Source organism: Convolutriloba macropyga, chromosome 10 (genome assembly GCF_964194025.1).
Source record: "Convolutriloba macropyga chromosome 10, txConMacr16.3, whole genome shotgun sequence".
In the NCBI taxonomy this organism is placed as follows: Eukaryota; Metazoa; Xenacoelomorpha; order Acoela; family Convolutidae; genus Convolutriloba; species Convolutriloba macropyga.
Genome location: NC_134477.1, coordinates 49,845,647 through 49,917,735, shown reverse-complemented (window position 1 = coordinate 49,917,735; position 72,089 = coordinate 49,845,647). Strand labels below are relative to the sequence as shown.

Below are 72,089 nucleotides of genomic sequence, written 5' to 3'. Positions count from 1 at the left end.
AGTTTGGGTTGGTCCACTTGTAAGTTATGTAGATTTCAGTTTCTGTTTCGCTAGAAGAGTGATGGTAAATGCATAACAAGTTTCTGTTCTGATCAGTTAAATAATATGAAACTTTGCCTATTTTGTTATGTACTTTAATACTTATATTTAAATCTTGAACGTTTACTTTAATATATGACATATAAATAACATAGAACAATTGTTTTTGTTGTTTTATTAATGTACTTTTGAATGAAATTACACAGAAGACAGTATAAAAACGTTTAGTACGGGATGTTTAGTACATCAGTAGTAGTATTTTTGTAGCTATTATTGTGTTTAAATATTGTTTCTAAAGTGCTTGAGTCTGTTAATGACCGTATTTTAACATGAGACAACAACTTTTGTATGATAAATTTGTGTACAAATTGGGTTAAAAAGGCTAGTTTACGCTCTTTTAATTAATTATTGGCTAGATTTTCTGCGGGAATCTCGATCACTTTGTTTTTAGTTTTTAACAAAGTTAGTAAATTCTGAAAATTAGGGTTCTCAGATGCATAGGTTATATAAAAATTAGCTGGCGAATTATGCTCAAACACGTAGAAAATAGCTACAAAGGTAATTCCGTCAGTAATAAATCGTGTTATTTTACCCCTTCTAGTGTTTTCTATTGCTGTTAGATTAAGATGTTCTGCAATAACTATTCCAGTTTGGTCCATGCACAGTTTAAAACCTCTATTGGTGAAAATGTTCGTGTGAAACCGGCTAAACTGGGGAAATTCTCATCAATTTATGTTATTTCCAGGCTACAAATCTGTGTTGGGGGGATAATATAATGTGAAAATGACGCTAAATTGGCTAAATTTTGTGTAAAATTGATTAAAATTGGATAAAATTGATGTTGTTACAGCTTAAATCTGATTAGTTTCCCTTAAATTTTAATAAAAATGACGTTAATTTTGTTAAATTTTGGTTAATATTTGAGAATTCAGGTCAAAATGATGTTTATTTGGTTAACGTTTGATTAATATTACCCCACCCGGGTCAAGGAATTGATAAAACAGAGTGAATATTCAACTAAGGAAGGCTTATATTTAACCAAAATTGGGTTAGTTAATGTGAAATTGCAACAACGTGTGCTTAAATGTGTAGAAAATTAGATATAAATTACACTAAACACGTATTGGGGGGATGAATTCTGGTTAAATTTACGTTAAATTGTTTGAAAATGCTATATTTTGGTCAAAAATTTAGTAAAAATCAGACATATGTTAATCTAAATATGATTTGGGGGGATGATTTCTGGTTAAAAATCGGCTATTTAGTGTGAAAATGCTAAAATTCTACCGTGAATTTGGTGAAAATTGGCTACAGTTTAGTTTAATTGGGTGTTGGGGCGGTGAAATTTGGATAATTTTTGGTTATTTGGAGTGCATATGCTAAAATTTAACCATAAATTTGGTCCAAATCGGGTCAGAAATAGTCTAAACAATTTTTGGGGGGATAAATTCTGTATAAATTTTGATTATTTAGTGTGAAAATACTAAAATTTAAGCATAAATTTGGTCAAAATCGGGTTAGAAGTAGACCAAACAGGTTATGGGGGGATGAATTTTGTATAACTTTGAATTATTTAGAGTGAAAATACTAAAATTCAACCATAAATTTGGTGAAAATTGGGTTAATATCAAATTAAATGTGTTTTGGGGGGATGAAATCTGGTTGAATTTCGGCTATTTAAAGTGTAAATACCAAAATTTGACCATAAATTTGATGAAAACTGGGTGAAAATTAGGTTAAATAGGTTTTGGGGGGATGATTTTTGGTTAAATTTCGACTATAAAATGTGAAAGTACTTCAATTGTTATATAAATAAACTAAAAATTGGACATAATTTACCCCCACCCGGGTCAGAACAATTTTACAAGAGCAAAGAATCAGTTGCCTGTTACTATTTTAGAGTAAATTTACTGTATTTCGGCCGTAAATTTGATATATATTACTCTATTTGTTTGTCTATTAGTGTGCTTTCACTTCTGTGGTAGTGGTTATTTTACTATTTTAATCCGATCGGATAGAAAATCAAAAATTCAGGCGTGATTCTTTCCTCTGGGCGCACCAGTTATCAATTTTGGCTGGGCTGCTACAGATCACACAATACGGGATCTCTTTATGTATGCCAGTCAAACTTGACAAAAGATATAACAAATTGAAGGCAGAGATATATGCCTAAGACCTCTCTGTGCTATAAGTCTCAATTTAAAATTGTTGGGGGCTGAAAAGTTCAATTAATTAAATAGATAGTTTAAAGAAACAAGCTTACACTGAGCAGTATTTAACCAGGTTGAGCTGTTACTTGATTGTGTTGTTGTTAAGTGAGTGCGTCGTTGAAACTTCTTCAAGTCGGTTTCTCGTAAGAATGTTCTGTTTGAAAATTAGAAAATGTTCTTCTAAGTTTGAAGTCTTTTATATAATTTCTTCTCTGTTTGAATTTTGAAATTTATTTTGTAGGAAAAATGAAGCAGTTGTCTGCTGCTTGTCGATGGCTCTGTTATTTGTCTCTCTAATTTTATTCCGTCCCACTTCGCTGAGAGAAACAATTAGTTCCTCTCAGCTCCGTTTGGGCCGATAGGGAGCGAATCACAAACTCACGTTCATAGTGAGGTGCTTCATAATTTTCCTATTGGCCGAGAAGGCAAGAGAATTAACTCTTTTTTATCTCACGGAAAAATTATTGAAACTCCAAAAAATAATAAAAATCTAAAAAGCTGAGAGCATCAATTATTGATTTCGTAGGCGCCTGTTTTCTGCTTTTCCCCTCTTCTAAAACCGCAACAATTATGGTTTTCTTGGGGGCTTTTTATGAGAATCTATTGTCTTTTCCCCTGAAGCAATCTGCTTCATCTTTATTGAACTTGGGGGGAAAGATCTGCATTGCAACTGTCAAAAGCAGAAGTAATTTAAATCAAAAGAAACTGTGGATTTACAGGCCGCCTACGTTCAACAACGTACATTTTCTGTCCTGGATATAAGCGAGGAGATCCAGGCCTAAAGCTGTGTTGTTTAAATAAGTCGAACTGAGTTGTTTAAATACTTGTGTACTGGTAGTCTTAATAAGCGTTAGTTTGTTTAGCGCGCGGCGAAAGAATGGTTAATTAGCGACTAAATACGTTCGCTCTAATGCGGGATTAATTATCCGTTCATTTGTAGCGGCTCTCGTAATACTACAATGCCTAGTTCAAATCTATGGTGGAGAAATGTATGGCGTTTTGCGATGCAATGTCTTTTATTTGTTGTGAAATAGAACCGAACAGCGTATCAATGTTTGGCAATTGATATTTGTTTTTTGAATACCTTTATTAAGAATTTGTCAATCAAGTGATTGGTTTATTCACTGGTCTTTTGTTTACTGTAACTCCGTTTGCAGAAGTGAAGATCTAATAAGAACAGATTGACAATTTTCTATGTGTTTTTTTGTTTAAAAATTTGTTGCGCTCTTTATTAACTATTTCTTGCGGATTGATCGGCATTCTCCGTCCCTTTTGACGCTTCGGTTGAAACCTTTTTCATCAAATTTCAAAAGTTGTACGTGAGCTTTTAAGCGCCCGTTACGGGTAATGAGGCTTGCAAACTGGTAGAGGTAACTTTGCAGTATACACTGTGTTGTAATTTTGTTGGGGAAGAATGAGAGATTCTATCGGGGAAGAAGAAAACAACTGTGTTACAGCAAGACCCAAACTGTCAGAAAGATCTGGTTCAATCAGAGATTAAATTCGTTGTGACACAGCAAAGAATTCCGCCTCAGGAATATGCCCACCAGTACTGGAAACCGGGATGTGGACTCGGATGATGTTCGTAATAGTGGCTAAATCCTCTACCTTTCCTGGAACTCGTTTGACAAATTTTCCACACTTTGGGCCGCTAATGGTCTGCTCAAATATCTGCAGGCATTATCAGAATTGACTAGCAAGGTGGCTGATATGTGGCCCAATTTTCAAACTTTCATCGTTTACGAATATCATATTGTCATTAGAGCTGCTATGTTCTGATTCATGTAGTTGTTTTAATGTAAATCCTCTGGACAAACAACACAAAATTTTCAAATGCAGTTTCTTGTTCTACTGCAGTTCTAAATGCAGTTTCTTGTACACTTTGCTTCTAAACCATAGTTTTCAAAATGATTTTTATCAAGATTAATTCGGCAATTTAAGGCATCATTTAGAACTGAAGAGAATGAAAAGTTGGCTTGCTAGCCACATAAAGAAATATTGCGATCATTTCAACAAAGCGGGAAGTTAACGTTGCATGTTCAAAGTGCACACAATTTTCAAATGCAGTTTAAGATTTTCGGAAGAAAATTTTAGTAGAAATCACTGTTGTTGCACTGTTTCCTTCGTTAAATGATTTTTTTTGGACCAGATACTCAAATGAGATCCCAATGCTGGCGCAAAAAAAAATTTTTAGAATGAAGTTCTGTGAGATCCAGTTAACGTACGAGCAATTGAAACGACACAAAAAAATCCAAAAATTAGAGTGTAAAATTGAATGAATAACATCATGATATAAAATTATGAACTTATAATAAGCTTATATTTGACAACATGGGGCCTAACAAATTGCATATCAAGCATACACAGAACTTTTTTAAAACTAAAAAACAGTTTTTGACCCCCATGCCGATAAATTCATTTGTTCTAAATGTTTTAAACTTATATATCAAAACCGAAATATAATTGTAAATCGAATTCGATTCTAAATTTGCATTTGGTAGTAAAAAGTTTCGAAACATTTCCCTCCTTCTTTGTAATTAACATCAGAACAAATCATTTCAAAAAATGAAGAAAAAAAATGATTTAGAGTTTCATGCTCCGCGCAAATGAAGATGATAGTTGTGACATAAATGTGACAAAAATCCACCCCTACCCGGAGCAAGGAATCTGTCATTCTAACACGAATTTAAACACTATTCTGTACGAGAAGTTATACAGGACAGTTTTGGTGGAATAAATCAACTGATCTAAAATTGTCACCAGGAGTCGCTAAAACCGCTCAAAACTATTTATCTATTTTTCCTTCTCACGACGTCGCTATTATTGCAGTTAGAGATGGCGGACTTACGCATGTTCAGCACAAACTGAACCAACGTTTTCAAAAAGCTTGTAAAATTAGTCAGTCTGTTTAAACAATCAAATTTTTGTCATGGAAGAACACATTGTAGTTAGATATAGAGAATTCATGAGTATAAAAAGTTGGTTTTTCCTTAATCATATAACATTTCAAGTACTAATGGCAAAATGGTTCGCTAGTGGCAACCAAGAAGCATATCAGACAGTGATCCCATAAAACTTCGGAGGCTGTGCATTGCTGCAAAACAAGAAAAACGATTGATTGTCACGCTTTTTTTGATCAAGCACGGGAGGGGGAACAATTCGTGGCTTGTTAAAGGATAATAAACAGAGTGTTCAGCAACAATAGAGGTGAAAACACAAAAACAAGTCAAAAAAGGGATGGATGAGTGCGTACCGAAATCAAGCAGCATCCGCGAAATAAAGGAAGCACTGGAAGAGATACAAGTTTCATATTTGTTTGCAAATTGGAAACATAATTGAGAGTTTGTGACTAAAATTATCTCAATTTATCGACATCTCTTACGATAAAAAAAATTGAGAACGTGTCTTCCCAACTCTGAAACGTTTTAACCAGGGTCGAAGTTTGGTGGTGAATTTTCGTAAGAAATGCGGTGAAATGCGGTGAAAAAAAAATTTTTCACCGCGTATTTCTTACATCTTTTTGCGGTGAAAGCGGTGAATCGCAGAGAGTTGTTTATTTTCAACGCGTTCTCAATATTCTTACAAAGAAGAACCTGCCCTATACGGTTGCGAACCTCTGACCTCCTTCATGTCTAAAAATGCTTATTCCACTGCGCCAACTATCACTTACTTCGTTCATATTTCTTGTAAATTTAAATCAGATTGAGTAAACGTTGCAAAGCAAATGCGGTGACTTTTTGTAAGAAATGCGGTGAATTTCGCGGTGAATTTTTGTAAGAAATGCGGTGAAATTCGGTGAATTATTTTTTTTCACCGCATTCAACGCTTCCACAGCATTTCTTACAATAATTTGCCACAAAAGTTGATGCGGTGAATTTTTGTAGGAATGCAATGGATTTTATGGTGAACTTTTGTAAGAAAAGCGGTGAAATGTGGTGAACATTTTATTGTCACCCTATTCACCGCAGTCAGCGCATTTCTTACAAAAATTCACCGCAATCACCGCAAAACACAAAAACAAGTCAAAAAAGGGATGGATGAGTGCGTACCGAAATCAAGCAGCATCCGCGAAATAAAGGAAGCACTGGAAGAGATACAAGTTTCATATTTGTTTGCAAATTGGAAACATAATTGAGAGTTTGTGACTAAAATTATCTCAATTTATCGACATCTCTTACGATAAAAAAAAAATTGAGAACGTGTCTTCCCAACTCTGAAACGTTTTAACCAGGGTCGAAGTTTGGTGGTGAATTTTCGTAAGAAATGCGGTGAAATGCGGTGAAAAAAAATTTGTCACCGCGTATTTCTTACATCTTTTTGCGGTGAAAGCGGTGAATCGCAGAGAGTTGTTTATTTTCAACGCGTTCTCAGTAATCTTAAAAAGAAGAACCTGCCCTATACGGTTGCGAACCTCTGACCTCCTTCATGTCTAAAAATGCTTATTCCACTGCGCCAACTATCACTTACTTCGTTCATATTTCTTGTAAATTTAAATCAGATTGAGTAAACGTTGCAAAGCAAATGCGGTGACTTTTTGAAAGAAATGCGGTGAATTTTTGTAAGAAATGCGGTGAAATTCGGTAAATTACTTTTTTTCACCGCATTCAACGCTTCCACAGCATTTCTTACAAAAATTTGCCTCAAAAGTTGATGCGGTGAATTTTTGTAGGAATGCAATGGATTTTACGGTGAACTTTTGTAAGAAAAGCGGTGAAATGTGGTGAAAATTTTATTGTCACCCTAGTCACCGCAATCAGCGCATTTCTTACAAAAATTCACCGCAATCAGCGCATTTCTTAACAAAATTCACAGCATTCATCGCATTTCTTACAAAAATTTACCCAAAAACCCTCGACCCGGGAAACAAAAGTTTTGTACCAAGTTGAGTGTAATGAATTACTAAAACAGATTTGCTGCCCCGAAAAAAGAGCTAAGCAAAGGGACTTCATGAAAAAGTTGCAAGGCTGTTAAAGATCCATAATCTGATTTGGCCATTCTTTTTGTTTGCCTATGATTTCAAAAAAAAATTAACGATTAACGAAACGAGCGAACAAAATTAGATTGATCTTGATTTCTGCAACTCTTAAGTCAGACAGAACACAATGCGTTTTGCTGCCGACAAGTGTTGCCAAATAGCTTTACGAGGTTCGCAAAGCCGCTTTTTCCTACAGGGTAATCAATGATTTAGAAGTTATGTTGATTGCTGACTTGAACTTGCACACCGATATTGAAAATAGACTGAAGAAGCCAATATTAAATTCTATCTTCTCAGGCGAAAAGCTTCCTGTAAGCTCAAAATTGCAACAAAACTGGGCTTTTATAAAATCTACAATGATCCCAGTTCTCACGTAAAAATTTCACTGCAGCTCTTAATCGAGAACGACGCCACTGACACGACGCCTCGGGAAATATTTCAGAAAATTGTGATCCGGTGGATAAGCGGAAACAAAACAGAACTTTATGTACATCAGCTTCCGATAATCAACACGTTGCCTCGTTCTATGTGTCTGCATCGTAATGATCTACTTCTTGCTGCAAAATGCCTGAAGGATGAGCATTTTAGAACGTTGATGCTTCCAGGCTACGGCTGTCAGAGCAAAAGTTGCGAACTACTTTAAATGCCGAAGAATAGAACCGACAATTTTCGTGGAGACTCTTTGTCCAAAACAAGCCGAAATATGAATCTCACAAAAAAGCAGGTAGAAATCACCAAGCTGTCTGATCTAAAGAACCGGTTTCTGAAAATGACTTGGAGATTTGTTAACGCGAAATGTTCGGAGAAAACATCTGCACATGGCAATAAATATGTAATTCTGGTTGGTGCAGAAAGAAGAACGTTTGTTTTAGAAGACAAACTGGGACCAACACCCAGCAACTGGAGCTCCGATTTCACACCTCCACCAACAATAACAAGTATTCGGGAAAAGTTTATTCATGTTGCCGTGCAGAACCGTTAATGAGTCAAAAAATTGTTCAAACGACGCCACTGAAATGGCAATTAAACACGCTTGCCCAAAAAATGGAGATTGTCATTATCGCCGAAACTGAATGCATTTTTAGCTGGCAAAAAACTCTGGCACTCTTAAACCCAAACTATTAATATTTTATTTAAAAAGAAGGTGATTTGACCAAAAGAAAATACGATTACGTTGCAGAATACGGCGAGCCAAATAGATGAATTTCATGAAAAAGCTGACTTTACTTTCAAGTAAAAATATGTACATATATTTGCGAAAAAAATTATTAGCCTGTGTCATTTCTGAAAATGGACTCATTTTGGAAAAAACTCGGGTACTTTCCACGGCTAAAAGTTTTAGTTGAAGAAAAAGTTAATTGACCATTTAAGCTTACTAGGAAAGTCTAAAAAATGGAATACATTTTAATTTCAAGCAAGGTTATGTAAATAGCTAATTAGAAAAAATAATTATTGTGTATTTTCTGGAAATTGATTTAATTTTTTAATTTCTTTTCGTCAACAATTAAAAATTTGTTATCTTAAAGAAAATTTTCAGAAAACACTCGAAACTTTTTTCGGTTCCTAATACAATACTGATTGTTTTAAACAACCAAAGATGCCAGAATTTCAGCATGGCCCAATTTTCAAACTTTCATCGTTTACGAATATCATATTGTCATTAGAGCTGCTATGTTCTGATTCATGTAGTTGTTTTAATGTAAATCCTCTGGACAAACAACACAAAATTTTCAAATGCATTTTCTTGTTCTACTGCAGTTCTAAATGCAGTTTCTTGTACACTTTGCTTCTAAACCATAGTTTCCAAAATGATTTTTATCAAGATTAATTCGGCAATTTAAGGCATCATTTAGAACTGAAGAGAATGAAAAGTTGGCTTGCTAGCCACATAAAGAAATATTGCGATCATTTCAACAAAGCGGGAAGTTAACGTTGCATGTTCAAAGTGCACACAATTTTCAAATGCAGTTTAAGATTTTCGGAAGAAAATTTTAGTAGAAATCACTGTTGTTGCACTGTTTCCTTCGTTAAATGATTTTTTTTGGACCAGATACTCAAATGAGATCCCAATGCTGGCGCAAAAAAAAATTTTTAGAATGAAGTTCTGTGAGATCCAGTTAACGTACGAGCAATTGAAACGACACAAAAAAATCCAAAAATTAGAGTGTAAAATTGAATGAATAACATTATGATATAAAATTATGAACTTATAATAAGCTTATATTTGACAACATGGGGCCTAACAAATTGCATATCAAGCATACACAGAACTTTTTTAAAACTAAAAAACAGTTTTTGACCCCCATGCCGATAAATTCATTTGTTCTAAATGTTTTAAACTTATATATCAAAACCGAAATATAATTGTAAATCGAATTCGATTCTAAATTTGCATTTGGTAGTAAAAAGTTTCGAAACATTTCCCTCCTTCTTTGTAATTAACATCAGAACAAATCATTTCAAAAAATGAAGAAAAAAAATGATTTAGAGTTTCATGCTCCGCGCAAATGAAGATGATAGTTGTGACATAAATGTGACAAAAATCCACCCCTACCCGGAGCAAGGAATCTGTCATTCTAACACGAATTTAAACACTATTCTGTACGAGAAGTTATACAGGACAGTTTTGGTGGAATAAATCAACTGATCTAAAATTGTCACCAGGAGTCGCTAAAACCGCTCAAAACTATTTATCTATTTTTCCTTCTCACGACGTCGCTATTATTGCAGTTAGAGATGGCGGACTTACGCATGTTCAGCACAAACTGAACCAACGTTTTCAAAAAGCTTGTAAAATTAGTCAGTCTGTTTAAACAATCAAATTTTTGTCATGGAAGAACACATTGTAGTTAGATATAGAGAATTCATGAGTATAAAAAGTTGGTTTTTCCTTAATCATATAACATTTCAAGTACTAATGGCAAAATGGTTCGCTAGTGGCAACCAAGAAGCATATCAGACAGTGATCCCATAAAACTTTGGAGGCTGTGCATTGCTGCAAAACAAGAAAAACGATTGATTGTCACGCTTTTTTTGATCAAGCACGGGAGGGGGAACGATTCGTGGCTTGTTAAAGGATAATAAACAGAGTGTTCAGCAACAATAGAGGTGAAAACACAAAAACAAGTCAAAAAAGGGATGGATGAGTGCGTACCGAAATCAAGCAGCATCCGCGAAATAAAGGAAGCACTGGAAGAGATACAAGTTTCATATTTGTTTGCAAATTGGAAACATAATTGAGAGTTTGTGACTAAAATTATCTCAATTTATCGACATCTCTTACGATAAAAAAAATTGAGAACGTGTCTTCCCAACTCTGAAACGTTTTAACCAGGGTCGAAGTTTGGTGGTGAATTTTCGTAAGAAATGCGGTGAAATGCGGTGAAAAAAAAATTTTTCACCGCGTATTTCTTACATCTTTTTGCGGTGAAAGCGGTGAATCGCAGAGAGTTGTTTATTTTCAACGCGTTCTCAGTATTCTTACAAAGAAGAACCTGCCCTATACGGTTGCGAACCTCTGACCTCCTTCATGTCTAAAAATGCTTATTCCACTGCGCCAACTATCACTTACTTCGTTCATATTTCTTGTAAATTTAAAACAGATTGAGTAAACGTTGCAAAGCAAATGCGGTGACTTTTTGTAAGAAATGCGGTGAATTTCGCGGTGAATTTTTGTAAGAAATGCGGTGAAATTCGGTGAATTATTTTTTTTCACCGCATTCAACGCTTCCACAGCATTTCTTACAATAATTTGCCACAAAAGTTGATGCGGTGAATTTTTGTAGGAATGCAATGGATTTTATGGTGAACTTTTGTAAGAAAAGCGGTAAAATGTGGTGAACATTTTATTGTCACCCTATTCACCGCAGTCAGCGCATTTCTTACAAAAATTCACCGCAACCACCGCAAAACACAAAAACAAGTCAAAAAAGGGATGGATGAGTGCGTACCGAAATCAAGCAGCATCCGCGAAATAAAGGAAGCACTGGAAGAGATACAAGTTTCATATTTGTTTGCAAATTGGAAACATAATTGAGAGTTTGTGACTAAAATTATCTCAATTTATCGATATCTCTTACGATAAAAAAAAATTGAGAACGTGTCTTCCCAACTCTGAAACGTTTTAACCAGGGTCGAAGTTTGGTGGTGAATTTTCGTAAGAAATGCGGTGAAATGCGGTGAAAAAAAATTTGTCACCGCGTATTTCTTACATCTTTTTGCGGTGAAAGCGGTGAATCGCAGAGAGTTGTTTATTTTCAACGCGTTCTCAGTATTCTTACAAAGAAGAACCTGCCCTATACGGTTGCGAACCTCTGACCTCCTTCATGTCTAAAAATGCTTATTCCACTGCGCCAACTATCACTTACTTCGTTCATATTTCTTGTAAATTTAAATCAGATTGAGTAAACGTTGCAAAGCAAATGCGGTGACTTTTTGTAAGAAATGCGGTGAATTTTTGTAAGAAATGCGGTGAAATTCGGTAAATTACTTTTTTTCACCGCATTCAACGCTTCCACAGCATTTCTTACAAAAATTTGCCTCAAAAGTTGATGCGGTGAATTTTTGTAGGAATGCAATGGATTTTACGGTGAACTTTTGTAAGAAAAGCGGTGAAATGTGGTGAACATTTTATTTTCACCCTTTTCACCGCAGTCAGCGCATTTCTTACAAAAATTCACCGCAATCAGCGCATTTCTTAACAAAATTCACAGCATTCACCGCATTTCTTACAAAAATTTACCCTAAAACCCTCGACCCGGGAAACAAAAGTTTTGTACCAAGTTGAGTGTAATGAATTAATAAAACAGATATGTTGCCCCGAAAAAAGGGCTAAGCGCTGGGACTTCAAGAAAAAGTTGCAAGGCTGTTAAAGATCTCATAATCTGATTTGGCCATTCCTTTTGTTTGCCTACGATTTCAAAAAAAAATAACGATTAACGAAACGAGCGAACAAAATTAAACTGATCTTGATTTCAGCAACTCTTAAGTCAGACAGAACACAATGCATTTAGCTGCCGACAAGTGTTCGAAATCAAGCAGCATCCGCAAAATAAAGGAAGCACTGGAAGAGATACAAGTTTCATTTTTGTTTGCAAATTGGAAACATAATTGAGAGTTTGTGACTAAAATTATCTCAATTTATCGACATCTCTTACGATAAAAAACATTGAGAACGTGTCTTCCCAACTCTGAAACGTTTTAACCAGGGTCGAAGTTTGGCGGTGAATTTTCGTAAGAAATGCGGTGAAACGCGGTGAAAAAAAATTTTTTCACCGCGTATTTCTTACATCTTTTTGCGGTGAAAGCGGTGAATCGCAGAGAGTTGTTTATTTTCAACGCGTTCTCAGTATTCTTACAAAGAAGAACCTGCCCTAAACGGTTGCGAACCTCTGACCTCCTTCATGTCTAAAAATGCTTATTGCACTGCGCCAACTATCACTTACTTCGTTCATATTTCTTGTAAATTTAAATCAGATTGAGTAAACGTTGCAAAGCAAATGCGGTGACTTTTTGTAAGAAATGCGGTGAATTTCGCGGTGAATTTTTGTAAGAAATGCGGTGAAATCGGTGAATTATGTTTTTTCACCGCATTCAACGCTTCCACAGCATTTCTTACAATAATTTGCCACAAAAGTTGATGCGGTGAATTTTTGTAAGAAATGCAATGGATTTTACGGTGAATTTTTGTAAGAAAAGCGGTGAAATGTGGTGAAAATTTTATTGTCACCCTAGTCACCGCAATCAGCGCATTTCTTATAAGAATTCACCGCAATCAGCGCATTTCTTAACAAAATTCACAGCATTCACCGCATTTCTTACAAAAATTTACCCAAAAACCCTCGACCCGGGAAACAAAAGTTTTGTACCAAGTTGAGTGTAATGAATTACTAAAACAGATTTGTTGCCCCGAAAAAAGAGCTAAGCGCAGGGACTTCATGAAAAAGTTGCAAGGCTGTTAAAGATCCATAATCTGATTTGGCCATTCTTTTTGTTTGCCTACGATTTCAAAAAAAAATTAACGATTAACGAAACGAGCGAACAAAATTAGATTGATCTTGATTTCTGCAACTCTTAAGTCTGACAGAACACAATGCGTTTTGCTGCCGACAAGTGTTGCCAAATAGCTTTACGATGTTCGCAAAGCCGCTTTTTCCTACAGGGTAATCAAAGATTTAGAAGTTATGTTGATTGCTGACTTGAACTTGCACACCGATATTGAAAATAGACTGAAGAAGCCAATATTAAATTCTATCTTCTCAGGCGAAAAGCTTCCTGTAAGCTCAAAATTGCAACAAAACTGGGCTTTTATAAAATCTACAATGATCCCAGTTCTCACGTAAAAATTTCACTGCAGCTCTTAATCGAGAACGACGCCACTGACACGACGCCTCGGGAAATATTTCAGAAAATTGTGATCCGGTGGATAAGCGGAAACAAAACAGAACTTTATGTACATCAGCTTCCGATAATCAACACGTTGCCTCGTTCTATGTGTCTGCATCGTAATGATCTACTTCTTGCTGCAAAATGCCTGAAGGATGAGCATTTTAGAACGTTGATGCTTCCAGGCTACGGCTGTCAGAGCAAAAGTTGCGAACTACTTTAAATGCCGAAGAATAGAACCGACAATTTTCGTGGAGACTCTTTGTCCAAAACAAGCCGAAATATGAATCTCACAAAAAAGCAGGTAGAAATCACCAAGCTGTCTGATCTAAAGAACCGGTTTCTGAAAATGACTTGGAGATTTGTTAACGCGAAATGTTCGGAGAAAACATCTGCACATGGCAATAAATATGTAATTCTGGTTGGTGCAGAAAGAAGAACGTTTGTTTTAGAAGACAAACTGGGACCAACACCCAGCAACTGGAGCTCCGATTTCACACCTCCACCAACAATAACAAGTATTCGGGAAAAGTTTATTCATGTTGCCGTGCAGAACCGTTAATGAGTCAAAAAATTGTTCAAACGACGCCACTGAAATGGCAATTAAACACGCTTGCCCAAAAAATGGAGATTGTCATTATCGCCGAAACTGAATGCATTTTTAGCTGGCAAAAAACTCTGGCACTCTTAAACCCAAACTATTAATATTTTATTTAAAAAGAAGGTGATTTGACCAAATGAAAATACGATTACGTTGCAGAATACGGCGAGCCAAATAGAAGAATTTCATGAAAAAGCTGACTTTACTTTCAAGTAAAAATATGTACATATATTTGCGAAAATAATTATTAGCTTGTGTCATTTCTGAAAATGGACTCATTTTGGAAAAAACTCGGGTACTTTCCACGGCTAAAAGTTTTAGTTGAAGAAAAAGTTAATTGACCATTTAAGCTTACTAGGAAAGTCTAAAAAATGGAATACATTTTAATTTCAAGCAAGGTTATGTAAATAGCTAATTAGAAAAAATAATTATTGTGTATTTTCTGGAAATTGACTTAATTTTTTAATTTCTTTTCGTCAACAATTAAAAATTTGTTATCTTAAAGAAAATTTTCAGAAAACACTCGAAACTTTTTTCGGTTCCTAATACAATACTGATTGTTTTAAACAACCAAAGATGCCAGAATTTCAGCATGTTTGCTTTTTAGTGAACTATCAATTTGCAAACCCGTTTAGTCACTTAAACTGTTTTCATTTTTTGTTAGCGTTACTGTCTTTAATAGCACAAAAAATTTCAAACCAAAATTTCGTTCTATATTGTAATTTTTGAAGGTTCAGAGAAAGACATAATTTCACAACCGGCTAAATATTTGCTTACTTTAGCTTTTTTGGAGTAACAGGAAGCAATATAGAAGCCAGGTTATTTTCTGAACTCCTCCCGTCGAAAATTTTGAAAGCGCAAAAACCTACTCGAGTGGACATTAATTGTGAAAATAAGAAGTGAGCCACGACCATTGGGTTGACATGCTCTGTTCCATTATTTACTTTAGTAAAATTATCACTTTCACAGCCACAAAGGCTTCTCTGTTCTTTTCACAATTTTAGCGAAACAAAACAAAAACAAACTTACCGTTTCACCACGCACACACAATACAAAATAAACGAAAAATTTTGTTTCTGGTAAACCATCTAACTAATAGTTAAAAATTGTTCGAAAAACTACAAGAAATCTGTATCACGCAATTGCATAAACCTTTACACACAATGAATGAACAGACTTTGTTTGCGGTAAAACGAACGGTCACACAATCATGATTTCTCTGTCCATTTTTTCACCACATGGAGGATGAAATGAATGGTCCATACACCTACTTTAGCATTATCTTTTCCGTCACTTTACAATAAGTATAGTAGTAATTAAGACTCACATATAAACGCATTCACCAATTAGAAAATTGGAAATGGGAACCTCACAGAAAACAAATAAATCAACAAATCTTAATTTATCAGGAAAATGGGTCATGAAAAGTCATAGATTGTCACCACATGTGAGTGACAGTGAATAATTTAGAGTTTAGAGTATTTATTGTTGAAGGAAATATTTAAGTCATGCTTAACACAAAAAACGGATGAAATGGGCCATGAGATACTTTTATGCCAGATACGATTAGTTAGAAAAAGGTTAATTGATAACACATTGTTACAGTAACATGCTTTTACCTGAACACATCATCTTTAAATTTTTAAAATTTTTGAAGACAAGATATTAGCTAATGAATAACAACAATAATTATTTCTAATAAAATATCTGAAAAAGAATATTTTGTCCGATTATTAGAAGGAATTAAATAATAGCAAGTTCTAAAACACGCCAACATTCCCTAAAATTTCGAAAATTTTAAGTACTCAAGCATGTTAGAAAATTCTAGAAGAAAAGAACGAACTATCGGTTCCCATCTGTACCAAAGCCATTTTTCACTTATCTTTCAAACACAAAAACAGAATGAGTTTCTTCATAAAACTGTTGATATGAAAACATGCAACGATTATCTAAAAGGAAAGAGAGCTTAACACTTGCAGGGGTAGAAGAATTTTGACTAGTAGTTAATCTTTTAAAACCAAAGAGTCGAACTAGAAATGTTAACAAAATTTTGTATTGAAAACAAGAGCTGACGAAAAAAGAAACTGATGTGGAACCGAAGAAGAAGCAATAAAAAAATATGTTTGAGTTATTTTTTTGAAGGATTCAAAGGAGGACTGCTCTCTTAAGAAATTGGAAATAAATGACAGTTTTGATATCAACTCATCGGAGCGCGTATATTTTTTTTAAAAAATATGATAAACTCAACATAGAGCTATAGCATTAATTTTTAATGATCTGTCAGTTTGGGAGACCCTCTCATTCTTCTTCATCTCCAGTTTATTTTTTATTCAAAATCAGATTTTTCAAATTGTTTTGTAATTGTATACCTAAAAATCTTGCATACAATTGAGCATTTAATCTCTGAGAACTGCTTTACTGATTTTTATTCGAATGCACTTCACGTGCTTCAAGCCGAAGTGATTTCAAGGTTTCTCAATTAGATCGATCATAAGAACATCACGGATGAAGTATGTAGACCCTATGCAGAAAAAGGACCCTTGGAGGTGCAATCCTACCGAATCTGATAAGAACCCTCCAACAATATTGTAAAATTTGCACTGCAACTCTTTTTTTGTTTTTATTGATCATGGCACAAATGTATATGAAATTTCAAAGAGCTGGAGAAACCTAAAATCAGAGTAAATGACAGACTTCACCTGGAATTTAAGATTTTAGTTGGTGATCAGCAAATATGTATAGGTCAAAAATAAGGACTTGAACAGGAGCTAAGACAGCAGAAGACACTGTTAAAAATCACGCCTAGCATGTCAATGTTTCATCTCAGAATGAACATGAACTGTTCAGTCATTGGGTCAGCTTAAAAAGACCTTCTTACCTCATAAGCTTGTACAAACCCTAATGTTGTAGACGTAAAAAAGAATATAGGAAATTAATCAGCGACGAATTATTACGGGCTGTAATCAAGAATCTCAACTTCAATAGAAAAAACTGGAATGTTTTTTCGTTGACCAAAAAAAATGGTTGCCTAAACATCCTTAAACCTGATGACCCGTTCTGAGGAATACGAAAGATCAATCCGACTTTGACATCTCTTGTCACCTTTCCTCCCCTAATGCGAACTCAAGCAACAGCAAATCATTTATCCAATAAAAATGAAGAAAGAGTTTGATATCAGGCGCAGAATTACAAAAATTAGGAGCAATATGAACAAGGAGATTCGCTTGATTTACCTGGCTCAGAAAACACTCGAAACTTTTTTCGGTTCCTAATACAATACTGATTGTTTTAAACAACCAAAGATGCCAGAATTTCAGCATGTTTGCTTTTTAGTGAACTATCAATTTGCAAACCCGTTTAGTCACTTAAACTGTTTTCATTTTTTGTTAGCGTTACTGTCTTTAATAGCACAAAAAATTTCAAACCAAAATTTCGTTCTATATTGTAATTTTTGAAGGTTCAGAGAAAGACATAATTTCACAACCGGCTAAATATTTGCATACTTTAGCTTTTTTGGATTAACAGGAAGCAATATAGAAGCCAGGTTATTTTCTGAACTCCTCCCGTCGAAAACTTTGACAGCGCAAAAACCTACTCGAGTGGACATTAATTGTGAACATAAGAAGTGAGCCACGACCATTGGGTTGACATGCTCTGTTCCATTATTTACTTTAGTAAAATTATCACTTTCACAGCCACAAAGGCTTCTCTGTTCTTTTCACAATTTTAGCGAAACAAAACAAAAACAAACTTACCGTTTCACCACGCACACACAATACAAAATAAACGAAAAATTTTGTTTCTGGTAAACCATCTAACTAATAGTTAAAAATTGTTCAAAAAACTACAAGAACTCTGTATCACGCAATTGCATAATCCTTTACACACAATGAATGAACAGACTTTGTTTGTGGTAAAACGAACGGTCACACAATCATGATTTCTCTGTCCATTTTTTCACCACATGGAGGATGAAATGAATGGTCCATACACCTACTTTAGCATTATCTTTTCCGTCACTTTACAATAAGTATAGTAGTAATTAAGACTCACATATAAACGCATTCACCAATTAGAAAACTGGAAATGGGAACCTCACAGAAAACAAATAAATCAACAAATCTTAATTTATCAGGAAAATGGGTCATGAAAAGTCATAGATTGTCACCACATGTGAGTGACAGTGAATAATTTAGAGTTTAGAGTATTTATTGTTGAAGGAAATATTTAAGTCATGCTTAACACAAAAAACGGATGAAATGGGCCATGAGATACTTTTATGCCAGATACGATTAGTTAGAAAAAGGTTAATTGATAACACATTGTTACAGTAACATGCTTTTACCTGAACACATCATCTTTAAATTTTTATAATTTTTGAAGACAAGATATTAGCTAATGAATAACAACAATAATTATTTCTAATAAAATATCTGAAAAAGAATATTTTGTCCGATTATTAGAAGGAATTAAATAATAGCAAGTTCTAAAACACGCCAACATTCCCTAAAATTTCGAAAATTTTAAGTACTCAAGCATGTTAGAAAATTCTAGAAGAAAAGAACGAACTATCGGTTCCCATCTGTACCAAAGCCATTTTTCACTTATCTTTCAAACACAAAAACAGAATGAGTTTCTTCATAAAACTGTTGATATGAAAACATGCAACGATTATCTAAAAGGAAAGAGAGCTTAACACTTGCAGGGGTAGAAGGATTTTGACTAGTAGTTAATCTTTTAAAACCAAAGAGTCGAACTAGAAATGTTAACAAAATTTTGTATTGAAAACAAGAGCTGACGAAAAAAGAAACTGATGTGGAACCGAAGAAGAAGCAATAAAAAAATATGTTTGAGTTATTTTTTTGAAGGATTCAAAGGAGGACTGCTCTCTTAAGAAATTGGAAATAAATGACAGTTTTGATATCAACTCATCGGAGCGCGTATATTTTTTTTAAAAAATATGATAAACTCAACATAGAGCTATAGCATTAATTTTTAATGACCTGTCAGTTTGGGAGACCCTCTCATTCTTCTTCATCTCCAGTTAATTTTTTATTCAAAATCAGATTTTTCAAATTGTTTTGTAATTGTATACCTAAAAATCTTGCATACAATTGAGCATTTAATCTCTGAGAACTGCTTTACTGATTTTTATTCGAATGCACTTCACGTGCTTCAAGCCGAAGTGATTTCAAGGTTTCTCAATTAGATCGATCATAAGAACATCACGGATGAAGTATGTAGACCCTATGCAGAAAAAGGACCCTTGGAGGTGCAATCCTACCGAATCTGATAAGAACCCTCCAACAATATTGTAAAATTTGCACTGCAACTCTTTTTTTGTTTTTATTGATCATGGCACAAATGTATATGAAATTTCAAAGAGCTGGAGAAACCTAAAATCAGAGTAAATGACAGACTTCACCTGGAATTTAAGATTTTAGTTGGTGATCAGCAAATATGTATAGGTCAAAAATAAGGACTTGAACAGGAGCTAAGACAGCAGAAGACACTGTTAAAAATCACGCCTAGCATGTCAATGTTTCATCTCAGAATGAACATGAACTGTTCAGTCATTGGGTCAGCTTAAAAAGACCTTCTTACCTCATAAGCTTGTACAAACCCTAATGTTGTAGACGTAAAAAAGAATATAGGAAATTAATCAGCGACGAATTATTACGGGCTGTAATCAAGAATCTCAACTTCAATAGAAAAAACTGGAATCTTTTTTCGTTGACCAAAAAAAATGGTTGCCTAAACATCCTTAAACCTGATGACCCGTTCTGAGGAATACGAAGGATCAATCCGATTTTGACATCTCTTGTCACCTTTCCTCCCCTAATGCGAACTCAAGCAACAGCAAATCATTTATCCAATAAAAATGAAGAAAGAGTTTGATATCAAGCGCAGAATTACAAAAATTAGGAGCAATATGAACAAGGAGATTCGCTTGATTTACCTGGCTAGTGAAAATTGAATGTCAAGCTGGTTCAAGTCTATGACATTGAAGCGATATCGTTTTTACCTAGCAAGAACGGGTTTCGTGATGACATTTGCCTACACTACGGTTGGAACCCAGTGAAAATGCCTTCAATATGGGCATGTAACAAAAATTTGACAATGGCACATGTCCTCCAAGACAAAATTAACTACGAGACTCCGTTGCAAATCTGTTAAGTTATGTCTGTTGTGATTTTGAGACTGAATCTCACCTCCAGCCACTGCAAGTAGAACCTTTGTTTTTTAGACAACGTCAGTTGATGGCAGTGATGCAAGGTTAGACATCAAGTTAGACATCGGGTCTTTTTTATCCAGTTTCAACAAAAAAATAGTTTGAATTAAAAATCTTTGTCGCTGTTTATTTTGGTAAAGTTAGCCTATCACCTTCAAAAAGCTGAAACAACTGGCAGCAAAGCTTTCTGTGCAAAAAGATTACTTTCACTCTGATGAGAGCAAGTCGTATCTAAGGACAAAATCATGGTCGTTCTCCTAAATACTTGCATCCTGTGCTTTGGAGACTCTAAGACACTTAGGCGTCAGGAGGTTGCTGATGCTCCAATAGGAGTTGTTCCGGAAGGCTAGAGGCTGTTAGTTTGAATCAACTTCTTCTGCCATTTGTTCTTTGATTGCAATGGTGGCATATCTTTTGTTTCACATATTTCTCAACTGATATTTGCTTGTGTCATTGTCTTTTTAATGACAGATTTGGAAAATATGTATAAAATGACTTCTACAGACGTCGTGATAGCAGGGCCCTGGACCACACTATAATCACCCAGTATTGAGGAGGGCATTTAAAAAAACGGATGAACAGATAGCGCCCAGAGGGCATTAGGTGACCGATCAGTTCTTTTAGAACCGTACCCAATAGCAGTCTGTATTTATGGAATTCACTGAAATTTTTTCGAGGAGACGTTTTTAAAGCATGAGAGGTTATTCGTTTTATTTAAAAAAATTAACCCCCCTCAGTCACCCTTACCACCACATCTCTGTCAACCACGTCCAAACTACCGCTTTTGAACCCCTCTCACCGAGCGCTCCTACAAACATCCTCATGTGGCTTCACCACGCCACTACTCCGCTACTTGAAAACCTAAAACCAGCCGACAACCAAAACTGAGAAAATTAGAGGAAAACTTATGTAAAATGCTCTGAGCTCCAGGAGCAGATTTCCATCAGGGAGTTCTGAATTCCGTCTAATGTCATGCTCTTTTTTAACGACTGTGTGAGGGAGAAGAAACCCGAAAAACCAATAATTTCGCCTTATCTCTCGATAAGCCAAGGCAGAACATATTTGAAAAATTGCAGCTGAATTGAGCAGCTTACAAGTCTTGGTACAGGAAGTCAACTTTGACGTTTGCAGTCAAGGCCAATCAAGGCCTTCTTTTTGTCCATAGATATGCTAAATGGACCAAAGAGAACTGAATATGAACTACAAGAAGACGGACTATTAAAGTTTATTGAAATTCTTTTTTACAACGTTTGCAGTTTACTTGACTACCAACGTAGAACCAAAATCTTGAATGCCATACAGAGATCAAAACAACACAAAAGCATGTGCATTACAAGAACATGGTAAACAGAAAGCATCAGCTTAAAAAGTTTTTTCTTACCGGGCTTTAAAATTGTCAGAAATGACAGAATGAGCAATAAGGAAATCAATCACAAAGCATAGAGAGGTGTTAATAGATATATTAAAAGCTTTCCATCTTGTCAAATGCATTCACGTTTTTCCGATTATCTCCTGTGATAAAATGCCCTCATCGGCTGCATTCATCTGCCCTTCAGGAGAGTTTGTTTTGTTGGGACACTTGCAATTTAATCAAGCTGATGTCGTTCTTAATATTGAAAAAAAACCGAGAATTTAATGCACCTGATGTTATACTACTGGTTGATATCAACATCACATAAACCGGTTGGAATACGCTTACGTCAACATTTTTTGAAATACAAATTGGTTCGGACAAACTCTCGACGCTTAACTGTGAACCAAAAACACGCATTCATCTGGAAAGGCCAACGGACGTCATTATTCTGGAACAAACACAAACACTAATTTCCCTTACAGTTGCCAACCTCCTGAAAATCATCTATCTTATCCCTTATTGTCTTAAATTATGTGTCGGCTTACAAGGGTCGGCTTACCACGGAGCAAACAACACTTTGCTATTTTTTGCTAGCGGAAAGCAAGCTGGAGAAAAACCGATGAGTTCATTCAAGATCATCCATTCAGCCCCTAATAAAGATTTTTTGTGGAACAATGATATCAATTGATCTATGATGTTACGCAAGACGTTGCTCCCAAGTGAGCCGAACATCGCTCAACGCTCGCACCATGACCAAAAGTATCTTCAACGTCATCACACAAAATAAAAAGAAGCAAAAACACTGCAAGTTAAATACAGCAGATATGCAAAACGTTCACTAAAAATAGAAATTAAACAACACAAACCGACGTGTTTCAAATTAAAATTTTCAAAACCAGTGAGTGCTATGAAACAGATTGATACTTGAAGAGGTTCGCGGAGAATAATTTTAGAGCGAGCAAAGTTCGACTCGACGACTAGATCGCACAAACTGATTTTGAATACGCCAACCTCTGTAACTGTTATTTTCAATCAGCATTCTCTTGTTCTGAATAGAGGACGGTTTACACTACCAGAAGTCAAAGTGAGGCTATTCCAGCCAGTTTCCACTTTTCGTTAGCAGAAAAACGGTACGTTGTTAGAAACTTGTAAAAAAAGCCAATGGACCGACAGAGTGAACAATACTGTCTTTATATTGTTAGCACATTTGTTGTACTTCATTTTGATCACACTAGCCAACAAATGTGTCTTCCCTACTATGCGAAAGTTAGTGAAATCATGCTACTCTTCAGGGAGGAAGAGTGCCAGATTACATCTAACTATCATTCTATCAATTTTTCAGCCTGATTCTCAAAAATGCTAGAAACATGATCTTTGAGAACTTTAATTGATCACCTCATCTGTCCCTAATACAACATGGTTTCTGCAAAAAAGGATCCTGAGACAGCAATCTCATTCAATGTCAATACCAAATCTACCCTGACTACGATTCTCAGGACAAAAGCGACATACATATCCTGTACATTGACAAAAAGACCTGTGACAAGGTAAAGAATAAGCTGCTTCTCAACAAATTTGCACGTCTGGGATACAAAAAGTGGGCCTCAGTATTCATTGCAATTAACCTCACGACAGAGAAAGTAAACTATGAAAAACAGAGGTCACCTCAACTGTGTTCATAGTGGAATGCCCCTAAGGATCGTTATTGGGCCCCCTTTTTTGAAATATACATCAATGGCCTTCCTGACTGTGTCATGTCAGTTAGTTATCGACAAACCGACTATTTCAAAATTGTAGGAACTTATCTTGTGACACTCGCATTCGACTTCATCTAATTTTTACATTGGTGTAAAAAAATATATCTTCAAATCTCCGCGAAAGCAAATTGCTTCCCCTAAAATTCTCGCAAAATATCAATTTTGGAGAATACAGTATTGGATTGACAGATAAGATAGACGATGTGGGCTTGATGGTATCGGATAATCTTAGCTGGACAGAACATTTCAAAAAATAGTCATCAATAGCACTCAAAGCACTCTTCAAGATTAAGTGAACACTTACTGTCATACAGCGAACAATCATATCAAACACTACTCTACTGAATAGGAGCCTTCACTAGTTAGGTAATGCAGGTTATTAGCTAAGAATGCTGACTTCGGAAGCCGAACAATTCCGGCCTCATTGTATTTGAAAGCAAACAGCGCAAAAGCAGTTAGACGGATTCTTGGCTCAAAACAGTCATAGTTACAAAAATGCTCTGTTAAATCTTTGCCTCCTAACGTGTCACCTTACCAAGATTTTAATATTATCCTTTTTTCGCCAAAGTACGGCACGGTAGCATTGTTATTAGCCTGAGAGGCTAAATGATAACTCAGGACGTGGTTTGCACACATATGCACAACCTGCACAAAACTTCAGATGTCACTGTTTTAGACTAAAAAATGTTAATTCAACTTCTGGACCAGAGCAATTCAACTGCAATGGTTTTTTCAAACGTGACAACTTTTTTAGCCAAAAGTTTGAATGTACATATAAAAAAGTTGAATTACTCGAACGTTTTTGCAATGACTTGCAACCTCAGGACTTAAAACAAGTTAACTTAAAAATTGAGTCTTCGCGTTAGAAGTTTTTAGTGGCAAATTTCCGTTTTGATCAATTGAACATTGCGCCCCCGCAAATTCCATACTTTTTATGCAGAAAAGTTTTTCTGCAATTAAAATTTTAATGCTAATTCCCGGCTTTTGTACTCGTACCGCTTATTCAGTAGTGGTTTGCGTCTTCTAATGTGGAGCTTGAACATAAGATTTTCGATATCCTGGAAATGATTGATTATTTCATAATTAGACGCTGTTAACGCTCAACAACATGCTGACTCACCGGTGAAACAAATTTTGGATGATTAGAAATTCTCTTGGCCAAATGTCGACAAGTTTGGCTGATATAGGTGGAATTGCATCAACAACCACAGAGTTTTTAGATCACATGTACTTTCAGATCGCTATCAAAAATGGACGTCAGGTACAGTAAGCATTTTCGTAGTTTTCGCGTGGTGAAGATGGTTCCCATTTTGATTTTTTTGTCAGATTTTTGATTCAGTTGCAGGATAATGTTGCCTCGGTACTGCAGGAAAATGTTAAACATCTTTTGCCTGTAGTTTGTGTCCCCTCTGTCTTACTTTCTCCACTCTCTAGTTGAGATTTACATATGAATCTTTGTAATGCATCCTTGATGATTCTAGTAATCCTATCCTCAAAGTATTGTTTTTACCATTTTTTTTGTTTTACTTCAGAGCTTTACCCAGGTTTTGCCATGCTCTGGTGCTTCTAAAATTGCCCTGAACAGTTCCTTCTACAAAAATTGTCTTTTTTTGGATTGTTGCATAGCTACAAAATACAAGAAAAATCCGAATGTGATGCTTTTTTGTACTACTCACAGTTAATTTCTGTAGAGCTATTTATTTTGAGGTTCATGTCTAGAATGTCTAAAATACCATTTTTGCCTGCATTCTCCATTGTCAATTCCAATTTCTTGTGAAGATTGTTGACCTTTCTGAGTGAACTATGTAGTTCAACACGTACAGTACAAATTTTGTTCACTATCTGTTTTTTTGGTTTTCTGGCAAATACAGCAGTACCACACCATGTCCTTCATTTTTCGTACAGCTGATCATCAATATTCTGGCTTTTTGGATGGAATCAGTTCTTAATTTTTTCACATTTGACTTTTTTTTCCTCAAAAATCTTCCTCAAGGCTATTTCAAAGCCTTTACTAACTGTGACGTTCGTATATAGGTTCTTAACATCCAAAGAAACAATGATCTCATCAGGACGTAAATCGAAGGATTCAAGTTTTCACTGTAAATTGAGCATTGGCAACTTAATTTTAGCGCCCGATACTTTATTAAAGAATGGTGAAAGAAATGTATTCAGTTTCTTGTTCCTTTGAAGACCTCTCTTGATCTACTCAAAGCTTTTTCAACTTTGCATCTAACCTTAATTCAAATTCTTGTCTAATTATCGGGATTGAAAAGCATATGTTGAAGTTCACGTAACAGACTAGTTTTTGGTTCAGAGCCTAACTCAGTTCACTCTTATTCATATAGACCCTTCCATGAAGATTCGTTTTGTTTTCTCTTTCTTTGTTTAGTTCTGTTTTAGGTAGCCATAGTTTGACACCGGATACAACTTGATCAGAGAAAATATCATTTCATCGAACGCAATTTTTCAGGAATTCATGTATGACATCGTTTTCAACGCATTTTTCTAGAAAATGAATCTTACCATTTTCATTTTCCCGCTTCTCTAAGCTTTTTGTATGTTCCTCAAAAATTTTCCATATTTCAGTTTTTCTCAGAACACGTTTCAACCAACTTAGAGAAAATATTAGCCTCATTTACTACAAGTTCAACTGAGCTACGAAAAACAAAGTTCCTAAGTCGCAAGTTGTCCTCGTTTGCACTTCGCTTCACTCTTGCCTGAATTTGGCGTGTACTCACCATCAGTATTACATTTTCCCTTCATGAAGCCACGTAAACTCCTTCGGTGTTGCGAAATGATATACAACGTCTCCATTACCAGTGCAGCTTTTTGATATAGATCACCGTAGTCCTTCAGGCACCAATGATCCGGCTGTTTGCGTCTCGAAATAAGGTGCTTGGTTACCTGCATTACCAGAATACCTGTTTTGAGCGAAATTTTTACAAAATCCGGGGTTCCTTAACGTATATGGTACATAGATCTGTCCGGTTTCTAAGGTTTCTAGTTTTGCTATTTAAAATTTATGGTGTTTCTTAAGTTGAGGCTCATATTGAGGTACAAAATTGCTGTGATATGCAGCCAAAAGTCCTTTTTTTGCCTTTTTATCTCACTTTGTTCAATGCCTGAGGAAGAGATGACACCGCTAATTTGTACTTGGCTTCTTTTAAAAACTGCTATTCTGAAATAGCGTACTGAATACATCCTTCTGATCGGTAACATTTCAATGTTGATCGGTTTGTATAAAGATTACATCTTCCTTCAGTTAAAAATATTGTTTTTTGAAAAGTACAATAAGAAACTTAGGAGTTTTTCAAATTATAGTACAATGAAAAATGTCCGTCTGAACATGGCAAATATGTGTATGGTCAAACAACAAAGTAGAAAATAATTCAACTTGATAAATTGAATTAAAAACCGACATATCTATATACCAGTTTGGCTCCCGGATGTAACTTTTGTTCCAGAAAAACTTATCATTAATAAAAATTTATTTATTTTTTATTATTATTATTAATACTATTATTTTTGTTATCAATATTACTAATAATACTATACCGCTTTTTAATGCAGGTATATCCGTCGCGGCAAGCTCCCGCTCCCTAAATTGCGCACACGGAGAGGCCGTGTGGAGCACTACCCGACCGCACATCAAAAAATAATGGTCCACCGAAGGACTGATTTATGGACTCATGAAAACGACTAATGTATGGACTATTTTGTTGACATATTCTGTGAACCACAAAATTAGTTAACCAAAATTTGCTCGGAAAATTTAACGTAATGAAAAAGTACCTTAAGTTTAACTTCGCAAATGTAGATCAAAACGGCGAATTGTTTCTTGTTGACATGAATATATGTCTTAGAAAGGAAAATGAAAATTCATGCTTGGTGATACCTCTACAATTCAAGACTATCATAATTCTGCCTTTTTGCAACATAGGTAAAGTATAGTCCAAGGCACTGTGTATAGAATTTTGCGTTGAGCGAGTAATTGGAATTGTTTTGACAAAACACTTAAAACAAACCAGGATTTATGGTTGAAAAAATAGTAACAGGAAAGTTGGACGGCAAAAATTGGAAACAAAAAATTCGAAACAGTCTTGATTGTGAAACAGAAAGATTCGAATGCCGCGAAAAGAGAAATACAATTGGAGAAAATAGCCGAGAGGAAATCCCCACTTTTTTAACGAAATAGAGAGGCAATTTAAGCGTGCTATTGAAACAAAAACAAAAAAATCTCGGTTATGGGATTCGGAAATCTCCAGTGGTTTGTGAAATATTTTGTGGTGGATGTGAAACCACCTATGTTGGTCACACTTGCCGCAATTTTGCCACGAGCATGACAGCACCGGAGACATGATTCACTCGTCGGGCAGCGCGTTAGTGACTGCTGTCGTTCATTAATGGGTTTTGATTGGCGAACCATTGATCACTGCTTTGACACTGAAAACTTGATCACCGTGGAGCAATTGCAAATAAGGCAGCAAAAATGAATTGAAACACGATTTAAGAGTATCGGTGGCAGGGGCAGACTTCGAAGTGCTAGTCCGACGAGCATTTTCTTTTTTTACAAGCAATTGGGGTGTGGGGGTTCAATTTAAAGAACAAATTTACCGAAAATTGAACGCCTGTAAAATAATACGGGTCTTTCCCATTATAGCCCCCCCATTATGGTATAATTTCCATGATGGGGGGCTATATGTTATCTGAGCACTAAGCTGGGGCGGGTTATAACGGGAAAGACCCAATAATACTTGCCATGGTAGATCAAAGAAGCGATATATTTCCTTCAGATCAAATGACAATCGATAAGTGCTTGAAGTTGAAAGGGAATGAACTGGAGCAGGTTGAATTCAACAAGCCAGAGCTGACTAAAAGTTCTGAAGTGCTGATTGAAGTACTGAGAGCTGGTGTATGTGGAACTGATCTACATATTTTGGAGGGCATTTAAGAGTACCGGTGGTAGGAGCAGACTTTGAAGTGCTAGTCCGACGAGCATTTTCTTCTTTTTTTACAAGCAATATAGGCATAAATTTGAATAATCACCATGCTGTCGGAAAACTTTACTTCAAAATTTCCAATATGAAAAATTTTTTGACATTTTTCGAAGGTGCAGAATTAAATTTTTTCGAAAGTTCGAAAAATTTGAGTTAAACAAATTGACCAATTCTAAGAACGCAAAAACTTTAATCTCTTTAATAAATGTTGATATATTTTTTTGGTTGAAAACACTCATAGAGTAATGTTGATAACCTGACACGGCTGGTTACAGCAAAATACAATTATCAGCTGAGAAAGTTATACAAAAGACAGCTAGCATTATAAAACAAACAGTTAATGACGAAAGTAGATGAGTCAAACTAACAGCCTTCCTTCAACCACGGCTCACCTTGAAGCATCAACAATTCGGCGCGGCCAGAGCGTCCTTGACCCACGAATACACGATGGAACTCCTTAGCAGGGCAAAGCTGATTTTTGCCCTTAGATGATATCAGCGTAGCTGTCCTCTTTTCGAGCAGAGAGATTGATGCCAGTTTTTTCACCGCTTTCGAGGCTGATGGGCCACCTCCATCAGTGCATACGAAGGGCAATGCGGTCACAAAACGCGCTTTTCGTCTTCAACGAAAACGTTTGTTTTTAAATTTAGAATTAGACTAATTGGCTTTTAGCTTCTTTTAAGGGGTAATGAGACTTTTGTGACCGGTTTTGAAAAAAACTGTCGGCTGAATCTGTCATTTTGTCGGCTAAACGCGCTGTCAGCTAATTTTTCTGGCATCACTACGCTGATCACCCCCTCCCCCCTAATGCGAACATACCTGAGCCGCAGCTGGCTAGCACCGAAGTCAACCGCTCACCGGTCGTTTTAGGGCAATTCGCGTTAAGGTTTTTCCCAGGAAGCGAAGGAATTACTGTTTTCATTTCTTTCCAACCACAGACAAAAGGATAAACTTGATGGCGTATTCTCTGATTGTGAAATTTTGAATCACGGTGTGCCACAAGGAACTGTTTTTGGAGCACTCATTTTTCTTTTATATGTGAACTATTTCTCATCTAATATAAGCACAACACAAAAGGTAGTTCAGTTCGCAGATGACACAAGTATTGTCTGTTGTGGACAGAAAAGTAGTTTACATGGAAAAGTCACGGAAATTTTAGAAAAAACAGAAGAATATGTAGAGATGAACAAACTAACTTTGAATACAAACAAAGCAGAATTAATCTTTTTCTCGCGCGATAATTCTGATTTCGGATCTATTTTTTACAAAAACCAAGTTCTCACAACACAAAAAAGTTGATATCTTGGTATTCAAATTGACAGGAATCTTAGTTTCGAGGAGCAGCTGAATGAAACCTTGAAATAGATGACTCATGCTATAAGATCAATTTAACTTAAAAGACATCAAGTTCCCCTGAACGCGCGCATTCTTCTTTTAAAATCACTTGCCTTTTCGCACTAATCATTTCGGCAATCTTTTTTCAAAATTTATCTGCAAAAAACCTAAAACGCCTTAACCGACAGAGTAACTGGGGTATAAAGGTGTGCTTTACGCAAAAAGTATGACAAAGCGAGAGATCTGCTAATCCAGACAAAGACCCTGCCAGCTGAGCTAAAATTATCAAAAATGTCGCTAATCAAATTTCATTATGATATCGCTAGGCCAGAAAATTCTGAACATTTTCACTGGTATCTGATAAATACACAAACAAAATAATTCAAAATTAGACAAAATGCCAAAACCAGCTTTGGAATGAATTCGATTGTTCGTCAATGCGTACAAAAATGGAATAAGATACCACATTGGCTTCGGTTGGCGAAAAATGGAAACGTTTTTAAGAAAACGTTGAATGATTTCTTGCTCTCACAACATGAAAAAATTCCTTTGAATAGTAACGTATCGAAAAAAACAATCGAACAATAGTAACAATCGAACAATCAAACAATAGTAACAATCGAAAAAAAATTTTATAATGTGATTCTTTAAGAAAATTGTTGAAGTTTATTATATTATTTTGTTTGAATAATTTGAAATATTTTTTTTGTTTCAGGTATATTTAACCGTATGGTTATAATTTTAATTTACTTGTTGCAAAAAAAATGTTTGTTGTTGGTCTTCTTTTTTGGGGGGTTGGGGGTTCAATTTAAAGAACAAATTTACCGAAAATTGAACGCTCGTAAAAATAATACGGGTCTTTCCCATTATAGCCCCCCATTATGGTATAATTTCCATGATGGGGGGGCTATATGTTATCTGAGCACTAAGCTGGGGGGGGGGGTTATAACGGGAAAGACCCAATAATACTTGCCATGGTAGATCAAAGAAGCGATATATTTCCTTCAGATCAAATGACAATCGATAAGTGCTTGAAGTTGAAAGGGAATGAACTGGAGCAGGTTGAATTCAACAAGCCAGAGCTGACTAAAAGTTCTGATGTGCTGATTGAAGTACTGAGAGCTGGTGTATGTGGAACTGATCTACATATTTTGGAGGGCATCTTTGGTGCAAATCAGGGAGTCATAATGGGCCACGAATGTGTCGGAAAAGTAGCCGAAGTCGGCGCTGAAGTTGTTTCTTGCAAAATAGGAGACATTGTTGTTGTTAACCCGCATGGATCATGTGGAGACTGCTATTATTGCAATCGAAGGTGCCCGCATTTTTGCATGAAGAAAGCTTTGGATGCGTCTCTTGGAATGAGGAGAGATGGAGCTTTTGCACCGTACACAATTGCCCCCGGAGAAAGCTGCTACTTACTGCCTTCCAATGTAAGTTTAGTGTTTAATTTAGTTGTGGTTTTCTTAAATTATAATTCTGAGTTTTAGGTTACCCTCGAAGACGCAATCTTGGTTGAGCCCTATTCGTGCATCATGCATGCAATCGGACAAGGATCACCTTTAGAAGAGGACCAAGACATTCTTGTTATGGGTGCCGGTATCATAGGTCTTCTGGCAACGATTTTGCTGGCGTCCAAGAACATCCGAAATATTACTGTTATAGAGCTCTCAGACCACCGCAGAGAAACTGTCGAGAAAATGGGACTTAAAGGTGTCAGGGCTGTCCATCCGAAAACTGTGAGCTCTTCTGCTTAACTTATTACCTAACTGTGTTGATATTATGAGAGAACTGCTGTAATTTTTTTTACCGCATTTGAACCGGAGACAATTATGCATTTTTTATAGCCACGAAGCTGTAAGCTGAGCGTAGCTATATTGCTGTGATCATGGTTTTTCTTTTTGTTTCGTCATTTGACGCTCATTTTCCAATTCACATTTTTTCACGCCGCAAAAAGTCAGAAATGTTTTTATCAGACGTTGATGTCACTCTTTAGCAGCTTTTGCTTGCGTGGCGTCATTTGTTTTGCTCATTGGCGTAGATTTTTTTGCCGAATTATTCTTTTGAGCATAAATCCCTTACCTCGCTCTCTAAATGACTTTTAAATGCCATTTCAGAGGATTATAAATCGTTTCATGGCCAATAAAAGACAACTGCTTAATGAGAGCTAGTACAATCAGGGTTTTTGGAGGAAATAAAAATAGAATTTTATTTTTATCAAAAAATTTTTAAATTAGTTTTTTAGTTATGGATTGTATCGACAACTCCATCAATTCAGTACAATGTGTTTCTAAATATATCGGACGACACTTAACCTAATTTCGGAGTTTTTTTCGGCAATCCGCCAGCTGTGATGAAATTGTTAACTAGTGGGCAAATTAGATTAATTTTCAAAATAAAAAAAATGCAATATTGAAATAACAAGGCTTGCGCATCTGTAGTTTCGATTAGCTAGTTCCAACCTTTCATTTGAATGATAATCATACATTTAATATTGCCTTCATTAACTCAGCATGTTTTAAATAATGTTAACACGCACGGACTTTTAACTTTTAATTATGAGAAATGAAAAAGTAAACAAACAGAAAGTGCTCTTTAAATTGAGAAATCAAACAACAGAGAAAGCACTTGAGAGGTAGCAGTTACACGCTTGAAAGACAACAAACAAACAAAACAACAAATACTTGAAAATCTCGATCTGAAGTTTAAAATGGCATCAAAGTCAATGAAAACATCGGCTGTTTGCTTAAATTTTTTAAAAAAGATGTGAGGGTGAAACTGAGAAGTTATAGATTAATAGGAAAGTTGTGGATTAATGAGAAGTTTCAAAAACAGTTTGTGTAAAAATCGGAAAACCAGTAAACGCCTGTACGAGACTCGAGCACCCTGTAAAACCAACCCTGCACTACTAGGACACATATAGCACCTTCAAATAGCATTCGTAATTAAGCATGAGACAGAACCTTGACAAACAGCCCTGTTTCCAATCGTTATAAAAATCATTCGAAAGTCAACGTATTAGATTTAAAGAAAGAAAGAACGAAAGAATTGAATCAACTTGGAGTACCTCAAGTTAGCTCATAGATTTACAAACCAAGTATTAAATGATAAGTTATTATGAGGACGAGTAACCATAGGGAAATTGACTGCTTGAATCTTCTCCAATACTGCGTCTCGGTGACTTGAAGTGATCAAAAATTGCGGTCCAATTTTAACTTCTAATTGACTGCAAAGTTAACCTTATTTTTAACTTTGCAGTCAATAAGAAGACTGCAAAGTTTACATTATTTTTAACTTTGCAGTCACTAAACTAAATGCGTACGTTTGATATGTGATAGTCATGAGCTATGCCTCGCCAACGTGGTTCGCAAATAAAACCGGAACCAAATCAATAGAACGCATTCAACGGAAAGCTACATCATGGATACTAAGCAACAGTTCCAAAAGCTACAAGAACGATTAATAGAACTTAAACTGCTTCCACTGTCGCACTACTTTGAATTGCGTGACTTAATGATGCTAATATTGGTGTTAAATGGAAATTACATCAAAATACCAATTAAATTGATCAAAAACGTTGAAGGTCCCTCAAGTACAAGACAAAACGAGCAAAGTATGATACCGAAAACCAAAACTAAGAAAGCCGGCGAAAATTTTTGGAAAAGAGGCAGTTACTTACTTAACATAATACTGAAACTAGGAAAAGTGAACCGGGAACAATTAAGAAAAAAAATATGTCACAGAATTGTACTAGAATTACTTTCACAAAGACTTTTCGGAGGTCAATCTGTTTTTCTGGGCGATCCATTGCAGCTGTGGAAATTGCAACCCGTTGCAGAAAGTCTGCTCAGCCGTAAATCAAGGGTGAAAATCCCAGTGAAATTTCACTAAAGCCTAAATTCTCTCTCTAATCAGTCACGTCTTGCGAAAGCAGAGAAAAGCACCAAGACAATAAAAAAAAGACAATAGTTTTATGTTTTAAGAGTACATTGTTGTTAAAGTCATTGATAAAAAATGGTATTCGGTACTGCTAAAGAGTTGAAGCTTTGTTTAATTAAGAAACTCAGGTCACTTTTTTGAAAAAAAAACAGCAAGAATTGAAAAACCTGAAAGAAAAAAAAATATCTCACAGAATTGTACTAGAATTATTGTCACAAAGACTATTCGGAGTTCAATCTGTTTTCCTGGGCGTCAATTGCAGCTGTGGAAATTGCAATCCGGTGCAGAAAGTTTTACGGGCATGACTAAAGAAAACAAAATGTGTCCGCAAATATACCTCAAGGTCTCAAAATTATGCAAATTTTATGCATATTACACAATTCTTCTTTAGAACTTCTACAAAGGGTCAATAAATGCACGAATTGGAAACGAATATATGTGTAGATTTGGGGGTTAGAAACCAAAAGGTTTAGAGAGGACAAGTGCCGAAATCAATACTGAACTTTTCGATATTTAAAAGAATTTAGAACTGAGACAACACTTCACTTTCTGATAAAAGATGGCATAGCATAGGAATTAACACAGTTTGAAAGGCGGCTGGAAATTTGGGGCTCAATTAGAAATTCATCAACCTTTTTTGTGATAAAGTAATGTCCAAAAATGCAATGAGTCGTCGTTGATAGTCGCAAAAAGCACAAATATGCAGCGTTAGAAAACCAATATCTTTGTCAATTAGTTGCCTGCATAATAAAAAGCAGCCCCAGCTAAAGTATAACCTCTTGAATATAACTTAAGGATCCATTAGATTTCCATGCTATGGACGGAAGGAAATACGGATTGAAATCAGAGTGCGCAATTTTCTTGAAACCATTAACTTATGTTGATGTCATTTGTTGTTTGTTGATGTCATTTTTCAATAGTTGTTTGAAGCACCCAATTAGCTAATTAGTGAGAGCTTTATTGAAGAACAAGCTAAAAAATCTGAAAAAATTTGTATGTAAAGAAATGGAACATTTGGTAGTAATAATACCGCAGATCATGTCTATTTTATCTCGGCCTCCTTTACTTCTTTTCTTATATTCTTATGTTGACTAATGTTGGTTAGTTACCGGCATATAAACTCAGTCGCTTCGGGCTTTACCAGTCTTTCCAGTTTGAAAAAGTTTTCGTCAAAATTGTCAAAAAATTGTACCAATAAAAATTGCATTCTTAGAGAAATGTGAGCTGTATGTTATCGAAGTTATCGCCAATTGTTGTAACATTTTTTCCACACTTCAGTCAAATTTTTACTACTTACTATTTATTTTATTACTAGTTTTTACTGGCTCATAATTAGTGTCTCTGATTTCATCTGCCAGAGGGAACAATTGTGGTACTCCGTATGATACTTCTAAGATATTAAAAGGAAGATATTTCTAGATAAAAAAGGAAAAACAAAAATTAAAAAATTTGGTTTCTTTGTTTGTTTCTCTGGCCTCTCGAATAAACTTCGCGTGAAAATTATGTCCTCTATATCAGAGAATTTTGATTCAAGGGCAAAAGTGTGGTAACATTTTGATAAATTTTTAGCTAAGAAAAAGAAAAGATGAAAGATAAAAAGAGAAAGGTTTAAAAAAATTGTTTTTTGGTAAGCTAACATTTTTATGAACTCTGGGCACGTACGCTAAACTTCAAATCGTTCTTACATATTTCATTAGAAAATTGGTTTGATTGAAATGTCAAAGAATTGACCCGATATGCTCTATTTGCGACGAGAACAAGAGAAACCAATGTGGCGAGAAAGAAGTATTTTTAAAATTCTTTCTTGTGTCGATTGATCCTAATACTTCAGTTTACTTTAGAATTATATTACTCACGCGTGGCCTCCTGCTTTCTGTCAACAGAGAATGCGAAAAAGTTGAAAAGATCACCAGTTCTTTTTGCCCTGAAAATGTATTAAACTCAATTCAGTAAAAATTCACGGAAAAGTAGATAATTTTTTTATCTTGTTAAGTTTTTGGAAATTGATGCTATGCATTGTAATCCTTCCGCAATTTAACCCTCCATCATTTTATGCTTTAATATGGCAAAAATTAATAGAATTAGTTTTGAAAGGGATATTCAAAAACAACAACAGGAAAGGCCACCAATTGTGAGAAGAGAAAGTGTTGTTGTTTTTTCAACCTAATTCAGACTTGAATTGACTCTTGTTTTTGCTGCCAAAATGATGTCACTTCACTAGCAGTCCGATTTAATGGGAGTTCACTTCAAGTAACAAAAATAGGTAGTTTTTGAGGGAGGAAGAATCTTTTTTTCTGTAAATGGCTTTAACACACTCGCCAAAATGAAGTCCACTATTTAATTAAAGGTTTGATACGACTATGCTAAGCCGAACTGATCTCCTGTCGATTCAAAGCGTACTTTCTCCAGTTGATTTGAAATTAACTGAATAATCGGAATACAGAATCAATTTGCGTGAGATTTTAGTACGAAAAATATTAGTTTTTTTTAGATTTTGGTTTAGAAAAATATCATTTTTCATACAAATGCTTCGATTTTTCAAGAAATTTTGTAGCAATTTTTTTGTTTGTTTAATAGCCGCCCTTATCTTCTCAGCCGGCTATTATTGCGCTCCTATTTTTTTTTTACTTCGTCGAATAAAAAAATGTTTCGCTTTACCTCATTTTGCCGCTTTTTCAACATTTTGCGTGATATCTTTTTGACTTCTCTAGGCTAGTTTCTCTCTTCTCTCATTCTGCTAAAAGTGATTTTGAACAGCAGTTGCTCAGCAAAGCAATTCAAAATGAACAGAGTCAGTATAAAAATTTGAAGTCAGTAGTAGAAACGGGATAAACCCATAAAGCCCAATTTTAGATGCCCGCTATTTGAACGTCGTTCCTATAAGTCTTAGTCACCATCTCTAATGCTTATTGGTATTGATAGTAGCCCCTGTAGCCTCTCTCTAGGAAACAGAAGTACGTTATGTTCAACTACGAAATGCCATCAGAATAAATCGGACTTAAAAAATGTTTTTGTGCAAAAATCTTTTTTTTTCAATATCTTCTATTCTTTCAATCCCAATCATGCTTATTGGAATCAACGGCGGCTATTTTCCGTCAATCTGCCGGGTATGTTTTAATTTGTTAATGATAAGAAATTATCGGAAAATAGGACAAATGAATTGAAAATAACTTTAAACAGAGTTCTGATCAAATAGACAAAACTTGACTTTATCAGCAACTGTTTTTTGATAATTGCTTGATATTTTGTTTTGAGTCTAACCATTTGGCAGATTTCTTTTTTTTGTATCAGGGGCCATTTTCTCATTGAATTACAAGTTAAATGAGAAAAAATTAGTCTTTTATTTGTTTGCCACTTTAGCGTGCAAACTAATCGATTCACTTTTTGCAAATTACTGTCTGTGTTTGTTTAACATCATTTTGTGTTGCAATTGATTGCTCTTGCTGAACTTCATTTTTCTCAGGAGCTGCTTCATGTTACAAAAATTTGACAATGCATTTGGGCTAGTATTTGTCAAATTATATCAAAATAAAAGGTTTTTAATTTTTTCTGTTTTCTTTTTAAAGAAAGTTGTAATGATGGTTGCTCCAAAAAATGTATCATTTTGAGTTTTGCAAAATTGATTGTCAGACTAAAAAAATGTGTTTGCAAACTTGAGACCTATGTTCGAACATTGTGCTACGCACATTATCGCACAAGCGTAGCACATAATGTTGATGACTTCATGTGCTACGTTTGTCAGAACGAAAAAGCCAGAGTAACATAGAGTTCCTTCCCTCATTACGCTGTTCGAATTGGTTGCATTTAAAATTTACATATATTTTGAGTAGGTTTCTTGGATTTTCCAATAATTGTCAGAACTGTCTCAGTGATATCGATAATTGACGTTAAGTCGTTCAGCGTCTTTTCAGCAAGCAAAGCTGACTTTATTTAAGATCTCAGAGGAAAAGGAAGCAGCCGATGGCGACCCGACGTATGGCTATGACAGAGCATTTGACTTCACGGGAGCGGTTCCCGCAATTCAGACAGGGTTCGACAATCTCAGAAAGAAAGGCAAACTTGTCCTTTTTGGGGTAATGAAAGAGGGAGCTGAATGCAAGCTTCATTTGCACGATATCCTCTACAAAGAAGTGGAAATTACTGGAGCGTTGACCAATCCCGGATCGCTGCAGCCAGCTTTGGACGCTATTGCGGATCTGTCGGCTAAGAAGATGTTAGATTTGGAGTTCTTGGATATTAGGACGTTCGCGCTTGACGATTTCAAAGAGGCATTCGACAAGTTGAAGAAAGGAACGATAGCAAAGGCGATGTTCGATTTGACCAAATAAATTTGACTCAGTCACCAGAAGAGAAGAGTCTGACGAGAGGTGCTAAGGAGTTAAGTTGGCATAATATCACTTATGACTACTAACCCACATTCTATGAAATTATTCCATTAACCAAATCTGGGAAATTTCATGTTGACTATTGATGGCGCTTATTTACTTAAATTTGGTCTATATGTAGCAACGGGAATAGTATGTGCCCTATTCGAAATTGTGTTATTTCCAGTTACGCTTTCTTTATCAGTTTTTTAAAAATCATTTTCTTTTATCGTTATCATACTTATTTATATTAACAGACTTCTATCATCCATTTAAAGTTTGCATTTATCAACGTGAATGGATAATAGGTTGCTACATAATTGACTTCTGACAGTTTTTCCACTTTAGGCACTTAGTTTATACGGCGTTGTTTCTCAGACGTCACAAATTTTAATACGAATCTGCAATAATTACAAAGTTATCCCTCAATCATGCTGAAATTGTTGGTTCATGATTTCAAGAGAATATCATACTGGAAACCTAAAATGTTGAACTGCGACAAAAATTAGAATTGGCCAACTCGAAACTCGACGATATTTTACTAGTCGAACATCATAAATTTTTTTGTGAGGGGCAACTTTTCAAAGTTATCATATTGTTATCATAGAGAAGTTTATCACTGTTTCTACTTAATTAATCCGAAAGCGCTGTTACGCGCCTAGACCAGGATTAATAATCAAAGTTGATATTAATTCTATAAATGAAATGATTATCAATCTAAGCAGTGCTGGATAAAATTGATCTAATTAGAATAAACACAGAAAAGGAAGTTTTGAAGTTTATCTACGGAAATTTGCGACAGCTCCTTAAGCTGAAAATGGTTATAATTAATGGAGTAATTTTTTTGAAAAAAAACATTCCAATTGTGAAAGTTTGATTGTACACAACAATGAGTACATTACATAAGAAATTTATATAAGCTTTATAAAAATTTATAAGTTTTGCTTTTTGAGCTCTCGCTTAATTTCTTGCTAATTTCCAAGAAACTTTGGGATTGTGAGTTTAATTTGAACTGAAGGCTGCCTGGCAATTAGCGCCAGTTGAAAGCTACTATATTTAACTGTTAACCTAATTTAGTTATAATATTGATAATAGTTTATAGTATCACTAGTTGTAGTTGAGTAGAGCTCATAGTTGACGGGAGAAAGTTGACGCTGCTCCAAAAGAACGTTTGGATGAATTTTTTTTAAATATATTGAATTCATTATTATTTGAATCCTGAATTATTTGAATCTGAACTTATATCAACCAGTAGATTGAACTATATTTGACGCAATAGAAGTTTCAAATTTCAATTCCTATTACATAATTAAATTGAATTTAAAAAGTAAAAACTGCCGTTTATTGATCTAATTGCACTCTAACATAGAAATTGAAATATATATATACATTAATTTTTTGATGAATGTGAGTGAACGGGTATGTCAGGCTCAGCAATCAAATTTCAAGATTTTTTAATTGCTCTTAAACGAAGTTTCTAACCATCATATTAGCCCTGCTGTTCTTTTTAATGCTATTTTTTTCTACTACCAACTTTTCGTCTGATGGTTTTTGTCGTCCGATCATTTGACTTTTCGTACTCAAAAACGGGATAAACACGTAAAGCCCGGAGAGCTCTAAGTTTCTAGAACTCTAGTCTCTAGAACTGTTTGACATAAATTCATAGTGTGAAGGGTGGCTCTTTGACTTTGACCGCCACACACTTAAGCCAACCCCCCCCCCCCCCGCCCAGACTTCATCACCAGCTCTCCCCCACTCCACCCCTGCACCTCTGTACACCTGTAACCACGCACGCTTGCCCCCAACCGCGCCCATCACCCCACTCGCTTCATCGTTTTGATCAAATCTTGGATGATTCTGACAGCTTGTTCAAGCAATTATAAGCTTACAAAAAAGCAATGCTCTCTTTGAACTTGTTTTATGCGAAGTTCATAGCAATTATTGTAATCGCGTTGGTCTTTTTTTAAATGCAAATTTTTCGCTTGATCATTTTTGCGCTTTTCTTCTAGAATATTCTAGAATCTTCTAGACTTCTCAAGTGACTTTTTCACGCTTTCGTTCTTCATTTTTGAGTGATCTCTATTGCTCGCACTCCAAAGTAAAGCTTGTTACTAATCTAAAATTGGTTGCCGCAGAGCAACAAAAAGGCCCTTTTAGCTGAGAGAGCAGTGCCTCTGGCTATGTATGGATCGGGAGGTCAATGGTGCGAATCCCGGCGGGGTCAAATATTTTTCCACCCGCCTCTTTCGAGAGCAATTCGTCCGACATTAGTGGGCTTATGTTTAACATGATTAAAGCTGAAAAACGTAGTATTCCACGATAAGAGCTTTATGATTGAGAAAAGCATAATAATATTTTTAAGTGAAGTGATATGCAGATGCAATATTGTATATCACTCAATTTATGAAAAAATGAGATTTAATTCGTTTTATTGGAAGCAATATGACAATATTTTGAGCTTATCTTGCTAGATTTACCAAAAGGTTGTCAGTTTTGCAGCTTTATTTAAGGTCAATTTAAATCGTTATTATGTCTTCTTTGTCAGTTTATCCAATCTTCAATTAATGTATTCCGAGAAAAGTGTAACACTTTTTGCTCCTTTTTTTCAAAATTTAACTTCCAGTTAATCCAATGATTGTCTTAGCATGCTGAACATTGTCTTAATGAATGAACATCTTTAGCATGCTGTTAACACTGTAATTGTCTGGTTGTAATAAACTACATTACAATGTTCAATCGACAGTTCACTGATGTTCTTGTTGTTCCGACCCACTTTAGTGGTGGAGGAACTATAAACTGAAATGGGTCTTCTGTTCAGTTAATTTTGGCCGATCGATATAATAATCGTAGAGAGTTGTGAGTGGTATCATTAGAAAGACCGTCCAGAGTAGAATGTGCAATTAAAGTGATTTTTTGATTTTCGTTCTTACAGGGATTTATCGAGATTTTGTGAATAGAAGCCGATAATCCGTTATTTTATTCAAATTTTCCGTATTTTTCACCAAATTTTCGTCAATTTTGCTAAAATATGTTAAAATTTTTGGAGGTAGTGCTATTGATTTTATGTTTAAAGATAGAGGAGAATTGCTAAATTGTTCGATCTGGGTTTTTTTTTGTCTCGATTTAATGCTAAATTTTTCAAAATTCAGAATTTTTTTTCGTCAAAATTGGGACCAAATATGCTTTTAGCCCTCTTTCTTTGAATTTCCTGAGTGTAGAAAGTTAAACACCAGTCTTTTTCTTCGTAAGCCCAAAAAGAGCTATTTGTACACCTGCTGGCTTTAAGAGACCTCTGGAATTATAATTTGGCCACTTTTTGCAAATATAAACTCAATAATTATATAAAATGCATAATTTATTTTCGATAATACTGAAACATTTTGTTTGAAAATTGATCTATTTTGCAACCATTTGAACAATTGAGTTTGCTCGTAGACGTGCAGCAATATCAGAGCTGATCTTGATCTCACAATGGATCCTTACGGTGAAAAAATGTTAGATTTTAATGGAGCGCGGACTTTTTAAAAGTATTTCCGCATTTAGTTTTTTATCTAAATTACTGACAAGAATCTAAATCAGTGCTCAAATATTGACAGATACTAATGAGAAAAAGTGAGGCCAAATGAGCTCATATATTTTTTTAGAGTTAAGCTCTGACCAATAAAAACCTGGTCAGAGCTAAGCTATTCGTAAAGTTTTTCATAGTTTTTGCTTTGCTTTTTTTATACTTTTTTGTCCAATGACTTGGTCTCCCAATCAAAGAGCCAATTGGCTTCTTTAGGACCTAGGCAATGCTTTCAGTAGTTATCTAATGTCTCTTATGACATTGAATATGATTGTTTTAAGAAAATGTCGTTGAATTTTCGAAATTTGCCTTCATTTTATCTTTTTTGTCAACTTCTGACTTAGTCGCAGTGACAACAGACGGAAACCCATTTACCGTAAGTTATAAATGTGATGTCTGCTACAGTATTATTTCTAACTATTAGGTTCTTGGTTTTGATACTAAGGATTCTCAATTTTTTTTATTTTCCTTTAGAATTGCAAATTTTTTAAACTTCATTTTGTTTCCTTGTCGAATTATCACATTTTTAACAGGTACCATTGATGGAAAGAATATGTAGCAATATACTCAACGTTGAAAAAAGCGTATCTGAAAATGTTCATTGTTGTTGAATAGTTTACAGTTCGAACGCACAATTTAGTGGATTTTTTAAATTTTGCTTATGCTTTTCCTTCTTTTTGTTGTTGTATGACTTTTAACTGATAATTATAGGTCTCAATTGCTTAGCCAGGACGTATAAGTGGACCTATTTATGGATTTTAGTTCATAGCTATTTGTTTTAATGACTTCCAAATTAAACTTTAAATAACGATTTTTTTTATCTTTCTCCTTTTTGATTTTGAGTAACCCAATCTCACTAATAAGAAGTTTCAGCTACTTTTGTCTCGAACATTATTTTTTGTGTTCGTTATACGTTTTTGATTGATGTCTTCGACTATTTCATTTTATAAAAACATTTTAAAATTTCTCTGTTCAATTTTTAGGTTTTTGTCATTTCTACGTGTTCCTTTTAAAAGGAAGACCCCTTGATTTTCAGATGAGAAGCAAGTGATAATTTACTTTACATTTCTTGCAGATAACTTTTTATAGTTATAGTGTTTTGAACATCAAAGTGTCTTAAAATTGTTTGTGAAGTTTTGGCTTCTGCCTGTATTTGGTGTTATTTTGTAGGCTCGCGGCTTAGTCTCATTAATAACAGGGCCAATTAGTTTCCTGGGGTGTTGCAACTGAATCCATCTCTTATTCTTAAAATTTCGTGTCTGTTATGAGTTTTGAAATTATTTGTGTTCAAAAACATATTTGGTTTTTTGAGCTTTGCCATTTTTTTCAATCTGTTCTTCGGTGGATTTGTAGCTTAGTCTCTGTAAAGATAGGTCACAACCCGTTTTCAGTGAGCTATAATTTGATCTTGCTAACCGTTTTTGCTTCAACGATTTGTTTCTCGACTTTGTTACTACTGTTACTACGAGATTTTATAAAGTGTTTTGAGATTTTTATATATTTGTTTTTTAAGGGATTTTGTTCAAACTTTAACATTAATGGTAGGTCCCATTGGCCGTAAAATATCTTGAAATATTGCGCAATTGAACATTTTTAATGCTCTTAGTGACAATTTACCTTTATTGGTCCTTCCTTTTGTAGTTGTATGACGTACATTGGATAATGACAGGTCTCAATTGCTTTCTATGGAGATATAAATGAACGTCTTTGTACTTCAGTTAATATCTAATGATTTCAATCACTTTGAAATTAATTGTTTGCAAAAATGGATGCGTATTTCTGAACTTCGCTTCTTCTTGCTCTTTCTGTCGACCTGTTACCTAGTCCCATTGAGGACAGCTCGCATAACTGTTTTAATGAAGTATATGTTTATTTGTTGTCGTTTTGCTGTATCTGATTCGAGTTCGATTTTTTTGTGATTTTTAATATAGACATCGAGTTTTTGGCGTAGTTATTTTTTATTTGATTTTTATTATTGTCTTTTCTAGTTGTCCTATTAATAACAAGTTTTATCGGCCGTCTAGCGTGGCATTATTATATTCCATTGGTGGTTTATTGAACGATATGTATGTTTTTGAAAGTTTTCTCTCCATCATTTGGTAGCCAATTAAATCAAGAATGTGGATGAGTGGGGTGGGAACACTATGTGCGTACGCACCTTACCGAGCCTCCTTGTTTAATCCACAAAACAGCTTCGTGCTTTATTATCATCATGTAAGAAGCTTCGAATCCTGCTTAAATTTGCATTAAAAATTTGGTTATTAAAAGTTCACAATCAAGATCAATTGATTACGATTATGACAAATTTCAGACACAGATGTTTTTACAATTTTCAGGAATTGTGCTACTTATGTCAAGTATTCATTGTATCAGCTGCTGTTACAGTTGGTTGTGTTTTGCGCCATTTGGCAGATTTTCCAAATTTCAAATTTTGAAATTTCTGGATTATTTTGCTGTGAGCTAAATTTTCATACTGCTGTTTCGAGCAAAATTTTCCGAAGTAGAGTTATCTGCCGCATTTTCTCCTTAAATGAGTGGCTAGATATGAGTGAAACAAGTGTAACATGATACAAGTGGGAACATTTGTAATTTTAGTCTTATCTTACTTGTCGCAATATTGATATGAAGTGGCATTTCTAACGTTGTTTGGCCCATAGATGCAGCCGAGCTGATGTGCCTAAAAACGTCTATGATTTTTTAAAGAGATTTATATTTTCTCTAGGGCTTTTAACTTTCGCTCGAGTTTCAAATATTTTTTTTCCTAATCTTGCCTGTTAATTCTAATTTTAATACTAATTAGAGTTTTTAAAGTAAATGAAATATGAATGCGTTTAAAATGCGTCGAAAGTGAGGTTTTTAGGAGTACAATTTTTGCATTCCTAAATAAAATAAGCTGGTCGTCTTCATTTTGGTTCAAGTTGCTCCCTTTTCCCCTTCTAATTCCCCAGCAGTTGGTATGCGCTTTAATTTCCTGCAGCAGTCTAGATTTTCTGAACATAAATCCCTGCAGATTATGAGCTTTCATTCAAATGAATGAGAATTAGACTGAATTTGAATACAGCGTGAAATTACAGTTCCTTCATTTCGTATTCACTCTTAATTGAACCCCAAAAGCGGTTCATTGAACCTCCCATTAGCCACATGACGTGCTTCCTGTTGTTATGAACTTAATTTTAAAGGAACTGAATTGTGAGAGTTAGGTTTTTATGCGCAGTGAGAACTATCTTCACGCTTTACTGGAATTGGGGCAGGGTGGTTCCGGTTTATTTTCCTATTGAGAAAGACAGGGATAGGTTATTTTATTCATGCTAAGTTTCATGCTGTTTAAAACAGATGCTGAAAGTTTTTCAATTTATTTTCCAATTAATACTGGCGTGTTTCAGCTGATAGCGGGAAATGTTTGCTGCCGTTTATTGTTTGTAGAACTCTAGACTGACATCTTAATTATTTTTTTATTGATATATTTTATGATTTGAAATGCTGGAATACGATAATTTAACCATGCTGGAAACCGTTTGTGTTGACAAGAGCAGAAAACTTTCATCAGAAAACAAACAGAATGCGATTATGCTTTATAGCACCAGATAACGAGCATTCAGTTCAATTGTTATTGACAAAAAAATCAGAAATAATAAAAAAATTTCTCCTAAGGGATCAAAGTTTTGCCTTAAATCTTTGTATTGATTTAATAGCTCTCAAACGAAGTTTAGCAATTATATTAGTCCTGTTGGTCTTTTTAATGCGATTTTTCGCTTGACCGATTTTTCATCTGACTCATTTGATTTTTCGTCTACAAAAACGGGATAAACAGGTAGCGCCTAGCGGGCATTAAGTTCTCTTAGAGCCTTTCAGCTCAGTAGTCTCCAACTATGCGATTCACAGAAACTATTTTGGAGACTTATACTTATGGTGTGAAGAGCGGGTTTTATAGGTTGAACCCCACCCCCCTCTGATGCACCCCCGCTGCGCTCAACTCACAGCCCTTCAATTAAGCTAAAGCTAGCCTCACTAAACCGTAGCTAGCTATTGACGAAGCCAACCGCCCGCCGGTCTTTTGAGAGGAATTCGCTCCGGCGTTAGTCGGTTACGATATTCAAAGTTTTTGATTACTAGCCATTAATTTTGAAGACATCGGAAGTTTTGTTGCAATGAATAAAGAAATTTCTAGTTTATGTTTATGGGATTATTCAGGGATCAAAGTTCTCTGTCAGTTATTTGAGAGAAAATTTTATACACTTCGCAATTTTTGCTTTGTCTTTAATTGGCGTTTGGAATAGTTAGAGCTTCGAATAATTGGCAATGTAGTGTCTTAGGTTTTGCTTTATAGGTACTAACATTAAAATCATGACACCAAAAGGTTAAATGAGGTCAAATTTTCTTTTGCCCATTTTAATCTTATTGGCATCATTTCTGCAATCTGGCGAATTTGTAATCAGCTTGCCTTTGAATTGTTTAATAAGCTTCTTCGTTGCCTTTTGGAGACTAAAACAGAAAGATTTTTTTGGAAGAGTTTTGAGATATGAATGCTTTTTTGATAGTTACCATGGCAACCTTGTTTTGGAACTTCTGAGGTTTTGGAGCAAAGAGTTTTGTACTGTTTTGGACGCTTTACTGAACAAAAAGTTTCTTGTTCTATTGGCTTTCTTTCTGCTGCTTACTCCTTTTTTTGTTAAGTCTTCGGTTTAATTCGACATTTAAAGGTTTGTTTTGGGGTGATCTTCAGGCTCCTGCGAGAAATGTTTGTATAGTTCTAATTCAGAGATTGACTTGCTTTTGTTCTCAGTTGCTTCAAAGAAATACAGTCAGGAGACGAAATAATCGGATATATCCCAAAAAAATTAAAATTTTGAATTTGGTATCGATATAGTAGTTGTATTAGTAATACATACCATCTGAAAGGAGAAATAATATCAAATTTCGACACCCGTATTCTGTGAAAGTATTCTTTCAAGAGATGTTTTTACTCAGATGGTGGACTTATTATTTCGAGGTTACTGTTGTTATGTTTTTCTTATATGTTCGAACACTTTGAAGAATAATTTGGAAAATTTTTTAAGTGGATAGTGGATTAGTTAATTAAGTGATCAATTCTTGCGTTTCTCAATTCTCTGGCACAGTAAAAAACCTCGAACAAGCTTTTTATGTTGGCACAATATTTTTCCGATGGATATAATACAAAAGAGTGAGCTCTCTTTCATTAAGTTGACAGAATGTCGGAGAAGTTTTAGATTATGCAAGCAGAGAATTATCATCGTTTTTACAATAGCTTTGGCTTATTTTTCAATTTTCCAATTTATCACGGTCCCAGATGAATGATATTCGGAATGATGAGAACAGTTTGAAATAAATGAAACATGAAGAATAATTATTATCTTTAACTGCAGCAGGTACGCTGTAATGAACTGTGCCAGAAAAATTGAAACCTCTTTAGTCTTTTGTTACATTTGCTGCAGATGTTAAAGCTAATGTAATTTGTGGCCGACCAACTGTGAAGTTGCGTGCTATCTCACTGGCAGTCACGAAAGCAATCTACCTGAAAAGCAACTCTTCGTTTTGTCTGTATAACAAAAGCAACTAGATTTTAGCGGCAAATAAAGCATATAGTCAATGTACAACGGAAAAAAGGAGGACAAAGTACACTTTTTTGAGGCACATACTTGGTTATGTCAATGCTAGCTACCTTGCAGGGTACCATTATCATCAATAACCCTATTTGTAATGATGGAATTTGACTTCAAAATTTTTGATAATTGAGACCCAGAACTGTCTTCAAAAACGTTGAATTGGTGATGCGAATAAAATTTTTGATGAACATGGAACGTTTAATTTAGATTGAAGACATAGAACGTTAAATTTGTTTTATGCAATCCGGTTGTATGCATAAACACGTTCTCTCGAGTGATAGAATTTCTCAGTTGAATTATTAATTTCAAGCGTCTGTTGAATGAAACTAAAAATAATATCGACATAGCTATTTGATCTCACAAAAAGAGTGTTCATTTACGCTTTGCCTATGTGAAGTTAGTTGCCAGATCTCAAAGTTATGAGTTTTTCATTTTTATTATTTTTTGAGAATAAGAACATTAAAATTAAACATTTTTCGATCGACGCTGAGAACCGAGGAAGAATTCGACTAATAATTAGAAGGTGCCAGTGAACGGTTGACAATGGAGTATAATTTTTGGCTGAAGGTATGATAATTATAAAAGCGAAATTTAAAAAATTGTTCCAATTTGAAATTCTATACTTGAAAAGCTTTCTAATGATACCACTCACAATCCTGTATGTTGAATATGTTGATCGGCGAAAATGGACTGAACAGAAAAACCAGTTGTTTCTCCCCTACTAAAGTTGGTAGACTTTAGTAGGGGAGAAACAACTGTTTTTTTTGTTCTGTCAATTTTCGCCGATCGATATACTGTTCATACAGGGTTGTGAGTGGTATCTTTAGAAAGCCTTTCAAGCATAGAATTTCAAATTTAAACAACTTTTTTAATTTCGCTTTTTCCGAGGAGTTAAGTAGGTTCGAAGTTTAGTGAACGTTAGCCCAACCTCCGTTGTTTTGTTCACTTTTTTCGTAATTTTGCTTGAATTCTGTTTTTTGCTAAAAATATGATAGTTCCATTGATACGGTAGTGTCACTGGTTTTACGTTTAAAAGAAAATGGAGTTGGTGAATTGTTTGAACCAACTCTTTTTGGCTATATTTCCGTCTAAATTGTTGAAAATTCATCATTTTTTTCATAAAAATGGGTACAAATATGACTACTAGGCCGATTTTGTCCAATTTGACCTGTAGTGCAGATATTAAAAGTGCTGACACAATCTTCGTTAACTGAGATAGCTTATTGTACCTCTGGTTCTCAAAGTTTTCTGAAATTAATTTTTTTTGTGTCTTTCGCTAGTTTAAACCGATATTTAAAAAATATGCATAGGTTTTGCTTGACTTATTTTTATTCTCGTTTGGCAAAAAAAAACTATTACGCAATATTTTAGAACGCTTTTGATCCCATCGTTGATTTTTGTAACGAAAAGGATTTGGATCGTGTGTTGGGTCTGTCCTTTTTATAGTTTGCATTTTTCATCCCAATCACAGGCAAGTATATTTTCCTCTAAACTTTCATTTACAAATAGGTCCCATTGATGTTCAATTAAGGTCCAGTAAATAGGATTTTTATGGCTCTGACAAACTGTTTTCCTAAAAATTTCATGATTTATTGTTTTGCAAGCCTTTATTGTTCTTTTTGTAATCTTACGTCGGAATGTAGTTAATCAAATGGCTAATTCGTTATCGATGGAGCTAATGAAAAACTATCTAATATTTTCAGTGGACACAAATTGATCCTTCGGTGTTATAACTCATTAAGTACCCAAAATCCATATTTGACTTACTTTTTAGTCAAAGCTAACTGGGTAGCATTTGAATTAGTTTTGATTTTAATGGAGAAGCAACAAGAGTGGAACCAGTTCTTGTCAATTTGTGCAATTTTGAGAGTTTTTCATTCAAAAATTATTCCGATTATATAATTTTTGAAAAATGTTTCGTTGTATATTTTTTGAAGTACTTTTGCGTTTTGTTTTTTTTTGTGTTAGTTGCAGACCAGAATGATTTTCTATTAAGCCTCAAAAACTGACAGGTCAAATTTACGTCCAATTAAAGGTCAATAAGCAAACATATTGATTTCAGCGAAACGCATTTGTTTTTTGGCTTCAACACCGTTTGCGTTAAATTTTTTGTTGAGTTTAGAGTTGTATTCATTGTCAATTTGTAAACTTTTGATTTAATATCGCCAACATGACCAAATGGCTTCCTAAGCTGTAAAAAGTAAATCTTTTTTCGTTTTTCATTTGAAATCTCACGGCTCTTTTGTATCTGTTTTAATGCTGTTTTTTGAGAATTGCCACTTTCAATCCTACTTCTGCCGCCTTTGAGCATGGTCTCAGTAAACAGAGGGGTCGAATTCGTTCAAGTAATTCATAATGGAGTCTTCATTGTTTTTTTTTAAATATTGGTTATTGGCGTTGGTACCACATTTTTACTACTTTTTTTTAAAGTGTTTTTGAAAGTTTCCTTTTTTAAGGTTCTTTTTTGCTGTCTTGTCCAATCACCTCTGTAATGGCACATAATTGAGAAATCGCATGTCACATGGCGTTCAAAGAAGGCGCATTTGATGATCAAAATTTTTAGTGAGTAGATTGTGATTTATTCGAACAATTGAATTGACTTGTTAAATTTTTTCTGACTTTATTTGATTTTTCTGTAGTCTTTCGACATTCTGGATTCTGACAACTCTCAGTGGTTTAGTATAAAGGTATAAATAAAGCCATTGAACGATTTCAATTGATAGCTAATGGGTTTCATGACTTTGTTTTCAAAAAATGTAAACGTGTTTTCTTAAGTTTGCCCTTTTTCTTTTCTGTCTTGTTAATTATTCTCAAGAACAACATGTCCTATTTCTTTTCCAGCGAAATACAAGTCATTTGGTTTAGTTTCTTTTTTATCGGATGCTATTTTAACGATATATCTGACGCTCTCCTTACTGACAGGTATCCTTGGCCCTCTAAGGTGTTTTTTATTTAATTTGATTATTTGTTTGACCTTAAAGCGATTTTTCAAATGGATATCAATTATTTTCGAACAATAAGTGCGTTTTTGAAAGTTTTCTATCTCTTCCTCTTTTGGCGGACAATTAAGTCAAAAACGTGGTTAGGCGGGGTCGAAACATTATGTGCGAACGCACATGTCTGAGCCTCCTTGTTGTCTTAACGATTCCTGACTTCATTACTTTCCGTTAGTTTTGTTAAATGACGTGGTTTTCTGTTGCACCGGTTTTGCATACTTTTGGCAATGAATCAATTTCACAACCAATTGTTTGCTATAAGATGCTCAGGAAAAACGTTTAATACAAACTTTGAGCAAAATATTTTTACATCGAAATTTTGTCACAGCTACTATTCATCTGAGTATGTGCTTGAGCTTCATTGGTATATTATAAACAAACGCGTAGCTTTGAGAGAGGGTTTTGATTTGTGTTAAACGAGTCAGTTGCTTTCCTATCGCTGACTAAATCTTTCTCAGGATATTTGTTCTCCAGGTAAAATAAACTTTAAGCTCATTATTTTTAACTGCAGAGAAGAACAATCCAATGTATTTTCTGTTTATTTTTTCAGACCCTTTGTGGCGTGTGAGTTGATCTGACCAGTAGAACTAGCAAAGATGGCAGCCGCTCCTACAGCCGATTTGGCTCTGATAGGTCTTGCAGTGATGGGCAAGAATCTTATTCTCAACATGAATGACCACGGGTTCACAGTCTGTGCATACAACAGAACTGTATCTAAGGTTAGATCTATTTGTTAAGATTTAATTTTTTGTAGAACTTAAAGATGAAGTTTCGTAAAGACTTTATTTTTAAATTTACTGTTGAAATTTCAAAAGGCTAACAAACAGATTGTCGACTGTAATTGAAAATATAATGTATCTATTTCATCGGCTATTTCTATTAGATCAATCAGGAGTCAATAATTACGTGTATAATGTTACTTTGATATCCACCTGTTAATCGAGTGAAAGAACCACAAAGATACAGTGAACTAATTTTTCGGATAATGGACAATTGTATTCAATTAGTTATCTGGCGGACTTTATTGTGCAAAGTAGGAATTGCTCTATTTTGTTACTACAGTTTTGACAGGGAGTTCTATACGTAACTAGCTGAGATAAACCGAAACGGAAATATTGCAAATCATGTCATGCCTCAAGACTTTATGGTACTGTTTTCAGGTTTTGTATGTTAGTTTAAGAGGCGTTTTTGAATAGGCGGTCGGTCTGTTTGCATATTTTGAAGGTTGTGTAGTTTGCGTAAGGCTTACTGAATTCGGAGAGATATTTGAATAATGTATAATTTCTTGTCGTTTATCTATTTAACTTGGATTCCAAACTCAATCATATGAACGAAGCTTTCATACCTGTTATGATTCTGAAGTGTACATATATTGCCAAATTCATGTATACTTATTGAAAGTTTAAAGATTTAATGCTTGAGAGATATGACAAGTTTACATGCTCTAAGTTGAGGGCTTAACTTTATTATTAACTATTAACTTTGTCGTTTAATAATTACTTTAAGTTCTGTGGACTGGCTGTTTTTTTTTCTGAGCTAATACTTGTTTATTTTTCTGTAAATATTTGAATTTGTATTCCGGATAGTTCAGAATCTTTGACAGTCAAAATGCCCCTTATGGATAGTTCGGAAGACAAAAGTGTGATTAAGACTTTAAATATTCTTGGTTGTTAGCAATATGAATAAATTTGGCCACCAAGAATGTTTTGTCGGGAGGAATTGAATATATTTTCTATGATTTGTCGAAGACTTGTTTATGTATGGCGAAATTTGCTGTGAAGGCATATATTCAATGAAGAGATAGCAGTTTTGAAGTTCATGAGCTTGATGTGATTCATTTTCAGGCTATATCCGCTGGTTTTTATTGGTTTCTCGGTTCAACTATTTTTCTGTAATTTTTCACTGAATCAATTGTAAAGAGACTGGCTCATGTGTTTTATTTAATCTTAACCAAATAAAAAATTTTAGGCAGTCTATCACACTTGATTCGATATAAAATAAAATTATTTAACGATCTAGAATTTCCATAAAATTTACTTAAGTTCCTTTAGCAATGCAGAGCATGAGTATGCTTCATCCACTGTCAACTTCTTTTGGCATATCCATAATTTGGACATAGGCAATCTCTGAATTCTTGTTTGCTGCGTCTGAAACGATATTTTTTCAGAGATGATTACGCGTTAGCTACATAGTGTTCCCTTACAGTTTTCAGACAACTATTTTTTTCTGATTTGACTTTGTCAATGATTTTTGCTGCTCCGTGATATTTTGATTATCATTTGCAGTTAATCGAAATTATCAGATCAACTTTACCCCTATTTAGTTAAATTGGATTCATTCTTTCTTCAGAAATTGACCTGTAATTTATTTTGCATAGGTGGAAGAGTTCTTAGCAAACGAAGCGAAAGGGACCAACATCATAGGAGCAACATCCCTAGCAGACATGGTGTCCAAATTGAAGAGACCAAGGAGAGTGATGCTCTTGGTGAAGGCGGGATCCGCAGTCGATGGCTTCATAAACCAACTGGTGCCTCTGATAGAACCGGGAGATATTATCATAGATGGTGGAAATTCCGATTTCAATGATTCAACTAGGTTAGATTATTATGAAAGATATTGAAGTTAGGGTTAGATCTTTACTCTGCAGTATATCAGGCGAAGTTTCATGTTGCGTTCTACCATCTATTACCGTAAATGTTCTAATGTCTTGATTATATTTCGCCTATGGTAGTTTTGGCCAGAAGGTGGCGGGTTACTGCCACCTGTTTGGTTAATAAAAGAAAAAATGAAGAGAGAAAAATTACATTAACAAAGCGCTATTGCATCTCCGAGCTCTACGCTGCTGTCAGTTCAATCATGCAAAGTTTTCCGAGTATTTTGCTGGAAGTTCTGTATTTGTAACTTTAGGCCAGCTAGTTGACCTATGTACCTAGTTCATTTTCATTTAAAGTTTTCCCAGTATTTTGCTGGAAGTTTTCTATTTAATTGCTCTCAAACGAAGTTTGTAACAATTATATTAGTCCTGTCGGTCTTTTTGTATGCGATTTTTCGCTTGACCGATTTTCCTCCGAAGCTTTTGACTTTTCGTCCTCAAAAACGGGATAAACAGGGTAAAAGGGATTAACAGTTTTCAACTTTTTAATTTCCCAAATTTTAGCAAGTTTTTTTAAAAAAACGCTTTTTTCAAGTTTTTAATAGCCGCCCTCATCTTCTCAGCCGGCTATTATAGCGCTCCTATTTTTTTTTTACTTCGTCGAATAAAAAAATGTTTCGCTTTACCTCATTTTGCCGCCTTTTCAACATTTTGCGTGAAATCTTTTTGACTTCTCTAGGCTAGTTTCTCTCTTCTCTCATTCTGCTAAAAGTGATTTTGAACATCAGTTGCTCAGCAAAGCAATTCAAAATGAACAGAGTCAGTATAAAAAATTGAAGTCAGAAGTAGAAACGGGATAAACCCATAAAGCCCAATTTTAGATGCCCGCTAATTGAACGTCGTTCCTATAAGTCTTAGTTACCATCTCTAATGCTTATTGGTATTGATAGTAGCCCCTGTAGCCTCTCTCTAAAACAGAAGTACAACCACGAAATGCCATCAAAATAAATCGGACTTAAAAAATGTTTTTGCACAAAAATCTTTTTTTTTTCAATATCTTCTGTTATTTCAATCCCAATCATGCTTATTGGAATCAACGGCGGCTATTTTCCGGCAATCTGCCGGGTATGTTTGAAAATTTTTGTCGTTTTTTTAGGTTGTTTTAGCTTCAAGAGCCAAGGAACATTTTTCCAACTTTTTAATATCACAATTTTTTTGTCATTTTTAGGTATCTCTAGCCTCAAGTGCCACGAAACTTACTCTAGGGTTTGATAATATGTTACTGCATAGTTTATAGATGTAATGGAATGTTTTTCAGGATTTTAATACAACGAAAGCAGTTTTTTAAAATATTTGCCATTTTTTCATGTTTTTGAATTTTTTTCGGCACCAGGAGCCCTGGGAGCTCCTCCAAGGTTTGATAATAAGCTGCTTCATCGTTTCTTGACTTAATGGAATATGATGATCAATATTTTTTATGACTCCACATTTAGTAATTGTTGGATAAAATTTAATTTTTTTCAAATTTTCTGAAAATTTTTAGTTCCGAAACATGTTCCGAGTATATGGATATTTATCAGCCAGTGCAACTTTTTCAGGCTTGAAACATGGATACTGGATAGTCTCAGGAGACAATGAAATGGTTCTTTATTAAGATATTAACATCCTGAATTTTAGCAAGATTTTGTTAAAATTTGCAATTGTCTCCATACTTTTTCAATATTTTTTGTCCTTTACTGAGTTTAACCAACATTACTGGCCAATGAAATTTTTCAAGTCGTGGAGATGGGTTACTTGGCAGAACTATCGAGACAAGAATTAGTTTGAAACTTTTTCATTATGAAGTTGAGAACTTGTTTTAATTGTGCCTTTTTCTGTTTTTTCCAAATGATTTATTTAACAACGCTAGAAAACTAGAACTTGCTGAGAGGAATCCCGTCATGGAAAATATTCCTCTCGTTTTTCTCTCTCTGTCGCTTAGGTTTTTTCCTTCTCTTTCTCGTTCACGTTTTATCTCTCCCTCCCCTCCCTCCCTCCCTCCCTCCCTCCCTCCCTCCCTCCCTCCCTCCCTCCCTCTCTCTCTCTCTCTCTCTCTCTCTCTCTTACTCTTTCTCTTTTTGTTGATGCCGCACTTGAGCTGCTGATATGTGGCGTAATGTCATCATCTCTGATCCTCATTAACAATGGGTCAATGACTTATAGTAGAAATGGTTTTTTCATAAATGACTCAACAGACAATTTTTTAGGAATTCATTGTTAATTTGTCTCAAAAGCAATTTGTAGCAATATTAATCCTGTTTGTCTCGTTTATGCAATTTTTCGCTCGGCCGATTTTTTGTCTGACCCATTTGGCTTTCGTCTTCAGAAACGGGATAAAGAGGTTGCGCCCAGTTTGCATAAAGTTCTCCTAGAGCCGTTCAGCCCACTTGTCTTCAAGTATCCGATTAACAGAAACCTTTTTGGACACTCATACTTAGGGTCTGAAGTGTGGTTCTTAGAAATTGATCCCACACCCCCCACCCACCCACCGCCCCCACATCAATCCCCGCAATCTCATTTTGCACCCTCGCTGCGGTGCACCCCGCTGCGCTCACCTTACGTCCCTTGAATTAATCTAAAGCTAGTCTCACTAAACGGTGGCTAGCTACTGACAAAACCAACCGCTCGCCGGTCGTTTGAGGGCAATTCGCGTGGCGTTAGATGGTTATGTTTGTAACTCTAGGCCAGCTAATTGAGCTATATGTAACTAGTTCAATTTTATTCAAAGTTTTCCGAGTGTTTTGGTGGAGGTTTTCTATATGTAACTTTAGGCCAGCTAATGGTATTACTTCAGTTTCATTCAAAGTTTTCCGAGTGTTTTGCTGGAGGTTTTCTCTATCTAGCTTTAGGCCAGCTAATTGTATTAGTTCAATTTTCAAAATTTTCTGAGTATTTTGCTTGGGGTTTTCGATATGTAACTTTAGGCCAGCTAATGCTGTAGTTTTTTGCTGGAATCTTTCTATGTGTTACAGCAGGCTAGCTAGGGATATTTATTGAGATTTCATCCAAATTTGTGCTATACTTTGCGAGTATTCAAAATCAAATTGTTTCCGAGACAAAACATTCGGATTTCTGCTACGTTTAATTCTACGTTATTTTGCTATGCTATTTGAGCTAACTGGATAGTGAGGTGGTAGTATCAACAAATAAATTTATGAAGTTCTGCTTCATGCGTATAGTTAGTGGAAAAAAATTATGAGATTCGATATTTTCCATAAGTTTGGTTTTTGATATTTTCCATATCGTTTTACCTCTGAGGTCAAATTAACCTAAGTTCGTTTTTATCCTCTGGGTAGGTCAGAGATTGATTTGGGCTCTTGTGGCGTCTTGCTTTTCTACTCTGTTCTCTTTTGGGGAATTTTCAAAACTCGTTTTTTTTTATCGAATGGAGAAAGACTAACTATTTGGTTTACTTTCTATAGAAATGTAAGCGAGGTGAGTAGGGGCTTAAAGTATCGTCGTCTTGGCCTCTTGTCGGCATGTATTTTTGTTGAGAAAATTTTTGTAGCAGACCGTATTATATACGCTAGAGAGTTACGAAAGCGATTTATCGAAACAAAAAAGCAATCAAATCAAAGATGATTATCTAGTATAGATCACACTTTATTTATTTGAATTTATAAAATATGGTGACAAAATGGAGAAAAGGAAAGTGATAAAAATGGAAAAAAGTTCAAGAGTTTCGAAAACGAGTGTTTTGAGAGCGAACATTCAATTCAAAAATTGCTGGATTGGAAAGTGGTTGCACTCCGTCATATTTAAACTTGTGGAAAGAAAGAATTCATCAAGTGTAGCATTTACGACCGCGGGAGAGATCAACCCTTGCAATGCGACTGTTAAAAATTAAAAGCATTCAGATAAGTAACTGAAAAACAAGATAAGGTGAGAAATTTTATTATCAATTATAATGGTCGTGTAAGGAAAGGAGAAGGGCATTAAAAAGGTTCTAAATCTGTCGCCATGAGGCATCTCCTAGCTCTACGATGCTTGCAGGTTTACTTGTTAATGGTTTATTTATTGTAAGTTATGCGAGTTCTTGGACTCAATCGAAGTAGTTCGCTTTCTTTAACATTTCGAAAAATACGTCTTGGGTTTTTGCAGGCGTTGCAAGGAACTCGCAGCCAAGGGTTTCCTGTATGTTGGTACAGGGGTGTCAGGGGGCGAGGATGGAGCCAGGTACGGACCCAGTTTGATGCCAGGGGGGAACCCAGAGGCCTGGCCACATATCAAAGGCAAGTGCATGCAATAGATTTTGTGTTTGAAGATTTTTCCAAACTTTGGCAACCATTTTGGCGTGCCTAGATCTAAGAGTATATAGAAATTTTGAAGCGAGTGGCGAATAAGTGAAATTTATAATGAGATTGTATTTGAGTTCACCGACACCCTGCAGTTCCTTCAATTTGTGTTGCACTATAAAATGAAGTAAATGAATACAAGAATATTATCGTTTTCACCTTAAAGTACTTCGTTTCTTTGCAAATCTTTTCTATTTCAAGTACCGTGGCCATTCGCTGATGTATCTATTAATGTGTTAATTGGTTGTTGCAGATATATTCCAGTCGATCTCGGCCAAGAGTGACGGAGAGCCCTGCTGTGATTGGGTGGGGGCAGAGGGGGCTGGCCATTTTGTCAAAATGGTTCACAATGGCATCGAGTACGGCGACATGCAGCTCATTAGGTAGAAAATGTGTAATTATCTCTCCCTCCCCCCTCTCCTGTGAAATATAGCTATCTACTACTGGAATGGGACGACGATGCTGAATTGTTTTCGCTTGAAAATTTTGTTCGTAAATTTTTATAGCACGTCTGTTATACTTTCACTCTTTCGGCTCTATTCCCTCTCATTTACCTGAAGTTATTAAACCACAACAGTTGAAGTAGCTACTTCAATAAGAAATTGTCAGGGTGTCTCGGGCTACCATGGTATTGATATGACTCTCATAGGGGAGAAAATGACACTTAGGATACCAAAAAAGCTACGAAAGGCCTAATTTCTGCTTTAAAAGCATGATTCGTGCTTCATGAGCATGAATTGCACCAAGGCGTGAAAAAAGGTGTGGAATATAGAAGCTTTACGAGAAGTTTAATACTCATTTCTCCACTTGAGGAAAAAAGATGGTTAAACCGCTTTGTTCTTTCACTGTTTGCCAATTTGTTACGCTATGAGATTTCATATTTTCGTTGAAACCAAGATCCAGTGCTGCACAGTATGCATACAAACGTTACAGAAATGTCAGTTTGAAGAAAAGATCAAGTTTTTTCGTTCAAAACGGTTTATTAATATGCTCAAGAAGCCTTTCTATTTCTGGCAGAATGTTGTTATTACTGATGGAACTAGACTGTGGATCTCCAGCGACGAAATTGATCGATTTTTTCGAAGAAATGGTACATTTCTTAAAAATACAAAAATTTGAGTTTAGTCAATCGATCTTGTTTTGGGGTGCAATACGATCAGATGGAGGGAACATGTTTGTTATGAGTCCAAACAAGCTAAACGCTGTCGAATATTTAGAGATTTTGAATAGTTACCTTTTTAATGCATTTTCAGAACGTTTCTCAAGATAATGCTCCTGTGCAAAAATCAAATGGTATCTACAATTTTTTGCCAAGAAGAGTAGAATTTTCTGGAATAGCCGGCATACAGTTAGTTCAAATCTGAATCCTATTGAAAATTTATGGGCGCTTTTGATGCAGTGATTACGAAAACAGACTGTTTTTCTTGGAAATTTTAAAGGAAAAATGTTAGAAATTTGCAACGAAATTGACGCAGATGCCATAAGAAACCTGTTTGAAAACTATACACACACCGTCTGCTAGACGTCAAAAAACGTCTAATTGAAAGTTTAAGAGAACAGCTATTAAAAGCAGCAATAAGTTAAACAGATTCTTAATCAAAATAAATCATCTCAGAATTTAGTAAAAAGAAGTCTTTTTGATTGCTCTCGAACGAAGTTTCAAGCAATAATTGTAAACTTGTTTTTTTTTATGCAAAATTTTCACTTGACCGTTTTTGCGCTTTTGTTTCAAAACATTGTGTGGCTTCTGGAAAGAGTTTTCATGCTTCACTTCTTCATTTTGAGTGATCTCAATTGTTGGTTGCTAATATAAAAGCGATTGTTTGCAGTTGAAGATCAAAGCCGTTGTAGCTTAGTGGATAAGGTTGCTTTCCTTGATATAACGGGCTTGAACCCTTTTGAGGTCAGAGTTTTGCGCCCATAAATAGTTTTTTAAACTACAGCCCTAAATTAAACCCCCGCCTGTTGTTCCAGAGCAATTCATCCGACGTTAATCGGTCGATGTCTTTGGTCTGTTTCTTTCACTATCTTTTTGAGAATGCAGATCAACAAAGCTATTGCAGCTATTTTCCGGCAATCTGCTAGCTATGTTGTAAACTTTTTGCTGAAACGTTTTGACTTTTGTTTCTTCTTGTGTTCTAGAATGTTCTTATAGAGTTATGTTGTTTTGTCTATACGCTCATCGCATGAATAGTTGTTTATAGTTGAGCCTTGCTCTCCGTGTTTTATCGATTTCTTTAGTCTATTTTCCGTAAATGGTTAATGCGAGGTTGTTTCTGTGTAATATTTCACGACAGTAGTCGGTTGAGATTATTAATAACTAAGGGCGATTGCTGAGCGAGCGATTACTGGCCTAATCTTATGTGTCCGAATTCATTTGGCTGTAGTTGTTTATTAATTGCTCTCGAACGAAGTTTGTAGCAATTATTGTAAACATGTTGGTCGTTTTAATGCAAATTTTTCGCTTGACTATTTTGCTTTCTTCTAGAGCATTATTTGACTTCTCGAGTGACTTTTTCACGCTTTCGTTCTTCATGTTTGAGTGATCTCTATTGCGCTAACTCTGAAGTAAAGCTTGTTACTAAAATAAAATTGATTGCAGTGTAGAAACAAGAACGGCCTGGTAGGCTAGTAGGGAGGGCTCCTGGTGAGGGCGTGGGAGGTCCATGGTTCGAATCCCGGCGCATGCAACTATTTTTGCACCCATAAAGAAAAATTTATCTAGGCTACAGCCCCTGAATTAAATAGCATCGCCTGTCGTTCGGGAGCAATTCTTCTGGCATTGGTCGGTTTATGTTTGTAGTTGAAACTCTTAATGGCTTTCTCTTGCGCAAATAATGACAATTTTTGTTTAATAGCTGCACAGCGATAGCTGGGGCTATTTTTGGTTTTCTCTTGGTTTTTTACAATTCAAAGAATTTGAATTGTATCGGGGCGCTGTCTTTTTAAGATCTGCTTACACATTTTCATGATTTTTAAAGTCAAATTGGAGTAGTTTTTTTGGTCAGGCCGAAACAGGAAATGGAGCGAAAAAGCGAGTGGTTTTGCGGCGTAAAATTTTTTCGCTCTAAATTTAAATTAGAGTGAGAAAACGGTGTTTGAACAAAAATTCGCTTTCGCTAGTGGTTTTTTGTTAACATGCAGCAATTTGACTTTGATTTTTCCTGTTTTTTTTTTCATTTTTTTGGATCGGATTTTCTAAATGGTTTTCCCAATCCATTCATAGTCCGTTCAAGGTCTAGTTTTCTGTTTAGTCTATGAAAGTTCTTTGAATTGTACGTCAGGACTTGTCCTGATGTTTTTTTTATTCATTCGTTCATGCAATTTCAACTGAAGTGCGTGCGTGACGTCATTTTTTGCTCTCAGTGGAGCGAGTTTTTTTGTTCCTTCGCAAGATTAAATTTTTGTGAACACTTGACTTACTTCACTCTCAAAAATGACTTCCTGACTTTGAAGTTGACTTTTATTTATTTTAATCCAAAGAGATAAGGTCAAGTGAATGTGTGGCATTCTAAATGATGGTTATTTGAGAGCGCCTAATAGAGGCAGCAATAACTTATACAGATTCATAATCAAAATATAACCTCTCAGCCTTCAATGAAAAGACTAATTTTTTTGGTCTGGTTCTCTTTTTTGAGACTGCAGATCTGCGAAGCTATTGCGGCTATTTTCTGGCAATCTGCCAGCTATGTTTATGAATATACGTATAGCTAGAAAGGCCGAGCTTGAGTTGTTTCTTGAGTTGTTGATTTTGTGATCATAAAATACATCCCTCATTTTTAGCGAAGCATACCATCTGTTGAAGTCAGTGTGTGGTCTGAGTAATGACGAAATCAGTTCAGTGTTCGAACAGTGGAACAATGGGGAGCTAGAGTCATTCCTGATCGAAATCAGCCGCGACATTCTCAAGTTCAGAGACACAGACAATGTCCACCTAGTTGATAAGATTCTGGACTCAGCTAGTCAGAAAGGTTACCTCAATTTAATCAGTTTTCGGAACTAACGTTTCCTTTTACTGATGTGAACAAGGTGTTCGTTCTCATTACAATATGTGAACAAACTTGCTTTTGGATTAATAATGGCTGTAAGAATAGCTTAATAATTATATTTTCTTATAAGGGTGTAAAAATATCAGTTATGGAGGGTCGGTCATTTTCTACCAATTTTCAACTATTATGATTGTAATTTTCATTTGATATGTACGAAAACTGCTGAATTTGCTACAGTTTACTGAGAAAATAAATAGTCGTTGCACGTCACTGATTCTCAGATTGCGATTTGGGATTTAGATCTTAGCGTAATATTTAGCGACGAAATCACATGCAAAAGCATAGTAATATGACAATATTTTCTTCTGATGAATAATCTTGAATTGTTTGGTTACTCGAGAGAATTTTATCTAGGAGTCTTAGTAGATCAAAAATTGTCTGTCGAAGGAGTCTCAGTAAATCTTAAGTAATGGGTTTCAGGTACCGGCAAATGGACCGGTAAAACAGGTCTGGACATGGGAATCCCGATCACTTTGATCGTAGAAGCAGTATTCGCCAGAACCCTCAGTTCTTTCAAATCAGAACGAGTCACAGCGAGCAAACTCCTAAAGGGACCATCCCCTCAGCCGGAGAGTGGGGTTTCGAATCCTTTGGAACATCATGCGGGTCTTATCAAGGCTATCAAAGAGGCGTTGTATGCGTCCAAGATTATCTCATACGCTCAGGGTTTCATGCTAATGAGAGCTACTAGTCAGGAATATGGCTGGACACTAAACATGGGAGGTAAAAAAGTTATTGAAATAACCGAACTAGTATTTCACCGAATTTTTTTTCTTCAAAGGCGAACGGTCAACTAGCCGGAGACATGGTTTTAAGAATGGTTTTTTAATAAGTTCAGATTTAGATATTTTGATGATATTAGGGAGTATTTGCACATAATCGCTAATAGTTGCAACAAATGAACGATTGAAAAGAATCAGAACATTCAAATAATCGATAGCTAAAGCTATGGGGCAAACATTGTCTGGGGAACTAATGATGGCGGGGAACGTAACTACGATTGGTTTACTTTTTTTTAACTGCAGTATTTCAATATTGTATTCATGTTTGAACTTATTTAGGCATTTGCGTTTAGTGAAACGGTACTTCAAACGATGATGGCCGCTGATGTAATTTTTGTGACTGAAACTAGGAACCGTAGCTTAAAGTTGAAACTCAAGCTAACCCTCTGAAAACACTTGAAATTAAACTGAGCATCATTATTAAAGGTGTTACTTCATTTCTCCGAAGCTTCGTATCGCCACGTTTAAAGTTTCAACAGAACGTTTTAGTTCTCAAACATTTTCGTTGTTTCAACTGAGTGAACAGTCCTGTCTTCTTCAAGGTATCTCTCTGATGTGGCGTGGTGGTTGTATCATCCGTAGTGTGTTCCTGGGCAAGATCAAGCAGGCATTTGACAGCAACCCTGACTTGAGCAACTTGTTGGTAGACGACTTCTTTAATGCAGAAGTGGCCAGGTGTCAGATGAGTTGGAGAGAGGTCTGTTGCAAAGGAATCACAAACGGAATCCCCATGCCTGCATTCTCTTCAGGTCCGTCTGACGTTCTGTCCCGACCTTATGAAACGAAGGACCGAACTTTATGATACATAGGCTTTCTTATTATACCGTCAATTTTGACCCCCCCCCCCCCCCCGAAATATTCATCTGGTGAAGATGCGTATGCTATTATTAATAGCTCTCAAGCGAAGCTCGACGCAATTACTCGTTCATGCAATTTCAACTGAATTGCGTGCGTGACGTCTTTTTTCACTCTAAGTGGATAGTGGATCATTTTTTCTTCCTTTGAGTGATTGAGTTTTTATTCATACGCGACTTATCTCACTCTCAAAAACGACTTCGTCACTCTGAAATTGACTTTACTTTACTTTAATGCAAAGAGATAAGGTCAAGTGAGTGTATATCACTCTAATTGAAGGTTATTTAAGAGTATCTAATAGAAACAGCAATAAGTTATACAGATTCTTAATCAAAATTTAACATCTCACTCAGCCCTTAATGAAAAGAATAAATTTCTTTTTGGTCTGTCTTTCTGCAGATGTACGAAGCTGTTGCGACTATTTTCTGGCAATCTGTCAACTATGTTGTTAAATTTTTGCTTCACTTTTTGAATGAATTTTATCACGCTTAACTTTCGCGTGGCCTAAATTGCTTTCGCACTCGGAGTTTTAATTGCTCTCGATCAAATTTCATAGCAATTATTGTAAACGTGTTGGTTTTTTATGCAATTTTTTGATTGACCATTTTGCGTTTTTCTTCTAGAGCATTCTTTGACTTCTATAGTGACATTTTCACGCTTTCGTTCTTCATTTTTGAGTGATCCCACTCCGAAGTGAAGCTTGTTGCTAATATAAAGTCGCTTGCAGCATAGCAATATGAGGGGCCTGACAGCCGAATGGGCAGTGCATCTGGTTATGGATCGGGAGGTCAGTGGTTCGAATCACGGTGGGGTCAAATGTTTTTCCACCCGCCTGTCGTTCGAGAGCAATTCTTCCGACGTTAGTCGGTTTATGTTTAAGTAGCTGAACTAAATTTGTGGCTGTTTACTACTTAGAGTCGAATGAAAAAGGCGCCGAAATTAAGTTCCTTTTCTCTTTAAAATCTTAATAGTGGTCTCTAATGGCCTCTGATAACCACAATGACCTCTTTGCCCAAAACCCCCCGCAAGAGATAAGAGATTCCAGTCAAAGACGGTTGTGCAAGAGCAATTCGTCCAACGTTAGCTGCTTAAGTTTAATAGACGCCGCCATCTTCCAGCTCTGCTGTTATTGTGCTTATGATGTTTATTAATTGCTCTCGAACGAAGTTTGAAGCAATTATTGCAAACGTGTTGGTCTTTTATGTAATATTTTTGCTTGACCATTTTTGCGCTTTTTTGCGAACATTATGCGACTTCTTCAAGCTTCACTTCACTTTGAGTGATTTCAGTTGCTCTCATTCTGAAATGAAATTTGTTGCTAATATAAGTGATTGTTAGCGGTTGGAAAATAACGTGGTTTTAGCGTAGTGGTTAAGATGTCTGATTGCTATCATTGAGGTCATTGAGAACTGATACTAATCCCCGACTCCTCTCATTGAATCAAGAGTCTGCCTCTCTGCAAAATTCAATCGAAATAGCACGCTCTTCTGACTTTTTTAAAACAATTATGTATTCTGTTCTTGTTTCGATCTCAGTCCCGGTTATGAAAATCAATGGTAGGTATTTTCCGGCAATCAGTTGGCTAAGTTTCAAGATTCGAACTTTTCAAAGTTTTTCGGGTTTCGATTTTTCATCTGACCATTAAAAATGGGATAGACAGGTAAAACAGTTAATCATTAACGGGAATTAAGTCTCTGAGCAGCTTTTTTTTAAGATCTGCACTAGTCTCTTAAGTGTACAATTAACCGAAGCTGCTGAGAAAACTTAAAATTCATATTTCCCCTAAAGCACACTTTTATCCCTTACTTTTATCTTTCAGTTCAGCTTAAGTTAGCCTTGCCCCCCTACATCCAAACTTGCTACTACTGTAGCCAACCCCTTCGTTTAAAAGCAACTAACTCGAAGTTAGAAATAAGTATGAACATCAGCACTCTGGAAGGTTTTTGACAGTATAAAGGGAGTGTTTGTATTTGGATCTTATTGCGTTCGAGCGTAAGTTATCACAAAAGAGCACTTTGAGGTAATATTTTTGATTGCTCTTGAGGGAAGTTTGAAGCAATTATTGTAACTTTGGTCTTTTTATGCAAATATTTTGTTTGTGTTGCGTGATCTTAATTTCTCTCTCCCATCACAAGTTTTAGCAGCTGAAGTGGAGGAAGTTCAATGAAAGTGTAATGAAAAAAGCATCAATATTGGTGTATTTTTTAAATTCAAATTTTATTAGTGATTAAAGCGGTATATTATAATCTCTAATGACGTCATTTGAAGATCCCCCCCCCACACACACACACACGCAAAAAGTGAGTCGGGCTGTAATGTATTCGAGCTCCCAGTAGTCGGTCGATAGAAATTTTTCCGATGTTAGACGTTTGTATTCTATTCAAGGTTTTCAGTTTGATATCTTTTATTTTTTGCAGAAATAAATTCCCTAAAACATTTCAATTTTGTAAAAAAAAACTTGTTACAGGCATTTTTTGTGTCCGTTGTTATGATGCTATATTTTGATTCTTTAATAACCGCCGTCAATTTTTTTGTTTTACGCAAGTCACGACATTCACGCTTGACTTCTGACTTGCCTCACTTACTGTTTCATCTGAATGGCTTTTTGGTTGCCGCCGTCAGCCTCTCAACGACTACTATTTAGGAACTCCCCTTTTTTAAATTCGCTTTACCTTTTGATCACGTTTTTCGTTTTGCATAAGTCACGATATTCACGTTTGATTTCTGACTTACCTCACTCACTCACTGTTTTGACTGAATGGATTTTAAATTCCTTCACACTTTGAATTACGCAATGTAGTGAGTCCGGTCAAATTCAAAAGAGCAAAATCAAAAGATCAAAAGAAACAGGGTAAGTATATTAAGCCCGGTCATTACGTCATGGTGCATTAAGTTATCGAAGTTCATTAAAGCGATTGCTAGGTAGAATTAGTTTTAGCCTTAATAGCGTTCAGTTTAAAAGCTGAATTAAGTGTATTTTTGGAATCTATCCAAATGGCAGAATTTGCAAATCAAATAAAAAGTTTTCGGCACTTAGAAAAACTCTGTCAGTCTCTATCTTGTTTGTTTCTTTCTGTTTCAATCCCAATTTGCGTCAAGCGGGTCAACGGCAGCTTTTCTCGCCAATTTGATGGCTATGTTTAATTCGTGAACTCCATGGATGATGCAATTTAGTGAATATGGTCATGTTCAAAAGAGCTCAATAAAAAACGGGATAAAATGAAGCCGGGTGAAGTTTGAATGCAAGTTCATTAGAGCTATTGTTAGTTTGCACTAGTATTAAGTTTAATAAGATTCAGTTTAGAAGCTGAATTAAGAGTAGTTGTGATTAATAGCCGCCGTCAGCCTCTCTAACGACTATTAATTAGGCGCTCTCCTTTTTTTCAATTCAAAGAATTTGAATTGTATTGGGGCGCTGTCTTTTTTTTTAAATATCTGTTCACACATTTTCATGATTTTTGAAGTCAAATTGGATTAGTGATTTTGGTCACGCCGAAACAGGAAGTGGAGCCAAAAAGTGAGTGGTTTTGCGGCGTGATTTTTTTGCTCTATTTTTAAAGTAGAGTGAGATAAAGGTGTTTGAACAACAAAAAATCGCTTTCTCGCTTGTAATTTTTTTTCACATGCGGCAATGTTACTTTGATTTTTTACTGATTTTTTCGATTTTGTGGATAGGATTTTTTCTACATGGTTTTCACAATCCATTCATAGTTCATTCTAAGTCTAGTTTTTTGGTTGAACTAAGTTTCAATTTCTCGCTAGTGTTTGTTCACATGCGGCATTTTGACATTGATTTTCTGTTTTTTTTTTAAAAAATTTTTTAATGTTTTTTAAGAAATGGTCTTCCCAATTCACTCGTAGTCCGTTCTAGGTCTAGTTTTTTGTAGTTTTCTGGTCTAGGTTTAGTCAATGAAAATTCTTTGAATTGTACGTCAGGACTTGTCCTGCTACGTTTTTTAATTTGCTTTACCTTTTTGATCAAGCTTTTTGTTTTACCAAAGTGTCACGACTTTCACGTTTGATTTCTGACTTACCTCACTCACTGTTTCAACTGAATGGTTTTCAAATCCCTTCAATCAATGAATTACGCAAGATAGTGAATACAGTCAAGGTCAAAAGAGCAAAATCAAAAGAGGATAAACCGATAAAGCCCGGTCATTAAGTCATTGAGAATTAGGTTATCAAAGTTCATTAGAGAGTTTGCTAGCTGACATTGGTATTAAGCTCGTTAGCTTTCAGTTTAGAAGCTGAATTAAGTATAGTTTTAGAATCAAACTGAAACTGCAGGCTGAATTAGAACACTTTTTGACACTGAAAAAAATAGAAAAAAAATTCAGTAAATTTATCTTTTTTTCTTCTGTTTCAATCCCGATGTGCATCAAGCGCGTCAACTGCGCCTATTTTCCGGCAATCTGCCGACTATATTTTAACTTAAACCGCACACCAAATTAGAGCACTTTTAATTATTTTTTTCCAACACTTCAATCTTCCCCTATGTATAAAAATGGTTTTGCATTTTTATTTTCAGCTTGTCTGTGTGATATGTTAATTGCTCTCAAACAAACTTTGTCGCAATAATATTAGTCCTGCTGATACAATTTTTTGTACTACCGACTTTTAGTCTGATCGTTTCTTTTTTGTTTGACTATTTGACTTTTTGTCCTCAGAAACGGGATAAACCGGTAGTTCTCTTAAAGCCTTTCGGCTCACTAGTCTCTGAGTATGAGAATCACGGAAACAAACATTCTTTCATGGTGTGAAGGCAGGTTCTTAGAGTTATATCCCCCACTCTATCACTTCTGGCACCATTTTAACCTTCAACTCCACCTCATTTCACCCGTAATGCCGCATGCTCACAGTTCTCCCTCTCCCCGCGCGCTGTTCACCCCACCACCGGCTGGTTTGAGAGCAATTTGGCCGACGTTAGAGGGTGATATTTGATTTTCACTTCGAAACTTTTCTGCTGCAACTTAGTTTTTGCCATTGAACTTTGATAAAATTCCTCGTAAACAAAGTTTATGGACCCGCAATCGCAATTAATTTTAAGCCAAAACTGTACAAAAACTTTCATACAAACAGAAAATTATTTAGACGTTAAATTGAATGTCATTTAATCTAAGATCTTTGCATTATAATAGTTAGAACAATTTTGATAAGGCATCTAAACGAAGTTTGTAGCAATTTTATTAGTCCTATCGGTTTTTTAATGCGATTTTTCGCTTGATCGATTTTTCGTCTGACGCTTTTAACTTTTTGTCCGCAAAAACGGGATAAACATGTAGCGCCCAGTGGGCATCGAGTGCTCTTAGAGCCTTTCAGCTCAAACTGTTTTGGAGACTTATACTTATGGTGTAAAGGGTTGCTCTTAGAGGTTGAAGACACCCCCACTGTTGACCCCCAACTATTGCCCCAACCCCCCCGCCACCGCGCTACCCCCCCCCCCCCACTGTTGCCGAACGACCCCCACCCCCTCCCTCCCCATCAACCCCCGGTGCACCCTATGGTGCACCCCGGTGCACCCTCCTCCAGGGTTTTATAATAGGTTACTGCATAGTTTCTAGTGGTAATGGAACGGTTTCAACAGTTTAACATCACGAATTGTAGCATTTTTTTGACAAAACGTGCAATTTTTTTTCGATTTTTTTTTAAAAATTTTTTGTTATTCATCATTTTCCAGACGCAGGGGCCAGAAGACATCCTCAAGTGTTTGATAATAAGTTACTGAAAAAATTTTATTTGCTATGTACAAATTTTAGCGATTCTTTGATGAAATTTGACATTTTTTCAAGGTTTTTGAAAGTTGTCGGTTTTTAGGTTTCTTCAGCCTTAAGAGCTAAGGAACCTCCTCTAGGGTTTGACAATAGGTTACTGTATAGTTTCTAAATGTAATGGAATGTTTTTCAAGATTTCAATTCCCACAAATTTTTGACATTTATTGTCAGTATTCCGTTTTTTTTTCAGCCTAACAGAAAATCTCCGTTAGGGTTTGCAATTTAATGCAATTTTTTTTGGCCCTGGATTAGTTTCCATTTTTTAATCACAATTTTTAGCAGTTTTTTTATGCAACTTGCAATTTTTTTCAAGTTTTTTAAAATTTTTGTCATTTTTTAGGGTTCTCCAGCCTCAAGAGCCACATAATCTCCTCCAGGGTTTGATTATAGGTTAATACATAGCTTCTAGATGAAACGAAATGTTTTTCAAGATTTTAATAAGCAATTTTTAAAAATGTTTGCAATATTCGCAAATGTTTTCAAGTTTTTTTGAGTATTTTTGAATTTTTCATTTTTTCCGGCACCAGGGTCCTAGGAACCTCATGCAAGGTTTGATGATAAGCTGTCGCATAGTTTCTGGATTTAATGGAATGGTGATCAATATTTTAATGACTCCAGCTTTTGCAATTTTTTTGATAAAATTCAATTTTCAATTTCGGAAAATTATTATGTTCAAGTTAATGGATCTTTGAGCCAGTGGAACTATGTAAAGCTTGAATTAGGGATACTGGATAGTCTCTTGTAACAATGAAATTGTTCTGAATATATTGATATCCCGAATTTTTCGTAAGATTTTGATAAAATTTGCCATTGTTTATAAAATTTTTTGTCCTTTTCTGAGTTTAACGATCATTACTGGCGAACGAAGCTTTTCAAATCTTGCAGATGGGTTACTTGACATAACTCCAGAGACAAAAAATAGTTTTTAACGTTTTCACTGTGAAATCTGGAAGCTTTTTAAAAAATTTTGCATTAATTTGCAAATTTTTATAATAGCAGTTTTTTATTTGATTTATTTCCTAACAGTGCTAGAAAACTAAAAGTTGCTGAGTCGAATCAAGCTAAAGCCAGCCTCACTAAACTGTGGCTAGCTACTGTTGAAGTCAACCGCTCGCCGGTGGTTTGAGAGCAATTCGCCCGACGTTAGTCGGTTATGTTAATCAATTCTAATCCTGTTTCAATACTAATTGAAATTGAAACCCCGAATCCATGAATGTTTCCCGACTACAGCCAAAAATTATTTTTGTCGATTGACGTTGTTTTTTAAACAGGATACGCTATCGTGCAGGAACTTTTGTGTCAGTTCAGTCTAATTGTTTTAGCTCTTGCTTTTTACGACGGCTACAGATGCGACAAACTGCCGGCAAACTTACTGCAGGCTCAGAGAGATTACTTTGGTGCTCACACTTACGAGCTTTTGGACTCCCCCGGAACCCACCATCACACTAACTGGACCGGTCATGGAGGAACCACATCGGCGTCAACATACAACGTTTAGAACATTCTAGAATGTCCTGTTGATCGCTGAATAAACTGTAGAGTTCATCCAATCGATGTGTTCAGTAGAACTCATGGAAGGAACTGTAATGTTATCAATTCTCGGATCTATTCTGTCTCGGACCCAACCCTTATTGGATATAGAATATTTATGCACCTCTCCCCCGCGGGCTTGTCCTTAGACGGTAACGTTGCATTTTGGGTTCATGAACGAGTCAGGGGGGGGGGGGGGTGAGTACAGAACGGATCTCAATTCTCCATTCTTTTTGGATGAGTCTGTATCTTGACTGAATTGTGATTTCCGTATGTGGACCGTTGTATAGTTTGTAATTCAGACAGGAAAAAACGAACTATAAGAACGTTATTTATTTATCTAGGTAGGATGATAAATAAATTATGAGAAAGTTTTTCCTATTGATTTGATGAAAACTAGAATTGGCGACATTTTTTATTATCCTCAGTGTTTTGTTGAATGCGAGATTTTTTTCTTGTGACTGTTGTTCATAATAATACCAAAATGATTTGCTTGAAACTGGAAAAATGCAAAATGATCGGTTGCTTGACAAAATACCCAATGCCAATGTACCCAATTTATTCCCTTTGATTAGCACTCGGTATTTCAAGCATGTTTCTCATGATTAAGCTAATAATTTAATGATATGTTGGGTTGTGATAGTTTCATATCAAGTCGCATGGGCATGGTCCGCAAGGCATGGCCAAATGCACTAGCTAAATATTATGCCAAATAATCGTTCTGCTAGTGTCCATATTAAGGTAAAATAATGGGTATATTTTGGGTATTTTGGTATTGGGTATTTTGGTCCTGACACCGAATTAGCCAGCACTAATTAGAAAATTTGCGCAGAAGCTGCGATGGGTATAGTGCCTTTGATACTAGTGTATAGAGGTAATTCAGTGAACAAAAATCAATCGTGCTCTGCTTGTGCTATACAACGGTGAATGTATTTCTCTCGATACTGTTCGAATTGATTCACAAATATAAAAGGCGTCATCAGATATTATAATATTGTGTAACCTGTAAACAAGTTTATATTTTCCTCACAATGATAAAGTCCCATATTTTAATCTTACTCTAATTCACTATTTCTACTGTCAAATATTTTAAAAGCTAAGTTAAATCATAGACTTTAAAATTGCTTTTGAATCATTAGATCATTTTTAAAGATTAAATTATTTCAACAGCATGGGCACTATAAAGATCAGCTTCGGTTCCAGCATTCATATGTTGCATAGTAACAAATCTAACGGAAACAGTCGTGGCACTCAATATCACATTTAAAAATCAAATTATCCCTTATTTTATCGATAAGTGCTAATTTGCTATTTTTCTTTCAAATCAGCAGTTTGTAATGCAAAGGCCGTGAAATAAAATTATTTGCAAATAAGGCTCTCCTCGATTTTTGATAAGATTCGGAACTTTGAGAAAGTTTAGGAGAGATGCAGCTTAATCTCTGAGCGCAAAATGAACCTGATTTTGATAAACATTTAATTCTAGTTCCAATTTTTGTTTGGTCATTAAAATATTTTTTTAGCTTCGGGTTTGAATTTGAAACGAAGAAAAATGAATAACAAAAGGAAAATTTTGTGCCCAACAAATTAATTTTTCGGAGTAAATCACCAGTACTGAGAGAATTCTGATTGCTAATTTTAGTTCCCGTGCATCTGTTCACAGTGAAATCCGCTTAGGCTGGGCTAGGGGCCTGCCGCCTTGTAATAAAATACATTAATCGGAATTTTGAAAAAAGTGATCTCGAAAACTAATCAACCGATTTTCCCAAATTTTTTTCGCTCCCACATTTTGAATGTCGCTCCCATATG

At 35.4% G+C, this 72,089-nt stretch overlaps 2 protein-coding genes across 2 annotated transcripts; both read left to right on the top strand.

Annotated features, from left to right (window-relative positions):
- The first annotated feature begins 30,871 nt into the window (after positions 1 to 30,871).
- LOC142348643 (D-arabitol-phosphate dehydrogenase-like) lies at positions 30,872 to 38,613 on the top strand. Its single transcript, XM_075400067.1, has 3 exons — positions 30,872 to 31,314; positions 31,372 to 31,620; positions 37,756 to 38,613. The coding sequence occupies exons 1-3, from the start codon at positions 30,898 to 30,900 to the stop codon at positions 38,146 to 38,148; spliced, it is 1,059 nt and encodes a 352-aa protein (XP_075256182.1). The 5' UTR covers positions 30,872 to 30,897; the 3' UTR covers positions 38,149 to 38,613.
- Positions 38,614 to 50,923: 12,310 nt separating this feature from the next.
- On the top strand, positions 50,924 to 71,368 carry LOC142348182 (6-phosphogluconate dehydrogenase, decarboxylating-like). The gene is made up of 8 exons (XM_075399425.1): positions 50,924 to 51,088; positions 52,747 to 52,964; positions 57,103 to 57,233; positions 57,550 to 57,679; positions 61,080 to 61,267; positions 61,766 to 62,068; positions 62,670 to 62,876; positions 70,076 to 71,368. The coding sequence occupies exons 1-8, from the start codon at positions 50,966 to 50,968 to the stop codon at positions 70,249 to 70,251; spliced, it is 1,476 nt and encodes a 491-aa protein (XP_075255540.1). The 5' UTR covers positions 50,924 to 50,965; the 3' UTR covers positions 70,252 to 71,368.
- The last annotated feature ends 721 nt before the right edge of the window (positions 71,369 to 72,089 follow it).

Coding starts and splice junctions, on each gene's coding strand:
- LOC142348643 (XM_075400067.1), top strand. CDS start 30,898: ATGACAATCGATAAGTGCTTGAAGTTGAAAGGGAATGAACTGGAGCAG. Junction 31,315..31,371: donor GCTACTTACTGCCTTCCAAT/GTAAGTTTAGTG, acceptor TCTGAGTTTTAG/GTTACCCTCGAAGACGCAAT. Junction 31,621..37,755: donor GGGCTGTCCATCCGAAAACT/GTGAGCTCTTCT, acceptor ACTTTATTTAAG/ATCTCAGAGGAAAAGGAAGC.
- LOC142348182 (XM_075399425.1), top strand. CDS start 50,966: ATGGCAGCCGCTCCTACAGCCGATTTGGCTCTGATAGGTCTTGCAGTG. Junction 51,089..52,746: donor ACAACAGAACTGTATCTAAG/GTTAGATCTATT, acceptor TATTTTGCATAG/GTGGAAGAGTTCTTAGCAAA. Junction 62,877..70,075: donor CATGCCTGCATTCTCTTCAG/GTCCGTCTGACG, acceptor TAATTGTTTTAG/CTCTTGCTTTTTACGACGGC.